At 46.8% G+C, this 72089-nt stretch overlaps 1 protein-coding gene and 1 pseudogene across 2 annotated transcripts; one reads left to right on the top strand and one right to left on the bottom strand.

The window, feature by feature from the left end:
• The first annotated feature begins 25307 nt into the window (after nt 1-25307).
• On the top strand, nt 25308-39810 carry LOC144143272 (uncharacterized; annotated as a pseudogene).
• A 3605-nt stretch (nt 39811-43415) lies between these two features.
• Nucleotides 43416-44089, bottom strand: LOC144141160 (uncharacterized). Of its 2 annotated transcripts, XR_013316453.1 has the most exons (3): nt 44000-44089; nt 43839-43895; nt 43416-43732 (listed from the first exon to the last, which is right to left on the bottom strand). XR_013316453.1 is itself a non-coding variant. In XM_077672705.1 (2 exons), exons 1-2 carry the CDS (start codon nt 43881-43883, stop codon nt 43466-43468), a joined length of 312 nt encoding a protein of 103 aa, XP_077528831.1. In that variant the 5' UTR covers nt 43884-44083; the 3' UTR covers nt 43416-43465. The 2 variants fall into 2 exon arrangements, 1 of the variants encoding a protein (XP_077528831.1); XM_077672705.1 differs by having other exon boundaries at nt 43839-44083.
• Nucleotides 44090-72089: the final 28000 nt, after the last annotated feature.

The following is a 72089-nucleotide window of genomic DNA, read 5'->3' as shown; positions in this document are numbered from 1 at the left end:
GTGATCGGAGGAAAAAGTTATAGACTTGGTCTGCAGATCAAATATTGCGCCGTTGTCTGTCAAAAGTCCATTCCGAGAATTACGTCGCGGGATCAGTGAGGCAAGACAACGAACGCGGCAGGGTACGTCGTGCCGTCTATAGTGACACGGGATGTGCACGTTCCACTTGGCGTCACGAGGTGGCCTCTGCTGTGCGCCTGGGGAGACCGTCCCATTTGGTCGTAACTTTTTTCAGCTTAGACGCAAATGGTCCGCTCATTACTGAATAGTCGGCTCCCATGTCTACGAGGGCGACTACATGAAAGCCATCAATGGACACCTCTACGTAGGACGCCGCCTTCCTCGAGTTCCGAGTGGGTCGGGGCGTCTCATCTCGGCTTATGCGTGTTGACGGTCGAGCACTGTGTTTCGTCGTTGTCGTCTTCTCAGGGGCAGGCTCGGTCATGTCGGGTACGCGTTGCGCCTTTGGCCGTGTTCGGGAGTCACGTCAGGGTTAGGTCGGGTCGTCGGGATGAGGGCATGTTGTGAGTCACAGTCTTCGGCGAATCTTTGCGTTGTTGGAGGGTTTTCGCTTTTCCGCCGTTGTACAACTTCACCTGAAGAAGTTACTGCCTTTAGTTTTACCCGCGTGGGCTGGGGGACCTTCCACATGCGAAGTCAGCACTGCTATGGTGGTCTGGCGACTGGTACGGGTAGGGCGACAGCGAACGGTTGAAGCGGGCTGGTCCACAGCTGGTGTTAGACAGGTATTATTCAATCTCATATGGGCGCTGGCCGGGTCGGGGCGTGGAGCGTCGACGAAAAAAACCAAGAAGTCCGAGTCTCTTGTACAGGCAGCGACGGTAGATGTGATCGGCCTCTCCGCAGTGGTAGAAGAGCGGGCGATTATCGGACGATCCCCACACCTCGGTCTTCCTTGGGGCCTGGTATCGGGTTACAGGGGGTTGGGCGGGCGTCATTGGGGGCGGTACGGCGGGGCCTGTTGACGAAGTGTTGGAAAAGGGCGGGGTCGACGAACAGCCGTGGAGTAGGTAATAGCTTCTGGCTCGCGGGGTGCTTCAGACGGCATAGAAGTTTCCAAAGCCTGCTGTACTTTTTCCCAGATCACGTCAGTCAAGCAAGTGACTTGAGGTTGTGCCGTCGTCGTGGGGAAAAGTTTCCGCAGCTCCTCCCTCACCACTGCACGGATGTTGTCGCGTAGTGAGTCGGAGTAATAGCGCCGGCACCAATCGTATCCGAAACCATCGCATTGATTGGGAGGTTGTACGGCCTTGTTCGGATTTCAAGCATCTTCTCCATCGCGGCGGCCTCAGTTGCGAATTCGGACATAGTCTTAGGGGGGTTGCGAACAAGGCACGCGAAGAGCTCTTGCTTCACACCTCACATCAGAAACTCTAGTTTCTTTTCCTCCGTCATTTCTGGGTCCGCACGGCGAAAAAGTCACTTTATCTCCTTTACAAAGATCATGACCCCTTCGTTGGGGTGCTGCGTTCGAGTTTCCAGCAATAGTGCCGCGCATTCACTTCTGACCATAGTAGTAAAGGTCTTCAGGAACTCGCTTTTGAGGCGAAGCCCAGTTGGTCAAGGAGCTCTCGTGGTTCTCGAACCAAGTGCGAGCTGAATCTTCCAAGTAATAAAAACATGCCGGAACGTTTCTGCGCCGTCCCACCTGTTGAAGATCCAGACGCGCTTCAGTTTCTCCAACGATTCTTCTGGATCTTCTGCGGGGGCTCCTCGGAAGGATGGCGGTTCCCGTGGCTGCTGCAGGACGGTTGGTGATGTTGCTTCTTGCACCATGGTGGTGGTTGCAGCGGTCGTTCTTTTGCGTCCGTCTGGTAGGAGACCAAACTCGGGCGGGAGGCCTTGCGGTCGGAGGCTGGCTCTTCTTGGACTGGCTTGGCGCCTTCGAGAGGTTGTAGAGCTCATGAGGGTGTGTACCTAGCACCTCCACCAGATGTCACGAAGCCAAAAATGACGCCGTTGTCTTCAAAGAAAATACTTTTGTTGGAGCGAACTTGTGCTCTCCTAGCCACTGAAGGAACACACAGGCGGCGACACGGCAGACAAGAAAGCGACGTGGGTAGTTGACCTTCGAGAGTCGAATGCCGCAGCATCTGCTCAACGGGAATTTATCACTCAGTGCGAGGGTTTCTGGAATAGTCGAATTGTATCCAGAACACTGTAGATCAACCAAGATAATTCTAGGCTGCTAGCGTTAGTTCGGAACGCTCTCCCTATCAGGCGAGATAACACATGCGGCACAGAAAAAAAGAAGCCTCTCTTGGTACACACAACACCAATAACACAGACCGGCGAAGCCGGGCGGCAAAAGAAAAACACAAATAAACAAACCCAATGCATGGTTCGTGGCAATATGGTTGTAAACAACCATTACATGTACAAGGCAGTCACGCAGTCACTGGTGCTTATACCCGCCACGCATCTTGTTCAACTAATCCTCCGGTCTGGGCGTGGCATGTACAAAGTAGCTAGGACGACTTTAGGGGTCAAAATACAAATGTGTTGAAACTGTCGTTTCTGCTTTCCAGTAGGCGTAGTCTTCTTCCGAAAACAGATAATTTGTGCGCACAAATCAGTGATACTAACTATGGTGTTATTGCACAAACTTGACTGAGTGACTGAATGGTTTAACACACTGACCAACGCTGGCCACGGGGCGCTCCGTACTGGAAGGCTCCGGATAATTTTGACCACTTGGGGATCTCTAACGTGCGCCGAAATCTCGTACACACGGGCATTTTTCCCTTCGTCTCCATCCGAAAAGCCACCGCCACGGCCGGGAATCGAACCCGCGTCCTCGTGCTCAGCAGCACTACACCGCATCCACTAAGCTACCGCGGCGTGTTATTGCACGAACTTAACCTTGGCTCTCGCGTGAAGTAAAAAATTCGGAGTTGTTTCACAACGACAGACTAAGTTTTGTTTCGCAAAGAAAGCTGTTGAATAAGTACAATGGTGGTGTTTTACTTGTTATTAGTAAATGCACCGATCATTCTTGTTTGCCAATAGTGTCGGATTCAGAATTGGTATGGTCTTGTTTATATGTCAACTTCAATAAAATTGTTTTTGGCGTTTGCTTACGATCACTATCAAGCCCAACATCCTTTTGTGACCAGCTGCAGCACAGTTCGCATCAGATAACTGTACGATATCCTGTAGCTCCGATTCCACTTTAAGTGGAATTTAATTTTCCTGGCATAGCCTGGTTGAAATGCATTGTCACTTACTTGCTGCTCGACGCCTGATGCTCGTCATCTCGTCATTGTCCTACCCAAGTAATCTACGGAATACCACTGCGTTGGTGCAAGGTCTTTATCTATTATACAGGCTGATCAGTCCATTACTACATGCGCGATCACACTGTGCATATGCCAAACCAAAAAATGCTGATCCCTATTGTTTTCAGTGTCGCCTCTGCTACGGTGCACCACGTGTTGCAGTTATTACAATATTAGCAGAAACTTAACAAAACCGGGCAAAAAATTCCATAAGTGTTCTTTATCACTCAACAAGGCAAAGGAAACCGCTCTAATGCCCTTTATCTCTCTGAGAGCAATAAACAGGTTTTTTTTTAAAAACCTGAGGGCGATTCAGCATGCGCAGTAGAAATCCGAATGGCCACCGTGTTTCTGTCCACTTATTTTGCCAATTATTCTACCTTTATGCATTAGTCAGTGGTGTACTCTTCGAAGGCTGTGTCATTTTCCATTATATTGCCGCGAACCATGCATTGGGTTTGTTTATTTGTGTTTTGCTTTTACCGCCCGGCTGCGCCCGTCTGTGTTATCTCTGTGTCAAGGGAAGCTCGTGTTCCATTCTTTCTTTCGTTGCAGCATGTGTTATCTGTTCTGATAGGGAGAGCATTCCGATCTAACGTGAACAGCCTGGAATAATCTTCTTGGATCTAAAATGTTCTCGATGCGAATCGACGGTTCGAGAACCACGCGCGCCGAAAGATAAGAAGCCTGATGAGCAGACGCCGGGGCATTCGATTCTGCGACTGTCGCCGACACAAGTCACTTTGTTGACCGCTGCTTCGCCGCCTCTGTATTCTTTTGAGTTGTTAGGGGAGCACAAGTTCGCTCCAAATAAACTTGTTTCGCATTCAAGACAACTGCGTCGGCCTTGGCTTCGTGACATCTGGTTGAGGTGCTGGGTATTCACCCTTTATGCTCTCTACGATATCTGGAAGCCGCCAAGCCAGCCCAACCAGAGAAAGCCGCCGACTGCAAGGATTGCTACCCGAGTTCGGTTTGATGCCAGAAGGGCCCAAGAAAAGGAACGCTGCAACCAACACCATGGTGCTAGAAACAACGTCGCCAATCGTCCTGCAGCAGCCCCGGGAACCGCCATCGTTCCGGGGAACCCCCGCTGAAGACCCCGAAGTATGGTTGGAGAAGCTGGAGCGCGTCCGCATCTTCAACAGGTGGGACGACGAAAAGCCTTTCCGGCATGTGTTCTTTTACTTAGAAGATGCTGCTCGAACTTGGTTCCAGAACCATGAGAGTTTTTTGACCGACTGGACTCACTTCAAAAGGGAGTTCCTTAAGACATTCACTACCGTTGTGAGAAAAGAGCGAGCTGCACTTTTGCTTGAAACTCGGACGCAACACCCCAACGAAGGGGTCGTGATCTTTGTTGAGGAGATGAAGCAACTATTTCGCCGCGCGGACCCCGAAATGATGGGAGAAAAGAAGTTACGCTTCTTGATGCGCAGTGTGAAGGAGGAACTGTTTGCTGGACTTGTCCGAAATCCGCCAAAGACCGTCGCCGAATTCGTGACCGAAGCCAGCACCATCGAGAAAGCACTCAAAATGCGTGGTAAGCAGTACCACCGGAACTATGTTGGCATGGCCAATGCGAATTGCGTCGAGAACGTGCGCATTCCCGAAGATAGCCTAAGGGGAGACTATCCGCGAAATAGTGAGGGAGGAGCTGCGGAAACTGCTCCCGACGCCGCCGCAACCACAAGTCGCTTCTCTTACCGACGTCATTAGAGAAGAAGTGCAGCGAGCGCTGGGAACTTCAAGGACGCCAGTAGCACCTCGCCAGCCGCAAGCCATGACCTACGCGGCTGCTGTACATTGCCCTCGCCCACCTGCACACTATCGTCACGAGGCTCCGTACCGTCGTCCCCTCTCGCCAGCCCGACCACCTGCGGCCCAACCCCCTGCCCCAAGGAAGACCGACGTGTGGCGAACGTCCGAAAATCGTCCGCTGTGCTACCACTGCGGAAAGGCCGACCACGTCTACCGTCGCTGCCCCCACAGGAGGCTCGGTTTGCGAGGGTTCTCCGTCGACGCACCCCGCCCCCGAACTGGCCAGCGCCCATCAGAGATCGAAGAGTACCTGTCCAACACCAGCCGTCGACCAGCCCGTTTCAGCCGTTCGCCGTCAACCTACCCATACCAGTCGCCGAACCGCCGTAGCAATGCTGAGTTCTCACGTGGAAGGTCCCCCAGCCCACGCGGGGGAAACTAAAGGAAGCAACTTCTGGAGGTGAAGTTGCTCTACGGCGAAAAACTGGAAACCCTCCAACGACGCGAGGACGCGCCAAAGACACCGTTTCACGACATGCCCTCATCCCGACGACCCGACCTAACCCAGCCGAGACTCCCGAACACGACGACTCCCGTACCCGACGTGACCGAGGCTGCCGCTGAGAAGAAAACAACGACGCACAGTGCCCGACCGTCAAACGCACAAGCCGAGACGCGACGCCCCGACGCACCCGGAACTCGAGGAAGGCGGCGTCCGAAGTCCAGTTGTCCATCGACGGCTTTCACGTAGTCGCCCTCATCAACACGGGAGCCGACTACTCGGTAATGAGCGGGTCATTCGCGTCTAAGCTGAAGAAAGTTATGACAAGATGGGACGGTCCACATATACGCACAGCAGGAGGCCACCTCGTGACGCCAAGTGGAACGTGCCCATCGCGCCTCACCATAGACGGCACGACGTACCCAGCGGCGTTCGTCATTTTGCCGAACTGCTCCCGCGACGTAATTCTCGGAATGGACTTTTTGACGGACAACGGCGCAATAATTGATCTGCAGACGAAGTCGATAACTTTTTCCTGCGATCACTCCATGACGCCGGAATCGAACCCCGATCACCGTGCTGCTGTCAGGTTCGCCGACGATCACGTCACCCTGCCACCCCGTGCAAGCTTGATGATCGCCATCTACTGTGAGGATGCTGCTCCTGACATCAACGCTATCGTAGAGGGTGACCAAAGGTTGATTCTCAACCGCGATGTCTCCGTCGCAAGAGGCATTGCACCCTCTAGGCAATGCAAATCCCATGTTTTGGTCACCAATTTCACCGAGGAGTACCAGCATCTAAACAAGGGCGCTGCAATTGCGTTCCTCGAAGCAACGCAAGAAGCAAGTCAAGTGATCGCGGTCGCTAACTTTGAATGCGCACGCGCAGATGCTTCCAAGCCGCCGCAACCTTTCGACGTCAACCCGGCGCTGCCGCAAGAAAATCGGGACAGATTGCTGGATTTGCTTCATCGCTACAGCGAGTGGTTTTCGGCAAACTCAAAATTACGTCAGACACCCCTAGCGAAGCAGCGAATTATAACCGAAGATGGAGCCCGACCTACCCGACAGTCACCGTACCGCGTCTCTTCACACGAGCGGGAAGCCATCCGGACTCAAGTCGACGACATGCTCAGCGACGACATAATACATCCATCGAAAAGTCCGTGGGCTGCACCGGTTGTACTCGTGAAGAAAAAAGACGGCACATTAAGGTTCTGTGTTGACTACCGGCGACTGAACAAAATCACCAAAAAGGACGTGTACCCCCTGCCACGAATCGACGACGCCCTCGACCACCTCTGCCATGCGAAGTACTTCTCATCGATGGATTTGAAGACCGGCTACTGGCAAATTGAAGTGGACGAGAGACACCGAGAGAATACTGCATTTATAAACCCGGATGGCCTATACGAGTTCAAGGTGATGCCTTTCGGGCTGTGCACGGTGCCAGCAACGTTTCAACGAGTCATGGACACGGTGCTAGCGGGCCTGAAGTGGCACACGTGCCTCGTATACCTCGACAACGTTGTTGTATTCGCCCGGACTTTCCACGAACACCTCGCCAGGTTAAAGTCTGTACTCGAGGCCATGCGTACGTCGGGGTTAACTCTGAAGCCTGAAAAGTGCCGTTTCGCGTACGAGGAACTGAAGTTCTTGGGCCACGTCGTCAACGCCGCGGGAGTCCTACCTGACCCAGCAAAAACTTCAGCCGTTGCGAACTTCCCAAGGCCGAAAGACAAGAAGGGCGTGCGAAGATTGCTCGGACTGTGCGCATACTACCGGCGCTTCGTCGCAAACTTCGCACGCATTGCAGAGCCGCTCACGTGCTTGACGAAAGATAGCACTCCTTTCAGCTGGGACAACGACCAAGAAAAAGCATTCTGCGAGCTGCAAAAACGCCTGCAAAGCTCGCCCGTGCTCGCTCATTTCGACGAAAACGCCGAAACGGAAATACACACGGACGCCAGTGATATAGGCTTGGGTGCCGTCCTCGTCCAAAAACAAAGCGGGTGCGAAAAGGTAATCGCCTATGCCAGCCGTGGTCAGTCGAAGGAGGAGAAAAACTACTCTGCCTCTGAGAAAGAGTGCCTGGCAATTATATGGGCGATTTCAAAATTTCGCCCATACGTGTATGGAAGACCATTCAAGGTTGCGACAGACCACCACGCGCTGTGTTGGCTCGCCAATTTGAAGTACCCCTCTGGCCGTCTTGGACGGTGGAGCTTGCGCCTGCAGGAGTTCGACGTTACAGTCATTTATATATCCGGCAGGAAACACTCCGACGCCGACTGCCTGTCCCGCGCCCCCGTCGAGCCACCAGCACAAGACTCTGATGAAGACAGCGCGTTCTTCGGAATCGGGACGGAAATCGACCTAGCCGCCCAGCAGCGTGCCGACCCTGACTTACGCGTCATAATCGACTACCTCGAGGGACGCAACGTCGCCGTACCTAGGACCTTCAAACGCAGCTTACCAGCATTCAGCCTGAGAAACGCCGTCCTCGTGAAGAAGAATTTCAGCCCCGGAACGAGAACGAATTACCTTCTTGTCATCCCCGCAGACGTTCGTGACGAAATTTTGGAAGCGTGCCACGACGACCCGTCTTCCGGACACCTCGGCACAGCCCGCACAATTGGAAAAATCGAGGCGAAGTACTACTGGCCCCGCCTTACATCCGACGTCACCCACTACGTCCGGAGCTGGCGTGACTGTCAGCGACGAAAAACGCCACCAACGAGACCTGCCGGACTTCTGCAGCCTATCGCCGTCCCATCAAGGCCATTCTAACATATTGGAATGGACCTTCTGCGCCCGTTCCCTACGTAACGATCGGAGAACAAGTGGATTGTGGTAGCAACAGACTACATAACACGCTACGCGGAGACCACCACTCTTCCGAGGGGGACTGCACAAGAAGTCGCCAAGTTTTTCATAAGACAAGTTGTGCTGCGACATGGAGCCGCTGAAGTCCTCATCACGAACCGCGGAACGGCCTTTACTGCGGAGCTCATTCAAAGAATCTTACGCTACAGCAACACGGATCACCGAAGAACGACGGCGTATCACCCACAAACAAACGGACTAACGGAACGTTTGAACAAGACGATTGCGGATTTGCTGTCCATGTACGTCGACGTTGAACATAAGACTTGGGACGAAGTGCTCCCGTATGTCACGTTTGCATACAACACGGCTATCCAAGAAACCCCGCAGATGACACCGTTCGAGCTCGCCTACGGGAGACGGCCGACTACAATGCTTGACGCCATGCTGCCGCACGTAGAAGACGACGACCTGAACGTCGACGTCTAAGGATGCGTTCAGCGTGCAGAAGAGGCCCGCCAGCTCGCTCGAGTTCGTATAAGGGACCAGCAGCTGGTGGATGCCGGCCGCTACAACCTCCGACGCCGAGCCGCCGAGTACCATCCAGGGGATCGTGTGTGGGTTTGGACTCCCATCCGACGACGCGGACTGAGTGAGAAACTTCTGCGACGGTATTTCTGACCCTACAAGATTCTACGACGTGTGGGCCAACTCACCTACGAAGTGATCCCCGATGGTGACTCCTTCACATCACGACGACACACGCGGCCCGAAGTCGTCCACGTGATTCGCATAAAACCTTTCTACGGTCGATAACGAATTTTATTTTTATTTTCGGTCTGTCGCTTATGTTACCATCGGGTCGATGCACTCTTAGAGGGGGGGGGGGGTAATGCCGCGAACCATACATTGTGTTTGTTTATTTGTGTTTTGCTTTTACCGCCCGGCTGCACCGGTCTGTGTTATCTCTGCGCCAAGGGAAGCGCGTGTTCCATTCTTTCTTTCTGTGCCGCATGTGTTATCTCTCGTGATAGGGAGAGCATTCCGATCTAACGTGAACAGCCCAGAATAATCTTCTTGGATCTACTATGTTCTCGATGTGAATGGACGTTTCGAGAACCACGCGCGCCGAAAGATAAAAAGCCTGCAGTGCGGACGCCGGAGCATTCGATTCGACGACACTCGCTTGTGCAAGTCACTTTGTTGACCGCTGCTTCGCCGCCTCTGTATTCTTTTGAGTTGTTAGGGGAGCACAAGTTCGCTCCAAATAAACTTGTTTCTCCTTCAAGACAACTGCGTCGTCCTTGGCTTCGTGACAATATATCGGTTTCGGCTCCAGCAAGTGTGTTGTTTAATACCTTCCATTCCCCACCGCGACAGCCGTTTTTCTGATGGAGGCGAAGAGCAGAAACACCCCTGTCTATAATTCGGCGCAGAAAGTTCCCCGGGTGGTACACAATTAATACTGAGGTCTCCACTTCTGCGCGCCCCTCCTTCTGCGGTGCGTTTGCGCGTTGAACCCTACAATCAATCAATTGTCTATCATGGCCTCCTTGTTTGCTCCTCGTTTTCACTTTTCCATTCCCAAGTTTACGTGCAGGAAACGGAGTCACACCCTGCAAATATTTCCCAATTGCAAACGTACACCTCAATAGAGGAGAGCTACGACTGTGTTCTAAACTAAAATTGGCCAGCGCTAAGACGGAACAGAACGAAGAGTAACATATACCGCCGCTGTTACTCATCATTCTGTCCCGTCTCAGTGTCGTCAATTTATGCAATGTACAAATTGGGCAAGCTACGAGCTCTCTGAATTACAGCCATAGTTGTGTACACATCACAATCAAACTTCCAGAAAGATTGTGGAAGCGTTTCATATTTCTAAGTGCAAAACAAGTGTGTAAGTCACCCTTTCGTGGCGTTGTTGGACAAAGAAATATCACTGCTGTGTTATTGCATGTGTCCAATTAGGCGAATTATTGTAAAATAACTCTGTCCGGTTTATCCTGTTAAAAATTACGATCGAACAGCAAGCGTTAAAGCAATAAAAAACGCGTCGCAACTAAATTCCCTTTCTTCTCGTCGTAAGTTCTTTCGCCTGTGCCTTTTTCATAAAATCTTCCATAACAGCCCACACCTCCGAGCTATTCTTTTTCTTTCACTGTCCTACATGTCAGCTCGCATCGTTCATGCGCACAAAGTTGGTAAAGTGGTATGTCAAACAAGAACGTGTTCTGAATCTTTTGGCCCACGCACCAGCAAAGAATGGAACCAGCTTCCTGCTGCGACTGATGCGATTACTGATTATCAGCTGTTTCGTGCTGCACTAACAAACATTGTAAACTGAGATTAGTCATGACGTGTGCCCTTTTCGGTTTTTCTGTTCTTGTGTGTTCTAATGTGTTTCGTAGCTTGCATTGTATACTAAGAATATTTATACTATGTGCACTAGATCTCTTTTATTCTGCTTTTGTGTCCTAAATTTGTTATCAGCTCAAATTGCTTATTCAGAAAACGTTGAATCCTGTAGTCCCCTTTACTCGCGTTCTGAATCCCTTTTTTGTAAAACCCACGCCCCTCTTCAGTGCCTCTGGCTCTGAGGGTACAATAAATAATTAAATAAATAAATAAATAAATAAATAAATAAATAAATAAATAAATAAATAAATAAATAAATAAATAAATAAATAAATAAATAAATAAATAAATAAATAAATAAATAAATAAATAAATAAATAAATAAATAAATAAATAAATAAATAAATAAATAAATAAATAAATAAATAAATAAGTAAGTAAGTAAGTAAATAAATAAACAAACAAATAAATAAATAAATAAATGAATAAAAAAATAAATAAATAAAATGTCAGGAGCCGACACAACTTTGCTGTGTGCGCTGCACGCACGTCTTTTTGTTATGATGGTGCGCAGTTTTGTAGGCATATAGGGGCTGTATTCCGCTGATCCGAAGCGCTTCGGTCAATTGTCAAGTCCAAATGACGTGAAAAATATCGCCGGTAGAACGTCATGGAGTCGCCAGCCAATAAGAAGTCGCTCTCTTCCTGGAAGTGCGTGTCAAACGCCTGCGGGGCCAATCTCATAACTTTCCAATGCAGCTAGAGCGGACAAAATAGAATTGTTTGGATATAAAAAACCTTTTCTGTTTATGTATTTTCCCGGGAGTGCCGTCGCTGCTAATGGTAGTTGAACGTGCTTACACGCAATCATTTTTTTACTTTGTTCAGTTATGAGGCGACAGCGAGCGCTGCACGCGGTACAGCTGTTTTTAAAGGAAGGCTATATAAGTACAGTTGCTGCAAAAAGATTTTATCCCGCAAGCGCGTTCTCTGTGGACGATGAGCAACGTAAACGGTAGTGCACTTTCTTGTGCAGCTTGTAGAGGACCATTCCTTCGTTTTTTGAGACTTCAGCGCCCACTCCAAAGTGGGACAAAAAACTGTTGCCAAAGCGGCATTTGTACATAGTCCGACTGTGACGTGAGTAGGATATTTTCATCGATTTTCTAACGCGACGTCACTGTTGATGATGATGATGAATGGAATTTTGAGCGCAAGTTCAGCTGCGGCAAAGGGCGCCGAACAAAAATAGATAACAGCAAAACGTTGGTAGTAAAATTTGTAACCCTGAATAACAGTAAAATCAAATAAAGGCAATGGTGAGGGCTGGTGTATAGGGCCAGTTTTGATTACGCATGATAGGAAATGAGGTTTAAGGGTTTAAGGGCCAGTTTCGATTACGCATGATAGGAATACAGGTTTAAAAAGTTAATATCAGATAAATATTTAAGTGTTGTACAGAAACCATGGCATTGTCGCCCAAACACCACGAAAGGTGTTGCGGAATGTGTTGTCTGTATAGTTCCTTGAAGTGTCTGTGTCTTTTAGTTTCGAGTGCCTTGCATGGGATCAGGATGTGGGCTACGGATAGGCCCTCCCCACACCTGCTACACACGGGTCTCAGAGAGCTAGTGAGCTGGTGTGAGTGCATCGCATGCGTGTGGCCTATCCGTAACCTGGCAACGGCGACTTCCCTGTGTCTGTTTCGTGTGTCCGTAGTGTATGGTCCCAAGCGTGGTTTTATTAGGTGTAACTTTGTTGTCTCTTGCTCTCTCCGTATTCCAGTATGCTTGTCATGTATTGCGAAGGTGATTTCTGATGTGTGGATTGAGGTCAGTGTAGGGTAAAGTTGGTATGAGCAGTGCATTTGAAAGTACAGCAGCAGCGGCCACATGATCCGCAGTCTCATTACTGGCTATCCCAGGGTGGCCAGAGACCCCACACACAGTCAGTTCAAGATTTTAGGCATATGCAGAGATAATGGTCTTTAGGACGAGATTGATGACATAGTTCTTGGATGAGTTTGTGGATGACAATTTTTGCACCACACTCAACATGTCTCTATAAATTACAGACTTAGGGACATTATGTTCAATATTATGACTTCTAACAAGAAAAATGGCATACGTCTCCGCCGTAAAGAAACTGGTGTTTATATTAATAGTCCTACATGGAGTAAAATATGTGGCGTGTGCAGCACAAGACAGGGTAAATGATGTTTTGGTCGCATCACTGTAAAATTCTGCACTGTGATATTTATCCTGTACAAACTTGAAGTGGTGCAAAATTGCGCTTCATGAAACTTGATTTTTCTAAATTATTAGGAATGATAAGTCGCATAGCACGGGCCGAACTTGCCATGGGGGTAAAAGCGTGCTACAGGACGTTTTAAAGGTAACGAAAAGTGAGACAGTAAGTTCAGGCACCTGCTCTTTGACTCTACGCGAGAAAGGAGCAGAAATGCTAGGAAGATTCAAAAAGATCTTCGATGTGAACGTATCATTAAAAACAGGTTTAAAAGGAAGGTTGTTCATTGGTGAAATTTTTATGGCAATTAACAAATCAACACATGTTCGCTGGTGTGATAAGCGCCATTTGTCACACTCTGGGTAAAGTCTCTGGACAGGGCTCGTACCTAATGCGCCACAAGGGAGGCGAAGCCCCAAATAATGCACTGGGTCGAGCATTTAGGTGCTGTTTTCGGGGCTGACCGATACACAACACTCGCGTAGTCCAAGCGAGATCCCACTAAACTGGTAAAAACACGCAGGAGGTGTTGCTTGTCGGCCCCATAGGATTCTTGTGCGAGGACCATTGTTGTTTATCGTGTTGAGACACTTTTATTTATTTATTTATTTATTTATTCAAGGTATCTTACAGGCCCAGCAGGGCATTGAGTAAGAGGGGCTTGTGGAGGAAATCACACCAAAATAACGAACAAGAGTTATACAATAATTAGTCATGTCATATACAGATATCAACAAGTCAAGTAAGCTGTCAAATAAAAAAGAACTTCATCACATCATCGTAACAACGGCAAGAGAATTATACAAAAATTAAGAACATCAACAAGTAAAACACAATGCGAAACTAAGAAAAAACCGATGATGCGAACGTAATCATTCCTGTTCAATCTGAAAAATGGATCTGCAAGTGATGACGGAATGTTTCCGGGTTAGTCAGCGACGCGATGGTATCAGGAAGATCATTCCACAAGCGGATAGCTCGTGGAAGAGCGGATGAATTAAATGCGTTGGTGGTGCCGTACATGCGTGCGAAGCTACGTTGGTTAAATATTCTGTGTGATGTGGAAACAGGGGTTACAATGCGCAAAGGGGAATAGCTGGTGCTATAAATGTATTTGTGAAAAATGCACAGGAGAGCGATTTGCCGGCGCATATGCAGTGTGTCTAGTGACACATCGTGTTTTATTTTTGTTATACTAGAGCCGAAGTTATATGACTTGGTTATAAACCGTACAGCCCGATTCTGCACTGCTTCTCTTTTTTCAATTAAGTAATGTTGGTAGGGGGACCAAACTGAAGAAGTGAACTCCAACTGTGGTAGTACATAAGTTTTATAGGCTAGTTGACGAATATTAGAGGGCGCAGCATGCAGATTTGGACGTAAGTATCCCAGTGATCGCGAAGCTTTAGCGCATATGGCGTTAATGTGGGTGGACCACGAAAGGTTAGCCGTTAAGAGCACGCCTAGGTATTTATAATTTAAAGTGTCAGTAATTAAATGGTTGTTTAGGAAGTACGAAAAATTAGAGTTAACGCGTTTTCGGCTGAAAGAAATTTTTTGGCATTTGGTTAAGTTCAGAGACATTTGCCACGTATTGCACCAGTCGCAGATAGCCTTTAAGTCATTTTGAAGCGTTACATGGTCACTAGGGTTATTTATTTTCCGGTAGATTATGCAATCGTCAGCAAAAAGTCGCATGCAAGATGTTACGCGAGAAGGTAGGTCATTAATAAATATTAGAAAAAGTAAGGGGCCAAGAACGCTGCGTTGAGGCACACCAGAGGTGACCAGAGGTGACTTATGCTTGAGTTGTTTGATGTGTGGAACGAATGTCAGTTTTTAATCTTATACTACACCTAAAAACTTGTCTTCCTTTTTACCGCAATCGAGTCGACATGAAGCTTAATGTAAAGGTCTTCTTTCATCCCGCGACTACTTTTAGAAGGATTAAGTTGAAACCCATTTTTGTCTGCCCAACGAGCAAGCTTGTTAACCCCAAGCTGGACGTGACGTTCACATATAGACATGTTCCACGGTGTAAAAGATATTTGAACGACATGTATACACATCAAGCGGGAGATGGGTGGAGGCAGTGCCTTTTGGTGTTAGTTCATCTTTCCTATAAACAAGATGCAGCTGAAAACGCTACTTGAGGCACGCCATTCTCCTGCACGTGAATGTTTGAAAGTGTCAAACCGATTCTAACACGAAATGTTTGTTGGAACAGGTGACTGGAAAGAGAGTTCAAGCTGTTACCGGATATACCAAATGATTTGATTTCTCTAACGATGCCTTAGCGTAATGTGGCGTTGTATGCCTTTTAAATATCAAAAAATAATGTCATGCAATATTGGCCATGTACATACGCATACTCCAGTGCAACCAACTGATCATTGGTCGATCAACCCGCCCTAAAGCGTCCCTTGTAGCTCTCAAGAAGACCATTGTACTCCAAGAAGAACACCAGTCTCCTATTTACCATCTTCTCGAGAAGCTTGCACAGACAGCTTGTGAGAGTGATCGGTCGATAGCTGGCAGCAGAAGACGGGTCCTTCTCCTCCTTCAGAAAAGCCACTACAATGGCCTTCCTCCAAGACCTTGGAAGCTGCCCCGAAAACCATATTATGTTGAATAGGTGTAGGAGTGTCTCAAGAATGTATGGGTGTAGGAGCTTTATTATTGTATAAGTAACCTTGTATGCGCCTGGTCCTGGAGCTTGGACGTGCTTATGGCAGCCCTCAACTCATAGAGTGTGAATTCACAGTTGTAAGACGTTTTATGTGCGGAGCACCCTGAGACTTTACAATGTCCATCCGCACCCTTGCGCATAGCATTTAGAATCGCAAAAAATCACAGAGGATTCGAGCCCTTGTCTGGTAGACCAGACATAGTGTCAGTGGTCTTACCAACTGGGCTACGAACATGCGTCTGTATCGGAGAGTGAAATGGCTTACTACCTCGCCTGTAACGGTTCGAATTACATTAGGACCCCCCATTGACCCTGTGCGGGCTTCCATGCAGACACAACTATCAAGCGAAAATCTGCGCGGAAACTACCTAACAGGGTACAAGAACACTCCGAACCACTCGAACACAGGCACAAACACAACCTAGCAACGAGAAATCGCGCAAAAACACCTGTGTTGCCAGGTTGCGATCAAGTTGTAAAACTCAGTGACTGCATCAAATTATGCTAGATGGCGCTACGCCTATACACGAAATGAAACCGCTGTGCACCGCGTAAATAAGCTGGTTCAAGAAATCACACACCCTTTTCCCGCCATGGATGGAAATGAACGAAGGAGTGGCACACTGCTTCTCGACGTCTACGAAGACAACGAGCTTTCCCGAATACAAAAGCGCGACAAGCGGAGGCAAAGGGACTGAAATATAACTACGGTCAGGCCGCGAATCGGATGTTACTCGGTGCGCAACCTGGATTTCATTTCGAGTCCCTGTTCTCCGCACTATCACCATCATCCTCGGAGTGGAGGTGCTGCCTTTTTTTATTTGTCTTTGTCATGTATGGGCTTTTTCTCTGCAGATGTGGTCTGTTGCATGAAAGTGTTAGTGTAGTGTGCTGACCTGGACCTGTGTTGGAAGTGTTGTGCAAGTGTGTTAGCCTGGCCTACGAGTGTGTCCCCTGTAGTGCTTACAAGGGACAGGCTGTGTGTTAGTTGTCCTTGGAGTTTTCGTATTCGTGTCCAGGCTGTGTGTGTCTGTGTATGCATTGATAGACGTGAAGGAGGCGTTCCAGCTTTCCTTTTTCGCCTAACGACGCACCCGCTTCCCAAACGCTTTTGCCCGTTTAAAGAAATCAGATTATCCGACATGGCGTACTGACGGAAGATACCCCACGCCTTCTTCTGGGCCTCTCGCGCCCGCCTACAGTCCTCATTCCACCACGGACTCCTCTGGTGGCGCGGGTCACCGGAGGCGTGGAGAATGGACTTTTCGGTGGCATCGATGATTTGCGCCGAGATGAGTTGGGCTGACTCCTCTACGTGTAGGTGTTTTATGACCGTGTGGTGGAGGTTAGATGTTTCTATAAATGAACTCCAGTTTGCCTTTGATTGAATAAACGTGTTGTGGGTAGAGTTGTGAAGTGCTCACTACAATATGGCTCCGTGCCCACACCCCACTCAAGGTGTGAACAAAGAACTGCTGAACCAATAGCCAAGTAAAGACTCCAGTATGTATTTTGTCCAAAGTTATGTGATTTATGATGATTTTGTTGAAAAGGCATGCTCTAGAGGATGCAAGAAAGGTCTCTATCAGGCGACCTCGGCTATCCGTTCGGGAAAAGCCCCTTAGAGAGTTTTGCGCATTAACGTCGCCTGTGAGGATATATGGTTCGGGTAGCTGCTCAACCAGTGCTTCGAAATCTGAGCTAAAAAGTGCAAAATCAGGAGGGATGTAAATGAAGCATACCGTTTTCAACCTATGAAGTATTATCGTACGGATTGATACATCTCAAGGACAGTGTTTAAAGCGAGAGGGTGGCATGCAGTTGATTTCTGGGCGAAAATTACCAAACCGCCTGAACAGTGCGTGCCGCAAACCCTCTCCTTTCAGAATACCAGGAAACTATTCAAGAAATTTGTGCTTTTGAAATTCAAATGTGTTTCTTGAACAGACATTGCACTTGGCTTATTAACATGCCGTATTTCGTATACATCAAGATTTTTAAGGAGGCCTACCAGTTTCATTGCATTATGTTTTCTCTTCCTATTATGAAGTGTTCGGAGCTACTCGAGTGTGTTGTTTCTGTAACGTCAATCGGGGCCCAAACTCTCGGAGGGGTCTTTTTCAGCCTCCCTAGAGGCTTAGATTCACGGACCGGTTCCTTTCGCTGCGACGCAAACAGCAACGGTCCCTAATCCATCTCATCCTATGTTGTCCTAGTGGTGCACAATGAACCATTCCCCTTGGACATGGCTCCAGTTCAGGCGCCCTTTGTTTTTTGACTCGCTACCGCCGAAGGTGTCGGGAGCCAGACATGTGGCACGGGCGGTGCGGCACGGGTGGGAGCCGATGCCGGACCCCCGCATCGGCTCCCACAGACTGGGAAGTGATTGGCTTTGGCTTATCAAGAGATTCTATGATCAGAAAGCGCGAGAAATTATTCGGCTTTGGGAGCGAGATTGATTGCAAGAGAAGAAAGGAAAGGAAATCCCCCCACCCAAAACGTGACCGATCACGTTTTGGGTGGGGTGATTTAGAAAATGACATATAGCATAGTATAGAAACAGGGAACGGGGGTACTTTCTTCGCTCGGGTTACCCTGATACCGAGAGACGTCCCGGAGCTCCCTGCGTGGTAAACAGACAAGCAGCCCATCCACGGGAGCTTGACCTGGGCTCCGACATCCACCGTTTGTGCTTTCTACCATTCGCCTTAAAACACAAAGCCATGGTTGGTCACAACCTATGTATTGGATCTCGGTTTCCGAGGTGTCGCCAATACCGTCACCAAGATTACTCAAGGTGTCCCGTGCGGGGTATTTTAACGAATTTAGGAGAGTTTTCAATTATTGTATGGTGTTCCCACCCAACATCGCCGCCCACATTTATTTGTAGATAACTGTGTTGGTTTTCTGCTGCACACAGTTTGCAATTCTTTCAGAACCCTTTGTATAATCGAGTAATATTCTATTCCTAGGCGTAGGATGACGAGACGTTCTTAACTTTATTTTCGCATAAAAGTGGAGTAGTCATGGTTTGAAGAAGCATGGTGTGACTTTGCGTGTTTCTTGGACGGTGGCCAGATCGTGTCCCACCCTTGTGCATGGGTGTCCTGGTGACGTCCACAGCTTTCGTTATTGGGAATATATGGGGGTACCTTATTGAAGCGTTTAGGTACCGTGCCTTGAGCCAACAGTCTCATGCCCTTTGAGAACCTGCAGTGATGTTAGGGTTCTATTTCAAGCTTCCGATATAGCCATATTGAACATATCAGATTTCCAAAAGGATTGCTCCAACTTCCGGTTCTTTCTTCGTGTACTTAGGAGGCTCATGCAGTCATAAAAATTGCCAGGGCAGTCAACTACGAAAATTGCGGCCTTCTAAATTACTGCATACCTCAATCGGTGTAGACTCGGTTCTGGTGATATTTAAAATTAATCGAATTAGCATGATCCTGTCATATCACCTCTCCTTGTCTAAATTTGGATTCATATTTTTGAAAGACACTTTTCATGCGGAGTCGCTGGATGGGTGTCATGACATTGGTGGCGTGCCATCGATAATATTTCCGGGCGGCTGACGGAGGGGGGTGGTGTCCTGTCTTCCATGCGAAGGCATGTAGCTACTTTGTTCTCAGACCCACTCCCTTGGACCCAAAGGAGCTGTTCCTGTTATGAATGGGCCGAGGACCACGCAGGCAGGCAGTATACGAACACTGTTTAACACGTCGAAGGCTATATTCAACAGGATGGAGGACAAGCACACGACGTGAGAATAGTACAGGTCGGAACGTAACAGACAGGATGGGATTGGGTCACACGTACACACAGTCTACAGTTCAAAGATACATACAATGACCTCGCAGTTCACAAAGTCCGAGAGCAGTGCCCAATAGGCCAGTCAGCTCACTCTCAGTCACGACGCTTTCCTAGCCACTTTCCTAGCCACTGCAGAGAAGGAAACTTTCAGTTTCTGATGAGACTGCAATGTTTGTGGAGACGTCCTGACGTTGAAAACCAGGAAACAATGGGAAGATAAAACAGCACTGCCGCGGATGGCAGAGTGTTACGGATACGTACGCTATAAATCAAGTTCACCTGCGAATCTGCAGTAGTCCTTTGCACAGGAGGCACGACGACGACCGAACCCTGCTACGAAACCAGCACACAGTGCTCGTTACGGTATGTACCGTTCCCAACAGTTATTTTCAGTTCGGTGAGCCTGTTAATATTCCTCGTTTCGACATAGACAATAACTCACTTATACACGCCTAACTACAAATGCACTGGGTATGTTGGCGCAGTTTGTGAGCTACAGTTGTCGCCATTGTCCATTTAGGTATTGGAAAGGGCGGCCTTTTCCAATTATCAAACATTGCCCTTCATTCTTGAGTCGCGACAGCCTGTGGTGATCTTACGTTCTACTTCCTGCTATCAGCACGTAACGGCTTTGGCATGTACTTCTATCAGAGTTTACTACACAAAGAGCGGTGAGGTACTATAGGCGCTGAAAAATGAGATGCATCCGCGCTAATACCTTGATGGACCTGAACGGAGAACGAATAGAGAAAAGTTTTGATGTTGTGTTCTCATTAAATAGCATTGCTATTATTCGGTAAGGGAGTCGAAGGATATTTTGCTGGGTTACAAAATTTACTTGAAGCTTTCGTTTGTATTGACAATATCATACTTACGATTGAAGTAAAAAATGGAGGCTTTGTTTCTTTTTGATCGTAACTCTTGATCGTAATATTCTACCACGTGATCTGGAATTCAATGGTATTCAAGGTACGGATTTGAGCCTTACTACACATTATCTAGTTATGGTTCCCAATTTGTGACGATAATACAATTGCAAGTCGAATACTGAGAAAACATGTTCCGGCGTTTCCCAGGGCAATCTTCTAGGACCGTTCTTATTCAAAGTTTATCTAATTAACACTATGCCGATAGACACGTCAGTAAAGTTGGAATTTACGTGGACGACACGACTTTGTTTAACGGAGAAGAGGCTAGCGAGCGACTACTCCAACGAGGTATTGATGTCCTTGGCAAATTACCCGCATGGGATTGTTGCAACGAGTTCTTGAATAATATAAAAATGTAGTTGATGACTCTTTTATAGGAATCGGTAAAGCACGAAAGTCAAATATGCTTTTACAAGAGCATTTATTTTGCATCCGTGTGAACTTGCATATCGCTATTTATATTTCGTCGGTATGGCACCGTTAGACGCATCAACATTAGACACTGGATTGCAGGCGGCGGTATTTTGCGTAGATCCCACTGAACCCTCAGCCCCTTGGAAACCATGTGAGCGAAACGGAACCCACACCAAAACCGAAAGCACAAGGTGGCGAAGGGTGCCTGAATGCTCCCGCGTCCCGCGGACACGAAGACACTGGTATCGAGGCGCCAACTGCCGGCACTCATTAGTGTCACGATGAACTACTTCGCTTCACTTCTCCTAGATGGCAGCATTCCCTTACGGCATCTGAATGAAGAAGGTAGTGGAAAAGATTTAGGGCGCGTTTGTACACGTCCTTGCGCTTCAATTCGCAGACCAGTGGGCAGAGCACTGTGTACCTCCTGGTGCAGCGAGAGACGTCGTGGCACAAATCCGGGCGTAGCAGCTTGAATTAAACTTTTTAAGGCAACGTAATTTTTGTGACGGATATGACACCAGCAGATCGTGGCGCACCCGGGAAAAAAAGTTTCGTGTTAAAAATCTACGGCAGTTAATTTTCGTGCAAAAATGAAGAGTTGAAAAAAAAAACCATTATTTCGTTTTTAAAGTGTGTCATCTACAGAACGTAGCCCGTTTTAAAACCAAAACTACTTTTTACCGAAAATATGTTTTCAGAATTTAACGTTGACCAAGTTGCAACAAACTGTCGAGAGTAGCCGGATTGCTTTGCACAAATACTGACCTATTTAGGACGAAAACAAAGCTACTCATTTATTATTGGCAGTTCTTGTCGTGCGTACACAATTCTTTTCTTGCTCAGGGTGCTACAACGGTTGCAAATACTCCTAAAATATAAGGTTGCAAAATAAAGGTGTTCCATTTACACCCAACGGTGAAACAGACCAGCCAACTAGATCTTTGTTTAAATCGTTTGGTTTAGTCAGCACAAACAATTACTGTAATTACCGCGTATGGAAGGCGGGGGTTACTGAAAGAATAAAGCAAACATTTACTATTTTTACTATGTCCAACCTAATAGTAAAAGAGAATTCCTACAACACTAGACGAACTGATTATTGGACTCTCCGTCCCTTTAGAACAAATTATGGCCACGACTTATTGCAAAACATTGTCCCGAATTTTCGAGTGTCTAATGAGCAGTAGAAATCGACTTACACTGGAATATTGGCTTCATTTATAAGTATAGCGTACTGTTATAGGGCGTTGTCGCTAAGAATGAGCGCTTGTTTTTAACTCTACCAGCTTCTTTAATCTTTTTTCCGTTTGTGTCGTTAGGTGTTAGAGGTTAGAGGAGATCAGGTTAGAGGACATCGAGTAATTTGTGAGTACAACAGTGGAGCGAGTCGGAACCTTTGGTGACGTCTAGCATTCCGAAATGTCTGTTGTTTGTGTGCATTTTTTACAATCATATACAATCATGGTCCAATAAAGTTTGAACAAGAAATTATGAACAAGAACACGCAAAATTGAGCAATGCAGTTCGGTAATCCTAAAAATGGCGCAATGTTGCTATATTTGGACTGCCACGTTTTCCAACTTATTGGTATTAGGCCACGCATCAACTTGACTTGCGTGGATAGAACTAGCGGTATTTAGGGGTTGTGGTTCACATAAATATGATCATGATTCAATTGTCCATGACTACATGTATTACAGTGTGCTTGCTCGTATTGTTGCATTTCCATTATTTCTATGTCATGTTCTCAATGCGTCAATATACAATCACCAACACACCTAACTTTACAGGTTGGCATCGAAAAACTGGACATACCATCAACCTTTGGCTCCAGCTAAGCTCCTATAGCAATAACACCACTGTCTGATAAGCCAGCTGCTTGTGTGCAATCTTGGCAATTGTTTGTAGGTAATGCTGTTTGTACGATGGTATTGCAACTGTCGTGTTTATATTGCGCTTGCTTTCTGCACCAGTGTATAAACGTACCAAGCGATGAGTTGATTAAATATTGGTTAAATGCGAATAAACCTGTGGTCGCTGAAAGTTCATTCTATTTTTTCTGCCTAATAGTACGCGGCCTTGCTTGACTAGGATGGCCACTAACAACTCATTCTGTTTCTTCGACCCTTCCCATCTCGTTTATTTTTTATTCTATTTATTTATTTTTTATTCACATACCTACATTTCGCCCCGGAGGGCAATACAGTAGGAATGCATGGGTACAGCCATATAGTGTTTCAAATGCCAGAGGCATGGCCATATCGCTAAAAATTGCTGAGGGGCAATACGATGTAAAGTTTTATCTGGGCCTCACTCACAGAAAGACCGTACCTCATGGGCCCAACCACGATGCGCAAACTGCGGCGGCGCACATCCTGCGTCATATGGAGCTTCCCAAAGAAACAACCCGCCCGCATCTTCCCACGAGGGGAACTCGAGTAAATGCGTCGCAGAGTGGTGGGGGTATCGCGTGAATGTTGCGTAATGGGGTATGGTTTGGGAATGCTTAATTGTTATTCCGTCTTTATTATTCTTATTTATTGAATGAAGGAGAAGCGAAGGCAAGGAGTGTAAAGTTACAGTCTGTCTTTATTGCTTGGTGCCGTCGTTGTATTGGACGGAGAGGATGACTGCTTTGTGGTCGCTAAAGTACACTGTCAAGGGGTCTTTGAGGAGCGGTCATGCGATTGCGTAACTGGTGAATACGTTGCTTCCATCGCAACTACTCGAGTCAAGAAAAGCGTCAAGTCAAGCGAAAGCCAAGCAAAGACGCCCTTGACTGAATTCCGAACGCGCGCTCCGCCGCGTATATACACACCGCCCGCGTTCGAGGGAGAGGAGTACGGGGGAGAGACGCGCATGCGCACACTTCCGTACGCAAGCGCGCGAACTTTCTACGCGCCCACCACGCCGTTATCACGTGTACCCGCCCTGCCGCCGTTACTGTTGAGCGCGACGCAGCGCACGGGTAGCTACGACGCATGCGCGCACAGACGCGCTCCCCCCCCCCCCCCCCCCCCCACCGCCGCAGCTGTTGTTGATAGCGATGGAGCGCACGGTGTACACGCGCTCCTCCCGCACCGCCGCACCTGTTGTTGAGAGCGAGGAGGGTACGAAGGGGCTTTGTTATAGAAATTTATAGAAAAAAATGATATTGAGGAGAATGACCTGGTAACTTGAAAACAAAAAACTTCATCCACCACACTTGAATGGTTTTCGCGATAATAGAGCAGTCACCGACGACGTAATTTTACTGGTTTCGTCTCTAGAAGACGAATTGCATTGCGGAAACATCCTCAATGCGATATTTTTGGACATCAAATTGGAATTTGATTCTATTTTCCGTGAGGCAATCCTAGCATCCCTTGCTGCTCTTGGCTTCGGTGGAAAACTTTACGCGTGGATATCCAGCTACCTCTAAGGGCGAAAACTCTTCACGTGCACTCTGGAAGCCCCAACATCCTACTACGCTATACAAAAAGGGCTGCCTCAAGGGTCCGTCTCGAGCCCTCTTTTGTTCAACCTGACGCTTGTCCACCTAGAGCGAGTCCTGCCGCATGGCGTACATGTCACACTCTATGCAGACGACCTCTGCGTTTGGAGTGCCGCGACATCACGTGTCACCACAAAACAAACACCACAGAAAGCTATCGCGAACACATCAGCATACCTTTCACTCACACGTCTCCATCTATCCTCCGAGAAAATTGTTTCAATGGCTTTTACTTACAAGAACATGAAACAGTATCCATTAGTACTCGGAGGCCATACCCTCCAGAATGTACGTACACAAAGATACGTAGGAATCTTAATAGACCGTTATTTTTCGTGGGCTGCGGAGGTCAAAAGGCTCTGTACGCGAATATCAGCGATGTGAAAGATCGTCGGGTATCTTGCCGGTAATCGATAGGGCAGTGACTGTCGCTCCATGATACTGGTCAGTAAAGCCTATATCGACGGCGTACCTCGCTACAGATTCCCTGTCCTCCAAAATCTGTCACCCACAAGCAGAAAACACAAGATTCGGCAAAAAACAATTGCATTTGTATCTGCCACAGAATTCCCAGAGGGTCGCCATGTTTGGGTACTGTCGCTGAGGCTGTCTGTATGCCCATGGACGTGATTAGGCCCCACGAAATCTTCCGGATACATGTGCGACATTGGATGCACGCCAAAACTCATACAGCAACTCACAAGATGGAAAATGCATCTCAAGCTTTGGTCAAACATGAAGATATTGCCTCTCTTCGTTCCGTCCCAGGCAACAAATTCAATGCCGCCTTTATTTCCCACCCTGGACCCTTTCGCCATTGCAAATTAGATGCACCATTCGGTAATCGGCTTTAAAAAGAATATGCATCAAACGGCTTTTTACAGTTTACACTCGGCCACATAAGCCGGCTGTACTCAGGTCTCAAAAAACCAATTTTTTAGAGGCGGCACCTTGAGCGTGCAACGTTATCAATGTCAGCCGAGCATTATGCCTTCAAGGAAGCCATGCGGTACATTCTCCGCCAACCGCCGGGGCAGTGGACCATCTTCACCGATTCCAAGGCAGCCCTCCAAAGTCTGCTGCGCAACGACGGCTTCATCATTCACAAACACGCCTCTTTTGAAATAATTTACTTGCAGCACCTAGCCAAAGACATTGGGCAGCAAGTGACATTTGAGTGGCTTACTGTGGCGTTTCAGGTAACCGGATGGCAGATGAAGAAGCTCGCAGGGGCCTTCAAAAATATAACAGGTGGAAGGTCTTCTTCACTAAGAATGATGCCTCAGCTATGACGAAGGCACTTGTTTTAATGGAGCAAAATTATCTCTGGTCTCTTGCAGAGCACCATTATGCCTTCTTTACTACGTTGACCCTAAGCTCAGGATTAAGCTGACAGAGTGACTTCCGCGGCGACTAGAGACTTTCCACCACCTATATCTCCTCAATGGAGCTATCACAAAAACATACCTGTTTGGACTCGGCACAACCTCGAATCCGTACTGTGATAACTGCGGATCGCAGGAAACCGTGGAACACCTACACTTAGAGGGCTCCGCTTACATAGTCAATAGCTGCTGTTTAGAGCAGGAAAATTGAGCCCGTACAGCCAGGACCAATCAGCCTAAAAGTACTCCTCGGTCCGTGGCCCTACCCTTCAGCTCAACACAAAGCACTAGTGGCGTTATTTGAATAGCTGGACGAGATCGGTGTCACCGAACTGATTTAACATACCACGGAGATTGTGATATTCATCGAACTGTTCCAACAAGCTCCACGATGTGTGCTTTTTTGATACTTCTTTTCTCTGCATTCTTCCGCCCTGTTTTCTATAGGGCCTTTCTACCCTCCCCTACCAATTCCCACGCCGAGCAGCATGTCAGTGTGAAATTCTGGCAAACCTATCGGGTTTTTACTTAAGCGCATACTGGATGCCGCCCATGCAACAAACCGCGCTGCAAGGTCTGCAGCCAAATGACTACCACAATAAGAGCTAGCAGCACTGCGTCAAATTTCAGCATGAAGATAACTGGGAGATATTCTTGCGACATGAGCAACGCGGTTTATCTCCTTCAGTGCGATATTTGCAATATGCAGTACGTTGGCGAAACCCAAACACCCTTCAGGAAAAGGTTCAACAACCACAAGGCCCACATATCAACACTCCCTCACCTTCCAATGTCAAAGCATGTCAACATCACGGGCCACTCATTTGACCATATAAAAGCCATGATACTCGAGTCTGGTTTTCGAACCCATCATGATAGGGAAGTTCGCGAGTCCTTTCTGATATTTAAATTCAATACTATTGCACGTGGCCTAAATAAAAGTGCAGGAAAGCTAAGTTGCTTGCATCAGTGACTGCATTCTGTACTACTGACTGTTCATCATGCTCTCATTTTTTCTGCGTATTTGTGCTTGTCATTGCTGGCTGTTTATACAGCACGGTTCCGACCCACCATTATGTTGCATGTTATCAAACGGAGTGCCGCACCGATATCTTAATTTTTTTATTATCTTACTTGATTTTGATCGTTTCTGCACTCACGTGATCTTGCAACAGACGCCTTTTATGATTCGTGACAACGACCGCCACTGTTATTCTGACGAAGGCCGTTCCCTCGGCCGAAACGTTATACCATTCTTCTTTCAACGTGTGCCTTTCTTCTTCTTGATATTTGCCGGTGTCCAAAAAACATTTAGTCGTGCACTAATATATATATATATATATATATATATATATATATATATATATATATATATATATATATATATATATATATATATCCTCTGTCCCTGCCTCTCTCCCTCTCTTGATTTTAAAGTCAGCAATGCAGATTAATTTCTCGCCAATCGGGGCAGACGGCGTACTTAGGGTAGCAGCAATCTCCGCTTGCTCAATCTGCAGGCGTGGTCCGTGCCACTCCAGGTTGTGCTAACGGCGTGAAGAAGCGCATGGTCAGCTGTGAAGGAGGATATGCTTCAAGGTGAGCCCATCGTGCGGTGTGAGGACTAGCTTGCAATGGTACCTTGGGAGGGGCTCAAACGAATGCCTCGCGTGACGAAATGTAAGTCTCGGCTGCCGCCCGGTGGCGGGGGTGCTTGCTTTGGTTAGGTTATCGATTAGACATTGCTGTTTTTGGTCCCGGCGTCGTTTTGCGATCTTGATATCACCTCGCTACAACTCTTCCGCGACACCGACTTATCATTTTTGGATACATTCTGGCCCTCTACCAAACTCACATAGTCATGATGCATGCAATTACCGTCCGCGTCGTCTGAGTCATGGGTTTCTACGACGGCCACATCACCAAATGCGCCAGGGACGACCTGTTGTTCCGTTTCCTTAGTAGCAGTGGCATGCCAAAATAGCAGTAGGCCTGGCCTGTCCTCTCGGAACAAGTGTCCTAATGGCGCCAAAACACGCTCACTATTAAAATGTCAATGTCGTCGGGTGCCCCAATGCTTCCCGGAAATTGTCAGGGTTAGAAATGCAAGCTAATGAAGCAGGCAGGTGTTTCTACTCACGGCACGTTTTCGGCAAAAAAGAATGAAAGTAGATGACAGTGTTTTGGTGCGGGATATAACCTTTGTGACGATGGTCAAGACGTTCAGATGTGAAAGTGTGGGTTGTGTCCAGTGTGATTTGAGTACATGGTTATTATGATACACTTTCTGAAACTGGCAAACACGGGACAGTTTCCTACGTGTAGCGAGATAGCGAGAGGAGTTAGGTTCAGACTGAATTTCATAAAAGTTAGGCTGCCCGTACGATGATAGAAGTTATGAATATCACACAACGGTTTTGAATAGCATCGAGTTGGTTAGTTAGATTAGTATATCCAGGATTTCAAGTTGACACAGCATACTGTACTAAGGGACGCACATAAGTAACATATAACTGTTTTTTGAGAGAAGAAAGTGCTAAGGAAAAATTTCGCTTGAAGTATCCAAGCATGCGGTTAGCCTTAGACGTTATAAAACCAATATGTTGACACCTGGAGAGGTTGTTAGCTATGTGAACTCGAAGGTATTTATATTCGTCAACGGCCTTTTTTAGGGTATTGTAAGAAAACAGCCCGAAGAAATAACTGATTACGGGATATCCTCATCACTTTACATTTATTTCTGTTGAGCTCCATATGCCAAAGTTTGCACCAAATAGAAATATTGCCACGAAGCCAAGGACGACGCAGTTGTTTGGAAAAGAAACACGTGTATTGGAGCGACCTTGTGCTCCCCTAACAACTGAAAAGAATACAGAGGCGGCGAAGCAGCGGTCAACAAAGTGACGTGCGTGCGTCGGCGAACGTCGCAGAATCGAATGCCGGGGCGTCTGCTCTGCAGGCTTTTATCTTTCCGCGCGAGAGTTTCTGGAACCGTCGATTCGCACCCAGAACATTATAGATCACAGAAGATTTTTTCTGTGCTAGCGGCGTTAGGGCGAAACACTCTGCTTATCTGAATGAGAGAGCCCGTGCGGCATAAAAATAAAGAATGAAACACGCGCTTCGCATGGGACACAGATAACAGAGCCGAGCGCGGCCGGGCATTAAAAACAAACAATAAATGAACAAACCCGTACATGGTTCGCGGCATTATCCCCCCTCTAAGAGTGCATCGACCCGATGCTAAAATAAAACGACAGTCCGAACAAACAGCAACAAAAAAACAACAACAAAAAAAGTTCGTCATCTTGCGAAGTACGGTTTGAGGCGAACCACGTGGACGACTTCGGGTCGCGTGCGTCGTCGTGATGTGCCGGAATCACCACTGGGGATCCACTGACGAATTGGCCAACACGTCATAGAATCTGGTAGGATCCAAAATACCGTCGCAGAAGCTTCTCACTGAGTCCGCGTCATCGAATTGGAGTCCAAACCCACACACGATCCCCTGGTTGGTACTGGGCGTCGTCAGAGGTTGTAGCGGTGGGCATCCACCAGCTGCTGGTCCGTTATACGAACTCGAGCGAGCTGGCGGGCCTCTTCAGCACGTTGAAGGTATCCTTGGACGTCGGAGTTGAGGTCGTCGTCTTCTACATGCGGAAGCATGGCGTCGAGCATCGTAGTCGGCCGTCTTCCGTATACAAGCTCGAACGGTGTCATCTGCGTAGTTTCCTGCGTCGCTGTATTGTACGCAAACGTGACATACGGGAGGACTTCTTCCCAAGTCTTATGTTCAACGTCGACGTACATAAACAGCATATCTGCAAACGTCTTGTTCAGACATTCCGCTAGTCCGTTCGTTTGGGGGTGGTACGCCGTCGTTCTTCGGTGATACGTGTTGCTGTAGCGTAAGATTCCTTGCAGCAGCTCAGCGGTAAAGGCCGTTCCTCAGTCCGTGATTAGGACTTCAGGACCTCCATGTCGCAGCACAACTTGGTTTATAAAGAACTTGGCGACTTCTTGTGCAGTCCCCCGCGGAAGAGCGGCGGTCTCTGCGTAGCGCGTCATGTAGTCTGTCGCTACGACAATCCACTTGTTCTCCGATCGTGACGTCGGGGACGGACCTAGAAGGTCCATTCCGATGTGCTGAAAGGGCCCCGATGGGACGGTGATCGGTTGCAGAAGTCCGGCGGGTCTTGTCGGCTGCGTTTTTCGTCGCTGGCAGTGACGGCAACTCCGAACGTAGTGGGTGACGTCGGATGTAAGGCGGGGCCAGAAGTACTTCGCCCTCATTTGTGCAATAGTGCGAGCTGTGCCGAGAGTTCCGGAAGACGGGTCGTCGTGGGACGCTTCCCAAATTTCGTCACGAAGGTCTCCAGGGATGACAAATAGATAATTCGTTCCCGTTCCGGGGCTAAAATTCTTCTTCGCGAGGACAGAGTTTTTGAGGCTGAATGCTGCTAAGTTCCGCTTGAACGCTCTAGGCACGGCGACGTTTCGTCCTTCGAGGTAGTCGATCATTACGCGCAAGTCCGGGTTGACACGCTGCTGGGCTGCTAGGTCGCTCTCGGTAACGACCGCGAAGAACGCGCTGTTTCATCGGAGTCTTGTGGTGGTGGGTCGACAGGGGCGCGGGACAGGCAGTCGGGGCCGGAGTGTTTCCTGCAGGATTTGTAGACGATTGTAACGTCGAACTCTTGCAGGCGCAAACTCTACCGCCCAAGATGGCCAGAGGGGTCCTTCAATTTGGCGAGCCAACACAGCGCATGGTGGTCTGTTACAACCTTGAACGGTCTGCCATACACGTATGGGCGAAATTTTGAAATGACCCATATAATAACCGGGCACTCTTTTTCGGGGGCAGAGTAGTTTTTCTCCTCCTTCGACAGACCACGGCTGGCATAGGCGATTACGTTTTCGCACCCGCTTTTTTTTGGACAAGGACGGCACCCAAGCCTATATCACTGGCGTTCGTGTGTATTTCCGTTTCGGCGTTTTCGTCGAAATCAGCGAGTACGGGCGGGCTTTGCAGGTGTTTTTGCAGCTCGCAGAATGCCTTTTCTTTGTCGTTGTCCCAGCTGAAAGGGGTGCTATCTTTCGTCAAGCGCGTGAGCGGCTCTGCAATGCGTGCGAAGTTTGCGACGAATCGCCGTTAGTATGCGCACAGTCCAAGAAATCTGCGCACGCCCTTCTTACCTTTCGGCCTTGGGAAGTTCGCTATGGCTGAAGTTTTCGCCGGGTCAGGCAGGACTCCCGCGGCGTTGACGACATAGCCCAAAAACTTCAGTTCCTCGTACGCGAAGCGGCACTTTTCAGGCTTCAGCGTTAACCCCGACGTACGGATGACTTCGAGTACCGATTGCAACCTTGCGAGGTGTTCGTCGAAAGTCCGAGAGAATGCCACAACGACGTCGAGGTATACGAGGCAGGTGTGTCACTTCAGGAGAGCTAGCACAGTGTCCATGACTCTTTGGAACGTTGCTGGTGCCGTGCATAGCCCAAACGGCATCATCTTGAACTTGTATAGGCCGTCCGGGTTTATGAATGCAGTGATCTCTCGATCTCTCTAGTCCACTTCAATTTACCAGTAGCCTGTCTTCAGATCCATCGTTGAGAAGTACCTCGCATGGCAGAGGTGGTCGAGGACGTCGTCGATTCGTGGCAGGGGGTACACGTCCTTTTTGGGAATCTTGTTCAACCGCCGGTAGTCAACGCAGAACCTCAGTGTGCCGTCTTTTTTCTTCACTACTACGACGGGCGCAGCCCATGGACTTTTCGATGGCTGTATAATGTCGTGGTTGAGCATTTAGTCGACTTGAGTCCGGATGGCTTCGCGCTCATGTGAAGAGACGCGGTACGGTGACTGTCGGGTAGGTCGGGCTCCATCCTCGGTTATTATCTGGTGCTTCGCAAGAGGTGTTTGACGTAACTTTATTTCGACGAAAAACACTCGCTGTAGCGACGCAGCAAAGCCAATAACTTGTTCCTTTCTTCTTGCCGTAGCCCCGGATTCACATCGAAGGGGTGCGGAAGCTTGAAGGTATCGTCGGGTGCGCGTTCTAAGTCGGTGACTGCTATCATGTCACTTGCTTGTTGCGTTTATTAGACGAACGCAATTGCAGCGCCCTTGTTTAAAGGCTGGTACTCCTCTGCGAAATTGATGACTAAAACGTTGGATTTGCGCTGCTTAAACAGCGCCATGCCTCTTGCGACAGACATACCGCGGTCAAGAGGCAACCTTTGGTCACTCTCCACGATAGCGTCGACATCGGGAGCAGCACCTTCACAGTAGACGGTGATCATCAAGCTTGCGAGGGGTGGCAGGGTGACGTGATCATCGGCGATCCTTACAGCTGCACGGTGTTCCGGGTTCGATTCCGGCGTCATGGAGTGGCCGGAGGAAAAAGTTATCGACTTCGTCTGCAGATCGGTTATTACGCCGTTGTCCGTCAAAAAGTCCATTCCGAGAATTACGTCGCGGGAACAGTTGGGCAAAACGACGAACACCGCAGGGAACGTCGCGCCGTCTATGGTAACGCGCGATGTGCACGTTCCACTTGGCATCACGAGGTGGCCTCCTGCTGTGCGTATGAGCGGACCGTCCCATCTGGTGATAACTTTCTTCAGGTTAGACGCAAATGGTCCGCTCATTACGGAGTAGCCGGCTCCCGTGTCTACGAGGGCGGTTACATCAAAACGGTCGATGGACACCTTGACGTCGGATGCCGCCTTCCTCGAGTTCCGGGTGCGTCGGGGCGTCGCATCTCGGCTTGTGCGTGTTGACAGTCGGGAACTGTGCGTCGTCGTAATCGATGTCTTCTCAGCGGACGTCTCGGTCAGGTCGGGTAATCTTCGCGGCGTATAGCTGTCGTCGCGTTCGGGAGTCTCGTCAGGGTTAGGTCGGGTCGTCGGGATGAGGGCATGTCGTGAATCACTGTCTTCAGCGCGTCCTTGCGTCGTTGGAGGGTTTCTAGTTTTTCGCCGTAGAGCAACTTCACCTCCAGAAGTTGCCGCCTTTATTTTCCCCCGCGTGGGCTGGGGGACCTTCCACGGGCGAAATCAGCGTTGCTACGACGGTTCGGCGATTGGTATGGGTAGGGCGACGGCGAACGGTGGAAACGCGCTGGGCCACGGCTGGTTTTAGATAGACACTCGTCGATCTTACGTGGTCGTTGGCCAGGGAGAGGGCGAGGTGCGTCGAGGGAGAAACCACGCAGTCCGAGTCTCTTGTATGGGCAGCGACGGTAGATATGGTCGGCCTCTCCGCAGTGGTAGCACAGAGGACGGTTATCGGGAGTTCGCCATACGTCCGTCTTCCTCGGCGTCTGGTTTCGGGCTACTGGGGGTCGGGCGGGTGACAGTGGGCGGTGGTACGGCGGGCCTCTTGATGGCGTGCTGGAGCAGGGCGGGGTCGACGAACAGCCGCGGAGTATGTCATAGCTTGTGGCTCTCGGGGTATCTCGGATGGCGCAGAAGTTCACAACGCTTGTTGCCCTTCTTCTCTAATCACGTCGGTGAGGGAAGCGACTTGGGGCTGCGGCGGCGTTGGGAGAAGTTTCCGTAGCTCCTCTCTCACTATTGCGAGGATAGTCTCGCGTAGGCTGTCGGCCGGGATCCGCGTGCTGCCAAAGTCGTTCGCATTGGCCGCGCCAACAAAGTTGCGGTCATACTGCTTAGCACGCATTTCGATGGCTTTCTCAATGGTGCTGGCTTCGGTCACGAATTCGGCGACGGGTTTGGGCGGATTTCGGACAAGTGCAGCAAACAGCTCCTACTTCACTCCGCGCATTAAGAAGCGCAACTTCTTTTCTTCCGTCATTTCGAGGTCCGCGCGACGAAATAGCTGCTTCATCTCCTCAACGAAGATCACGACTCCTTCGTTGGGGTGTTGCGTGCGCGTTTCCAACAAAAGGGCGGCTCTTTCTTTCCGCACGAGGGTAGTAAAGGTCTTATTGAACTCGCTTTTGAACTGAGCCCAGTTTGTAAAGGAGATCTCGTGGTTCTCGAACCAAGTGCGAGCCGAATCTTCCAAGTGAAAGAAAACATGCCGGAACGTTTCTGCGTCGTCGTCCCACCTGTTGAATTTCCGGACGCGCTCCAGTTTCTCCAACCATTCTTCTGGGTCTTCTGCGGGGGCTCCTCTGAATGATGGCGGTTCCCGTGGCTGCTGCAGAACGACAGGAGGATTGGCTTGGTTGGCCATGGTGCTGGTAGCGACATCTTTCTTCTTCGCTTTCTCCGGTAGTAGACCGACCTCGAGTGGTAAATCTTGAAGGCGGAGGCTGGCTCTTCTCGGACTGGCTTGGCGGCTTCCAGAGGTTGTAGTGGGCATGAAGGGTGCGAACCCAGCACCTCCACCAGATGTCACGAAGCAAAAGGACGACGCAGTTGTTTGGAAAAGAAACAAGTTTATTGGAGCGAACTTGTGCTCCCCTAACAACTGAAAAGAATACAGAGGCGGTGAAGCAGCGGTCAACAAAGTGACGTGCGTGCGTCAGCGAACGTCGCAGAATCGAATGCCAGGGCGTCTGCTGTGCAGGCTTTTATCTTTCGGCGCGAGAGTTTCTGGAACCGTCGATTCGCATCCAGAACATTGTAGATCACAGAAGAATATTGTGTGCTAGCGGCGTTAGAGCGAAACACTCTGCTTATCTGAATGAGAGAGCCCGTGCGGCATAAAAATAAAGAATGGAACACGCGCTTCGCATGGGACACAGATAACAGAGCCGGGCGCGGCCGGGCATTAAAAACAAAGAATAAATAAACAAACCCGTACATGGTTCGCGGGAATATTATTAAGGAACAAATCAGAGGAACTAAAAATGTCACGATAAAGCACACAATCATCAGCAAAGAGGCAAATAGAAGAAGAATTATTATTAGGCAGATCGGTTATGTATTTAAGAAAAAGTAAAAGTCCTAGCACCGAGCCCTGAGGTATACCTGAGCGCACCTGAAGTATACCTGAGTTTGGTTGGGAGACACAAACTGAGTTTGGTCAGAAAGATATACTTCCATTCATTGTAATACTTCTTGATGAAATTTCAAAAAACGTAATTTTTATAGGAGAAGTTGATGAATAACTTCATCGAACGCTTTGGAAAAATGCTGAAAGAAACATTCAATTACAAAAGAGGAGTCAAGAAATGCATGCACGTCATTGGTAAACGTAAAAAGTTGAGTTTCACAAGAGCAGTTTTTCTCTGAAACCTTGTTGACAATTATGAAAAAGCTATTGGACTCAAGAAGGTAACGAAATGAGTCAATAAGTTGTGTTCGATGATTTTACAAGAAATGAAAGCAATGGATACGGGAATTTAGTTTGAGGGGGTTATGCGCGTCACTGGACTTCTGGAGTGGAACCACCCTGCCGGTCTTCATTGCCGGGGCAAGCAACTCTCGTCAGTAGATTGGGTGGTAATGAAAGACAATATTTTGAGCTGTACTCTTCAGTATTCTGACGAAATTTAGAGTTTAGGTCATCAGGACCACAGGATGATGACATTATTAGTTTAGATATTATGGCTGCAATACCAGCAGGATCAAAGTTATTGGATCCATGGGAAAAAAATCAAACTCCTACATAGGGGGGGGGGGGGTCACCGATAAAGGGGACAGAAAAAGAATTCACGAAGCTATTGATTTCCGATATTTATTTGAAATGAGGAATTATAAAAAGCAATGACAGAAAACGTTTAGATTGAATATTTATACATCTCCGAAAAGAACTAGAACACCAGGTTTTTTGGTTTAAAAGTGCAATTTAGATACCTCTGATGTGGGATCATGACCATAGCTTTACCGAACAGATAATTCCGATAGGGACGAATTTTTCTTCACCTGTTAGGTTTCTGACCAAGCCGTATAATTTTCCTTTGTAGCCGTTTGGCTGCGTAGACGTGGATGCCAAATTCTCCTCTAAAGATAGCCTTACATTTACAGTGTTATAAAACACACGCACAAAAATGCGAGAAACAACAGGCAACAGCGGGAGCACTTAGGCTTCAGCGGTATGATAACTAGTACTCTCCAGACGCAACACGTTTTGCATTACATCCCGCACTTGCGGCACTCAAACTTGGAACACAAGCGGGCACATGTGCCATACATATGATTGAATCTTGACAAAGTGTACGCAGCTTGACTGCGCGAAGTAAAGATACTATTTATAGTCGATGGGATCTGCTAGCGAGGTGCGATAGGGCGAGCACACAGCAAGGGCTGGCAAAATGGCAAACAACCACAAAGCACGCGAGCCGGTGCCCAAAGCGCTCTTTCTCGGTTGTCATCCGCTCTGTCGCCTTATCTTGGACGCACGCACAGGGTGAGTTAATAAGCAGGTCCTCATGTCCGCGTCGCCGTCTGCATTTTAGAACCTATAGCATTCCCTGTTTTACAAGTGACAGTTTAAATATATTTGCTGCCTTCAAACAGGAACCCACTCTGATTTCTCGTACAAACTATTTATTACGCTCGTTCTCGAACTAGCGAGGTGGCCCAGAGCAAATGCAGAACGGTGGAGGGCAGTATGGCATGAACCAGGAAACACGTGTGCTGCTTGCCATGCGCTTATCATCCGTCATCTTCTACTGTGCGTCACAAGAAATGCACCTACACAAAAGTACCAGGTACGTCATCACAGCGTTCTCTTAGTCTCTGCGGACTCCTGGCTTTGAGGAAACGCAGTTAAACACTTAATGATAAGTCGGTGTTGGCATAGGTAAAAAAATATAATGACTTAAGGCGTTTCTGTAGGTCAATTAGGTAAATTCGCGGTCAACCGCAGCTGGATATCCATTTGGCGTAACGGAATTGGTCTGGAGCACCAGTGACGTGCATTTCTGCTGTTGGTCATACCACTTGCAGCAAACCTTAGGCAGTGGAAAAAATTTTAAATTGGCTGCCTTAAAATGGCTTTTAATAATAAATACAATACCTGTTGTTACTTAACTTGGAAAATGTGTGGTCAGTAGGGTCTAGCAGCAAAAATGATTATGTGTATGGTTCCAAGATCTAAAATGGAATACACAAGTAAACCAAACTTTCTAGTGAACTATCTAAAACAGTCGGAATAGTGCACAAAATTTCTGACCTTATTCCTACTTTGTTGAAAATACACCTTTACCATACTCTGTTTTATGCAAAACTATGCTATGGTGCGGTAGTCTCGGGCACAACAAGTGCCCACAACTACACCAGGCAAGTTAAATTGCGGAAAAAAATTATTCGAATATACATGAAATAAAAAGGCCCTCTAATGAACTTCAGAACAGAACCACTCTTCTTGAAAATATACCGTGCTTAGATCCGATCAGGTTTATTCTCTAAAACTACTACAAATTGGGTAGAACGACAAGTTGGCCTTGGCAACAGACCCTGCATTGCCTACGCAGTACTCACTCCGGGGCGTACTAAGGCATGCACCCAAAGCGTGGACAAACTATGGCAGGCAAACCTTGTTGTTTCAGAGCGTCAGCATAATTATAAAACGTCCACAATTATTATTTTTTCTTGTGCTCCCGGTGTTTTTAAGAAACAAAAAATCAATACTAGAAATAACCTAAGCTGTACTCCCTAAATAATACTGTATGGGAATTTGCACTGTTACCGTAACAGTAGATATCTTGTTTTTATTACTTTTAATATTTGCCTTTCGTATGTTATTGCGGATCTTGGAGGCCATGGTAGCTATTGAAAGTATTTTATAAACCTGTATAGAAACAAATTAAGGTATGTGTAAGTGTGTGTATATTGATCTTGATAAGTGCTAATGTATGTCAAAAGATGTTTCGTTTTTTCTGAGTGATTTGTGTTTCATTTTCTGTGCACATGGCGAGTGCTTTTTTCAATTTGTTTAGATTTATCAAGCTATGTAACCTTGCGCTTGTGTCCGGGGCCGCCGCCTCATCAAGCTACCATAACCAGCGGCTTCTTGCGGCTGTCCCCTCCTTTGTCAAAACAGAAAAATAAAGACTTTGTCTTTGACTTTGAATTTTTGCTAGTTTTTTTTTTTGGTTTGTCGACCAGAAGTTAGGGCTAATATTCTTAAATTTAGGGGTGTTTTGTCGTTCTTGCTCAACATCAGATAAGTGTTTCTCAGATCTACTCAGATCTCAGTTAATGGTTCGCGTTGCTGTCAGCGGGGGTGGGGGCCGGTCATGCGACCATCGTGATAAACGCACTGCGACCGACGCGCGGCAGATGGCAATCGCCGTGAAAAGAGCGTCTATTACCGCACCTGTGTAATGTTTTTCTCACAGCTGTGCTTGCAGGCGTTTGAATTTAATCAAGCAAACAGCAGTGTTTTTCCACATACAGCAGTGATCCCCTCGTAATTCTGAACCATGTAGGAAATATATACATGACATATCAGCCAGAAGTGAGTGGTGCCAAAGGTGATGACCTCATAACTCAACAGCGCGAGAAGTACCTTGTTTCTTTGAACGTTCGTCCTTTATTGTGCAAAGAAAATGTGAGATACTTTACTATTCATGAATACCTGAGAACCTACTCTCCACCCCAGGTCCAGACGACATTACTAACAAAATATGACAAATTGTAGACCTGGACGACAGTTCTCTTATAGTCCTCACCCAGGACATGAATGTGTGCTGGGAACATGGTCAAGTCAAACACTGGGACGTTGCAAATGTTGTAATGATTCCCAAACCGGACAAAAAAGCTTCAGTTATAAAATTTAAGGCCGACATCTCTAACATCATTATTCGGGTAGCTTGTAAAACACGTAATTTTAGGCACATAAAAAATTACTTATTTTCACACGCTGTGATAGGTTTGTGGCCAAAACACTCAACACAAGATGTGATGCTTCGACTCAAACACGACATCATAGACTGAGCACACTGTTCACCACTACACACTAGAGCTACATTGAGACTTCACGTAACAAAAATCCTTGAGTAGATAAAGCACACAGCCGTCCTTGAAAACCGAGGGAAACTTTTCTTTCGGGCCACAGAGCTATGTTCGTCGTAGGGGGGGTCCAGTCAGACACGCTGTGACTGGGGAGCAACGGGAGGCCTTAAGGCGTGATCCCCTCCTCTTCCCTGTTCAACGTGGCCATGACTGGTCTTCCCAAACTCCTTCAAAACATTGCCGGCTTGCAATACAGCCTTTATGCAGACGTGCTGTGATTTCCCGGTGGCAGTGACAAACATATACAACAGATTACAAAAGGCGGTCAAAGTAGTTGAAACGTACGGCAGCTTTTGCGGCCTGAATTGCTCTCCACAGAATTAAGAGCTCCTGCTCTGGACAAACTGGGTGTCTCTGGGCATTCAGCTCTTTACATGAGGGGCTTAACAGTGTGAAGCATGCAACTCCCGTGCCTACGCATCCACGCCAACGAACACAGCCTTTTCAGGATGAACATTGACACAATTTTATAACATGCAGCCTTATTGTTACTGTGCAGGACTTCTGGCAATTTTGAGCCTCCCAAAAAGAGTACCAGGCAAATGGGGAGCCAGGAGACGGCGGAGAGCATTTTGAGAGGGATTTGTCAAAACCAATTTGAGGACATCGATTTCGACCAAACAAGTGATCATCCCGACTAGTACCTGGCGCCTCCGGTGTCGATTGAGTGCTCCCTATTGTTTCCGGAATCGTCATCGTAGCTTGGGTCAAGTGAGTCGGCACTAGGGTCACTGGTAAGGGCGGCTGAATCACTTCGGTGGGCGGCGTCTTCACTGCAAAGCCACGAGCCCAGCCTTGCAGCATGTCTGCGATGCAGCCACCTAAAAGAAAAAAAAACGACGATGATGATAGTTTGCTGATAGAGCATCTTGGAAAGTTAACGAATAGTTTAAACGAGCAGGATGACCATCACCATTTCGCACTGTCGCTGGTGAGATCGATGAGAGAAGTGAAAAAAGAACACCACTTGGACATGTGGATGAAGATCATGGAAGTAATCAAACAGTTTAAAGATCTTTAGTAGCTGATGGCTGACAACGTGTGCAAGCAAAATAAAACATGTTAATGTGCACGTTGCAAAAAGAGTTGAAGTACCGTATTTCTGCACGTATTACACACACCAAAAATGCAAAAATATCCATGGCAATGTAGGGGTGTGGATAATACGCGGTGTTTTTATTTTATGCAGCTTCACGGCAATGCGCGTTGTGCCGTGAAGCTCCTGTGCAGTAACACTGACTAAGACTTCCGTGGCAGCGGTTGTGCTCAGCAATGCAATGCCTGAGCCACCTTTCCTGTATCAACTGAGCGGGCAATATGCGAGGATTTTTTTTCTTTTCCATCGGGCTGAAAGTGGGGTGCGGATTATAAGCAGGGGCGGCTAATACGCGCGAAAATACGGTATATTGGGTAGATAAACGTGATGCAGAGCATCTTTGCTATTCGAGGAAAAGTTTACCTTCAGCAAAGTCGGTGCAGCCCCAGCTGTTTCAGGCGCTTGAGGCCCCTTCTTTGGAGACGCCTGGGTGGTGCCACTGCCACGATACCTCTCCAGCGCTGCTGCAAAAGTAGGCCGAGGAAAGCGTCCTGTCATCCGCAGTGTCTGCACTGAAGTTATATGATTGGGTTCCTTCAAGCGGGAAATAGCAGGGGTCCACATGCTCCTGCCCCGACATCTGCTGAATGCCCTGCCTCCACCGTCCTGGAACCACATTCTCGAACCTGTCCTTTTGGTCGAGGATCTGCTGCGATTCCTGATTTAGGACAGCTAAGAAATTATGCTGTACACATGCTGCCTTCCCTACATAATCCACATTCTTGGGGAGGAGCTGAAAGGTGCGGAGCAGTATGCGCCACCTGGCCGCTGCGATGCCGAAGGAGTTTTCTGCACACCTCCCGGTAAAATAAAATAATAGCACGAAACAGGCTTTAGAAGAAGCCACCTTTCAAAGCCGATTCTCTACGCTATTTTTGAAACTGCAGCTACAAGAATGCCAATGTAAAATGAGCACAGTGCTCATGAGCTCGCGTTTTCTTTAATTAAAAGCCCTATGCTCATTAAATGTACGTAAACAAATCTTTTGAGCTTATTTCTGTACGGCCTTCTAGAGAAGCAACGTGAACAGCTAATTGAAATCGGCATTTATGTTTGTAATGTAAGCTTTATCACGAGTCGCGCAAGCTGCTACCCATGCCCCATTTTTCTGAGCTTGGTAAAGGGGACTTGTTTCTGAGAGAGGGTTACAGAAACATTGCGCACGGTGCAACACCTCAATTTGACCTGTGCTTGGGAGATCAATTTGTCATAATAATGATTTGTACTAAGTGTGGTGAGCTTTTTCTGTGCCCCTTCTGTTGTAGGTGTTTTTCCTCTGAAATTTGTTCGTTCAGCAGCTTTGTACGCAAGTTAGAACCACTATTCTTGAGCTACGTGGTTGACTATATGCACTATATTGTCAAATTAGAGCCACTGTTTTTGAGCTACGTATTTTGTGTTCATTGTTTTTATTTTTCTTCATCGATGTCATGATGCGAAGTGTGTATTACACGTTATTTCAAGTGCTTTCTGTCTTTGTGTAAAATTGAGTATGGCAGGCTCAGCATACCCAAAGAAAGTGCCTGATATTGCCGCGAACCATACATTGGGTTTGTTCATTTGGGTTTTGCTTTTACCGCCCGGCTGCGCCGGTCTGTGTTATCCCTGCGCCAAGGGAAGCGCGTGTTCTATTCTTCCTTTCTGTGCCGCATGTGTTATCTGTTGTGATAGGGAGAGCATTCCGATCTAACGTGAACAGCCCAGAATAATCTTCTTGTATCTAATATGTCTCGATGTGAATCGACGTTTCGAGAACAACGCGCGCCGAAAGATACAAAAAGGGCCCATCTCCCGGCGAGGGGGACTCGAGTAAATGCGTCGCATAGGGGGTGGGTGTATTGCGTTAACGTTTAGTGTCTGAGGAGTTGGTGGTAGTGAATGCGTTGTATCAGCAGCTTCTTAATGTAGTTTGAATGAGTCAAGAATATAAGGCGCGTTCGTAGCCTTCCATTCTGTGTCGGTTTTGCGGCGCAGTGGGAAGAGCACCATGTACCTCGCGTTCCGCACACAGGTAGTGAACGCGTTGTATCAGCAGATTCTTGACGTAGTTTGAGTCAAGGATATAAGGCGCGTTCATAGCCTTCCATTCTGTGTCGGCTTTTGTGGCGCAGTGAGTAGAGGACCATGTACCTTGCGTTCCGCCCGCAGGGTCGTGGGATCAAAACCAGGCACTGGTAAGTAATATTTTTTATATAGTGTAGGGGGAGGGGTGCGGACCTGTTGTTGAGAGCGAGGATGGTAGCGTGATGCGGGAGAGAAGGAGTGGGGAAGAGGGCGCACCTGGAACGGCTGTTGCGGACGCCGAGGCAAGCCAACGCCGACAACGCCGGGTGACATCGTGAGTTAAAGAAATGCTTTGCATTTAAAAGCCTGCAGTGCGGACGCCGCAGCATTCGATTCTGCGACGCTCGCCGACGCAAGTCACTTTGTTGGCCGCTGCTTCGCTGCCTCTGTATTCTTTTGAGTTGTTAGGGGAGCACAAGTTCGCTCCAATAAACTTGTTTCTCCTTCATAACAACTGCGTCATCCTTGGCTTCGTGACATCTGGTGGAGGTGCGGGGTATCGATCCCAGTACTGAAGAACGACGGCGTACCACCCCAAACGAACGGACTAACAGACCGTCTGAACAAGACAATCGCAGATATGCTGTCAATGTACGTTGACGTTGAACATAAGACTTGGGACAAACTGCTCCCGTATGTCACGTTTGCGTACAACACGGCTATCCAGGAGACGACGGAGCTGACGCCGTTCGAGCTTGTCTACGGCACAAGGCCGACTACGATGCTCGACGCCATGCTTCCGCACGTAGAAGACGACGACCTCAACGCCGACGTCCACGGATATCTTCAACGTGCGGAGGAGGCCCGCCAGCTCGCTCGAGTTTGTATAACGGACCAGCAGCTGGTGGATGCGGGCCGCTACAACCTCCGACGCCGAGATGCCGAGTACCAACCAGGGGATTGTGTGTGGGTATGGATTCCCATCCGACGACGCGGACTCAGTGAGAAGCTCCTGCGACGGTATTTCGGACCCTACCAGATTCTACGACGTGTTGGCCATCTTACCTACGAAGTGAACCCCGATGGTGACTCCGGCACATCACGACAACGCACGTGGTCTGAAGTCCACGTGGTTGGCTTAAAACCTTTCTACGGACGATAAGAAATTTTATTTTTATTTTCGGACGGTCGCTTATGTTGGCATCGGGTCGATGCACTCTTAGAGGTGGGGTAATGCCGCGAACCATACATTGGGTTTGTTTATTTGTGTTTAGCTTTTACCGCCCGGCTGCGCCAGTCTGTGTTATTTCTGCGCCAAGGGAAGCGAGTGTTCCATTCTTTCTTTCTGTGCCGCATGTGTTATCTCTTGTGATAGGGAGAGCATTCCGATCTAACGTGAACAGCCCACAATATTCTTCTTGGATCTACTATGTTCTCGATGTGAATCGACGTTTCGAGAACCACGCGCGCCGAAAAATAAAATGCCTGCAGTGCGGACGCCGGAGCATTCGATTCTGCGACGCTCGCCGACGCAAGTCACTTTGTTGACCGCAGCTTCGCCGCCTCTGTATTCTTTTGAGTTGTTAGGGGAGCACAAGTTCACTCCTATAAACTTGTTTCTCCTTCATAACAACTGCGTCATCCTTGGCTTCGTGACAATATCTTACCATGCTCGGCTTAGTCTGTAATTGAAGACTCTTCGTTCGTCTTAAAGGAGTTTAGCTGGGGAAGGGCGCATAAAGTCGCGCCGTAGCTGGAACGCTTCATCCCCGACGAAAGCGTACGGCGCAACCTTTGTGGAGCCTGGGAGCTGCCCAAGTGAAGGGATGTCAAGCTGCCCTTTGGTAAGGGCCTTCCCAAACTCTGCGTTCTTGAACACTCCGCCATCACTCTGGCGGCCCTCCGCCCCAACATCGATCAGCACGAACTTCGAAGAACTGTCGACCACGGCCATGAGCGCCATGGACAAAGTACCCTGCAGCAGTAGGCGTTAGACAAAACATTAGCACATGTAAAGTTGTATGTGGAGCTGGGACCTACAATAATAAGCGATTACAAAGCAAAAGTACGACAAAACTTACTTTGAAATCACCTATGCTGTCCACGCATGCTGTCCACCAGCTCATCTTGAAAGATTTCTGGCATGCACAGTGATAATTTAATTTAGCTGTAAGGGCTCTGAAAAACACCTCCGTTGAAATTAAATTTCAAATTAAGCATTCAATCAAGCTGTCATAAGTACCAATGCGCCTGCCGGAGCACTGGAATAATACTGCATACATGAAGTATTCTGGCAAAACGACTTAGACCACACGGCTGTATTCCTTCGTTTTGACAAACTGCGAGCGCAGTCCCCTTCTCTGTCTCTCTCGTTTTCCCTTCCTCCCCTGCTTTCTAGAGCCCCTGTGCACCATTCAAAAGTGGTGCATACGAAAACATGTACAGCATTGCACGGCAAAGCTCTGGACGTTGTCTAAGCATTTTAAATTAAAAGTTACTTGAAGAAAGGGGTGAAGTATTTTAGGCAACTTCCTGCATTAGAGAGTATGGAAGCTTACTGAAACGAAAAGAACTAAGATAACTTTTTCTACCACTGCAGTTAGCAACATTTCTTTTTTAATTGTCACAGTTACACTACTGGCACGACATCCCTACAAATGGTTGGTGCACATTGGCTGTCTATGTTACCACCACACATTGTACAGCAGACAAGGGCACACTACCCCTCCCGCATTATTGCTGCCCGTTTCAGTATACGGCCGATACTGTGGGCAAAGAAAAGGGAAAAGGTGCATAAATGGCCTGAGTGACTTACCTTGTAATTGAAGTAGGTACTTCCAGACTTCGACGGGCAGGTGATGGCGACGTGCTTCCCGTCAACAGCCCCCAAACAGTTTTGGAACTGCCAACGCCGGGTGAAGTCGCTAGCAATCTTGGCCCAGTCAGCCTTGGTTGGTACCTGGAATAAATGGGAAACCAGGAACAAACTTTTAGGCTGAACAGACCAATTTTGAGCTAATATGTTTGTGAGGTGCAATATGAAAAAATGACATTGAATTTTTCTTGTGCATGCTCTTTGTGCATGGATCCATGGCACGGTGAACCAAATTTTGTATAAGGTGGCAGCTTCCAATCATGCTGAAGGGATGGGTCACTTTTGCTGTCGAGTTGTACACGTCAGCGCAGTGCATTTTACCACCCCATTTTTTATTTCGAAAGCACAAAGCTGTGATTACTGCATTTTTAAAACCACAGTAATCAAATAGACATAGTTCAGCAGACTTTCAAAGCAAATAGGGATAGATTGTATTTGGTAATCACAACTGCCTTAGGCACTGTTATTAATGAAACTTTTTTCATATAAACACCGAGCCTTCGAAGGAATTGATTGTTCTGCATATTAGAAGTGTACCATTCACTGAAAGAAAATTTGATACAGGCTCTGACATTCCCCACTTCATAAAGTGGTCCTTCAGACGAGCCAAAATGGCTCTACAGGTCACGTGAATGCTTCGCCGGGCAGTTTCAACGCCGACACGGTAGACGAGTGCCACATTGCAGATGTCCTGCCCTGAATCCAGGTAGCTGCAACGAAGAGAAAAAGTAATTTCTCATCCGATTCACAATACATGGCCAGCACAAACTGCAACAAAAGTGTTTGATATTATGCAAACTCTGAACAGGATTGCCTCTTTAGGTAACAAGCAAATGGCAACATTGCTTTCTGCCACCAAGGGGCATCTATTATGAAAAAGTTTGAAGACTTGGCCAATGTGAGAAAGTATGAATGATTGCAACGCCCATTTCGCAATTTCACAATGCAAAAGCCATTTTTATAAGCTGACGTATGCATCTATGATCTGTCCACTGACATGTTTATGTTTTTGCATCAGCATCAGCATCAGAAGGCTACCTGTACCAAGCTCAAGGTTATTGCAAGCCTTTCGCCTGGCTCCAGAGGCTCTCGTATGAAGTGATGCCGTGTAAAGCACACAGCAACTAAGCCCAGCAACTCGTCGAACAGCGCGGGTGTCATGCGGTAAAACTTAAAAAAAAAAACTGCCGGTCGCCTTCTCACAATCCACGTATCTGTACGGAGAAAGAAACTGTACAGTTGAAGATGGACACAACCATTTTCGTTACTTGTACACTGTCTAAGCCAGCTCCAACGGGGTGTGAAAAGGGTAGATAATTCATAATTCATTGACAAGATGCACAGGTACTATTTTTAAGGGAGCTAGCTCATGTCGCAGCTACAAAATCTGGTGAATAACATGGGGCATCTAAAGCACACTGGAATTTTGTTTTAATTTATACCAAGCGCAAGTAACGTTTTCTTAGCGCGGCACACATCGTTTAACCTGTTTCGCGCAAAAAGGAACACGCCAGCTGCGGCTTACAATGCGGCGGAATGCTTTGCTCGCGCAAACAAAGCGCCGACAACAGACGAGAAGCGAGCGCTTACAATGTGTGCACCCTACTGTTTGTCATGACGCCATACAGCTTTCAGAAAACACAAACAATAATTTCTGTTGTGACTAACCTACTCAGCTAACCGTGCCTACAATAATAGGGCTAAGCATTAATGCAGTGCGAAATAGCAACACGCTACTCACGGCTGTGTGGTAAAGGCCTTCCTGTTTTCGCGCCAAAAAGACAGGCCGCACCCAGCATCGGTGCTCTCGTTGCCTTCGCTGCCGTCTTCTGGCGATTGCCTTCGCTACTTGCGTAGCTAGCAGGAACAGATGTCTGCGAGTCAGCGTTGCCACAATATTCCCTCGGTAAAGCAGGATACACGGAAGCGGGCTAGAAAAGAGCGGTAAGCAAAAGCAGAGAAGGCGATGTCGAAACAGTGCGCTACCGAATAAACAAAACCGCCGGCTCGGCTCAGATGCTGGGCTCGTGGCTAGGCTCGGCTGCTGTGTGTGTATGTCATGTCGTGTCGATAGTTCACGTCGACAAGAAACAGTTTTTTCTGCGTCTCAAAATGAAAAAGAAATGCTTTTTTGCGGCCTGTTAGTATTGCGCATTTGTGTCTGTAGTCAGGCAGGTCTGGCCAGTGTGGTCTAGGGACATTGGGCTGTGCCAGTCGAGCGATGGGGCGGTGAGCGTTCACGCGCCTCTCATGTGGTTGCTCGCCCTCCCCCTTCACAGGCGCGCCGAACGCATGACCGCGCCAGCGCGTGGAATCTAGCGCGCGAACGCGTGCGTGGAGGGCCCGCTTAGCACTCAGGCGGCGTCTCGCTGGCTGCACCGGCGTCACCCATCGGTGACAACGATGTGATACCACGTTCGAAATAGGGTGCATGTGCGCGTGCCCGGCCACCCTGACGTAATCAGCATGTCTTTATCGGTGGTTTAGCCCGCCGCTGTTACAGAGGATGCTTTGGCCGTCGGGAGCGCCATTGAAGGCACCGCTCGTGATGCGGGCGCAGAGCGGGCGCCGCTCGGCGCGCGTCGCTGCAGCGTCAAAAACGCCACGTCGTCGTTCTGTAAAACTGCAACGTGTAATCGCGCGTTGCGGGCTGTGAGTTTATGCACCGGCGTTGGTAGTCGGTCGATGGCGGCGACAGCTGACCTTCCTCCTGCGGCTTTTACCGTTCAAGTGGCCAGGCTTGGAGGTCAATGAAGGCACTGAACGGAGAGTGAGCGGCTGGTTGTGCGCGATGATGGGACGCATTTTATCGTAAACAGGGGAAAGAGCTACTGTAGACAAACACTGTTACCAAGACAAATTGATGACAGTATGAGATTGAACAATGGGAATAAGATAGCTATGAGATAAAGTGAAAGTTTATATGTCTTATCATTCCTTCGACCATCACAGTCCTTGAGCGATGACCGGCAGTCAACATACGTCGTAAAAAAGCACCTGGACAGCACCACGAAATTGAAGGCAATTAGAGTGAACCAGCAAGACATTTCGAATGAGACCACAACACTGCGAATTAAAGAGGATGAAAAAGAAAATTAGGACTAATGGTTGAGAATAAAGAGGAATGAAAGTGAAACAACAGGACCAATAGTGAAGTAGGAAGACACGGAGAATAACAGGTATTACTGTGAGGTAAAAGGGAAATCAGCCAAACAAAGTGGATGTATCAATGAGTCAATTAGGGTGACTTAAAGGACATACGGATGAAGCAAACTTAATTGGCAGATATTTAGGTGTACTAAGATGAAACCAAGCGAATTACGAAGAGATACAAAGCAAATGAAAGTGTGATGAATCAAAAGAAAATAAACAATGGTGAGAAATAAGTTATGCATTATCACGGGCCAAACTGAGGTCAGATGGACCGAAGTGAATTACGAAGGCTAAGCAAATGGAGAGGAATCAATGAGAATCAAGCCTAATCAGATACATATCAATTCAATCAAGGAAAATTAAGCTCAATCACTGAATCGACGTGTATCGAAGTCAATTCAGAGGACCCAAAGTGCATAAACACGAACGGAAATTGAACAATATTGTTTCACGGGAATTCCTAAGGAAGACAAGAGAAATTAAGAATTAATGTGGATTAAGGAAAGTGAGAGTAAATTAAATGGAGTGACGAAGTGGCCAGGTTAGGTGGAATGGAAATAACAAATCGCAATGCGCATCAAAAAGTAATCCAAGTTAGTTGCGAAGGCAGGCACATAAATAAAAAGGAGTCATTGGGAATTGTAAGAAATCAAAGTAATTTGGAGAAAATAATGGGCGAATTCGGTGGGAAAATTGTGAATTCCTAGGACCCCAGGTGATTGAAACCTAACCACAGGCAAGCACGACACAAGACAAAAAATGGAGACGAAGAAATACGAAATAATATGAAAATAAAATAATGTGGCTGATTTAAAGTGGAATAAAGTGGGTAATCAACGAGGCAAGATGTATCAAACTAAAATGAGATGAATAAATCTGATTCAAAGCAACCAAAAGCGAGTTCAGATGGATTCACGTAAAATTGGGACGGAGGAGAAATGAATGAAAGAGAGATCAACTTCAGTTCACAATATTTAATGGGAAAGAAATCGCACGAAGAAAGCACTTAGGTTATATCAAAATAAATAAATATGAATAAACGTGAGTTACAATAATCCAACATGACGTAAGATTTTTTGAAGTAAGGTAAGAGGACAAAGTAAATTAAGAGAAATCTAAGCGAAATTTGAAGAACCAACGCGAATCGAAGAATAAGACTAAGAGGCTAAGCTTAAATCGAAGTGAATTTGGAGAAATAAATGTTAAATAAAATAATTAGGCAGTCAGATAGTGGAGGTGTGATCGAAATAATAGAAGAATATGTGAAAGTCAAAGTGAATTGGGGGCAATTACGGTTGGATAACACAAATAAGGATTAGTCAGATAGTGAAGGTGTGAGTGAAATAATAATAAAAAGGAATATTCGGTGTATGACAGCGATTGAAGTTGGTGAATCAGCATACTAAAATAGACTGCCACAATAATTAGTACTCGAGTAACCAAATAGGTCAAAATAGGAGAACACTAAGATAAGCAGGGCATTTAATTAGGATGGTGAAATCAATATAGAAATAAATGAAATACATTTTATTACCGAGAGCTTGAGTATGTAAGCAGAACAGAGAAACTATTTGATAATTCAAAGAGAACCTAGAACCCGCCGCGGTGGCTCAGTGGCTAAGGCGTTGCGCTGCTGAGCACGGGGTCGCGGGTTCGATTCCCGGCTGCGGCGGCCGCTTTTCTGATCGAGGCGAAAAGCAAAAACGCCCGTGTGTGCGAGATTTCGGCGCACGTTAAAGATCCCCAGGTGGTCGAAATTAATCCGGAGCCCTCCACTACGGCGCGCCTCATCGCTTGCGTTGCGTCGGCGCGTTAAACCCTACAATCAATCAATCAAAGAGAACCTAGAGCACAGTAAATCTTTTACATGTTTTAGATGCCTCGCCACTCAGGCTCATAAATTTGCGTTTCTTATAACCTACGAGAAGGCAAATTTTAAAGAAACAAAGGCCTAGAAATTGTCGAGCATCCTTTTTGTCCGCAGGGGTCGGTAATTTGGTCACCACAGCTATCTTGTCAGGATCGGGTTTAGCGCCGGCGTGGCGGACCACATGGGCCAGGAAAAGTAGCTTCTGGTTTCCGAAATGACTATTTTCCGCATTCAGCGTGAGACCAGCCGATCGAATGCCGTGAAGAAAGGAAGATGGCCGTCCCAAATGTTCCCCAAATGATGGTGTAATCACGATGACATCGTCGAGATACGCAAACCACGTATGCCACTTCAAGTCCGATAAAACAGTGTTCATCATCCCTTGAAATGTGGCAGGTGCGGAGCACAGGCCAGAAGGGAGAACCTTAAACTTATAAAGACCATCTGGCGTTATGAAGGTGTTCTTCTCGCGGTCACGCTCATCAACCTCGATTTTCCAATACCCACTTTTCAAATCCATCGATGAAAAGTAACAGGCCTGATGAGGCCTGTTGTGGGAGTCGTCGATCCGCGGCAGCGGGTACACGTCCTTTTTTCTTACTTGGTTCAGCTTCCTGTAGTGTACACAGAATCCAAATGTCCCTTCTTTCTTCCTGACTACAACCATGGGGGACGCTCACGGACTCCGAGATGGCTGGATGATGTCGTCTCGCAACATCTGTCCTACTTGTCTTCGGATGGCGTCGCGCTCCTTCGTAGATAGACGATACGGGGTTTGGCGAATAAGTATCACAGCGTCGTCAGGAATGATGTGATGCTGCGTGAGTAGTGTTTGACGCACAGCAGGTGCGGATGAAAAACAGTCTCTAAAGCGCATCAGCAACTGACAAAGGGCTGGTTGCTCCGAGTGTGGTAAGAATAAATTGAGGTCAAGAATAGGATCAGAATCGCCTTCGCCAGGTTCAGTGCCTTCTATTACAAAACAGTCATCGTTGACCGCGATTTCCTCGAAGTAAGCAACGGTGGCACCCCTAGCGACGTGGCGGCGTTCCTTGCCAAAATTTTTGGGCAATAATTCCGTACGGCCCTCGGTGAGGTCCAGCACGCCTCGAGCAACTGCGATGTCGTGATCCAGCAAGAGGGCGTCCATACGCTCGGCGATACCATCGATGGTACAGCGAACATCACACATCACATAAACTATCGTGCAGGACCTCGGCGGTACGTTCACGTCACCGTCGATAACGGCGCACGGCATACTCCATGTCCAGAGCGGCAATGGCTCGCGGCGAAATTAATGGAGCGATTCCTTACGTCTTTTACAGCGTTGTGCTCACTTAGGAAGTCCATTCCTAGAATAAAAACCTCGCAGCACTCGAGCAAGACTAAAACAACTTGCAACGAACTCGGAGTCGCCGATACCAATCCTGGCGGTACATCTGCCCACAGGCGTCATCAGGTGGCCACCCGCCAATTTAATCTGGAGCCCGAGCCATGGTGTCTACTTTTCTTAGGCGATCAGCAAGTCTTTCGCTAACTACAATGTAGTCCGCACCAATGTGAACTCAAGCAGTCACTTGGTGCCCGTCTATGGAGAATAAAATGTCCGCTCTACCAATTTTACCGAAACCTATTTTACTCTCCGTGTTGTCAGACGGTGACGTCGTGGCTCCTTCGGCGAAATCGTGGGTACTGCCGGCAAGGTAGCGTGTTCTGCTGGGGACTCTGCGTGTTCGGTCGATGAAGTCATCGTGTGTTGTATCTGCGAGGTCGTGTGCTGGGTCGGCGGCGTAGTTAGTTCTCGAAGGTCTTGTAAAGGTCTGCCGGTAGCAACCTTGCCTCCTGAGGTTGCGGAGGTTAGTTTCCTCGGCCAGGGCTAGAGGATCTTCCACGGGGCGGTCGTCGGGGTTTTCGACGGTCAGGCGACGAGCCCCTAGACGGTGCCTGCGAAAGTAGGAGGATCGGCGGGAGACTTGGTCTAGCAGCGAGATAAGCTTCGATTTACCCAGATCTGTGGCCAGAGCGAGGTCGTGAGGCGGCGGGTGAAAAGACAGGAAGCCCAATTTCACGATACGGGCAACTGTGGGAAACGTGGCCTGCTTCGCGACAATGACAGCACAGTGGCTGGTATTTGTCATCGCGCCACAAGTCCGTCTTGTGCACCGGCGTCTGATGTGAATTCTGTTGTTTGGACCGAGAGTACGTGGCGGAATCTGCTTTCTGGGGTCGGCGGTCCGTTCGAGGCGCCATTGGCGGCAGTGGCGTGTGTGCTATGGGCAGCTGGTGACGGAGAACTGTTACAGAACTCGCACGTGGCGGTTGTATCTGCTGCTCCTCAACCTAAAGCGCTTGTCGTATCTCTTGGCGAACCACATCACCAATACAGGCAGGCGCAGATTCCAGCCCGCCAATGGCAGTCAATTGCAGCTCTTTTCCTACAATTGAGCGGATGATGTCTCGAAGGGTTGTGTTGTTGGCCATAATTGTAACGGCAGGGGACATCCTGCAATGAGTACAAAAGAAACGCACACACAGGCAGCAGAGCGTTACAGAATAAGTGAAGCGATATTTGGCAACCAACAAAAAACATCAATACGAAATAAGTAAACAGATATATTCAAAGAATGGGTTAGACGTAATAGAGCAAGAATAATGGACATTGATTAACGGCAAACTGTTGACCAGAAGTAATTTTTTGAGCATTTATGATATAAGCGTTGAGAGTTGATGAATTTCATATTTGTGGATAATGAATTCCAAAGAATTATTCTTAAAAAGATGACTGTTTGTTTCCCGTAATAATTGCGGACTTTTGGTGGTATCATATTGTTTTGTTCCGCAAATCTGGTAATATTGGGGTTTAATATTGTGGGCAGAAATTACATACCGACAGTGCCTTTATTTCTAATTCGATGAATTAGAAGGCAGAGCTTTATTTGTAATGAGTATGTGAACGAAAGAATGTTCAGATTTTGGTAGATTGGGAAGGCAGATGTCTGAACAGAATTGAAATTAACCGAGCGTTCTGCTTGGTTTCGCAGGTGTTCAAGGGGTGATATGTGAGTTTCGTACATGTTTCCCTGGAAGACAGACAGTATGTGAGGTGGCTGTGTATGAAAGCGTAATACAGTGACAGAATAACATGCTGCTTGAAATAATTGGCGAGAATTTATTAATATGCGGATACGAAAACCACTATATTTATCTAGGGAAATGGCATGTTTGTTTAATTTTAGTTGAGATCCAAGCACGACGCCTCCAAACGTGACCGCATTTGATACATAAATCACGTGGTTACCTAGAATATGCTCGGAAATAAAAAGGTTTGCTTATGATGGCTATGAAAAGCCATGAAGCATGTTTTTGTGGATTTATGTGGAGCGCATTTTCATTACATCATGACACTATGTTTACCAGGTCCTTGTTAAGTCGTGTCGTTAAGTTTGTAAGGTGCTGAAAACGACGCTGTTGGAGGCACATAAAGTGACAGGTTAAATAAAGTTCCGAAAGTGATCTATTTCAGTATGCTATTCGCGGTAAATAATAATCATCAGCGAAAACTTTTATGGGAACACTTTCACTATTAGGAATGTTATTGGCCTATTTATAAAAAAAGCAAAGCGCTCTACAGAAATCAGCGGTACACCAAATTTGCCATCAGAAGGGCGAAAATTGCATTAGCTAGCTAAACAAATTGGGTACAGTGTTTTAAAAATAATCATTATCATACGAATACAATATGTTCAGTCTTTAAGCTACGGTGCTTAAGGATTATTAGTTGATAAGACACTTTATCAACTGCTGTTTGGGAATCTACAGTGGTGGAATCTCCAGAGAAACGGCGATGTAGAGGTGGTGAAATGTAATGTGCACAGTTTTTAGGTTCTTCTCGCAAAAATAATGTTTCCGAAAGTTATGCTGAAATTAGCCTTAAAACGAGTGAGACTCAACGAGTGGCGCGAGGTTGGAACAAATGGCGTGCTCTGAAATTTACCAAGCCGTGAAAGTTAGCCTGATAGGCCGGCAATTATGGAAGAGTACTTTCCAGTTGTACTTTCCAGGAAGAGTACACGTTCCAGTTGTGCTTAACTTTAGAATCGAAAAAGCCGGTCTCCTAGGTAAGAATAAAACTTTCAAGATCAGCGCTAATATAAAGGTAGTTGGCTTTGGCATGCTTTCTTATTCTTTTGCTGTGTGTGAGCCGCAGTGTAAGATGACCCTATAAAGTGCAATCAATAAATAATTTTTCGCGTCACCCAGAAAGAAATAATAGGTCAAACAGAGGATTGCTTGCATCTGTGAAGACGAAATGTAGTATGCTAGTCGGCAACATCAAGTACTGAGATGTAACTAATCTAATCGTTTATAAAATCATTAAATAACATGACTTATCCAAATATCTAAAATTCTCGCTAAGTCCCAACTTAAAAAATGTCGTGGTTGTTGCGGTAATTGTACGTTAAAGGGGCTTTTATAGAACGGTCAGCAAGTTACCGTATATTTATTTTACTGAATAAATTTCTATTACGCCAATCATGCACTTCACTTGTAATCAACTCGTTTGCACGGTAATTCTTTTGTCTTATGTCCTTTTCATGTCTGTATTTTATTTTCCAGCAAATCTTTCTAGAAGGACCCGAACCACACCGTTCGTAGAAGACGAAGATAGAATTTCCTCTGTTTTGTTTCTTTCTAAAAAAAAACTTGATCTGCTATCTCGGATTCTTTTTCTGGATGAAGAGACTTTAATCTTCCAAGAATGGGAATTTTCGGCGCCCTGAAACTTTCAACCGCCCAAATTTTTCCGGCCGTTTTAATTTTGATTGGTTTATTTATAGTACAGCAAGATGCCTCCTGTAGCAATGATATGACGAGTCACACTATTCAGAACGTTAAGGGTGCTCTCAAATATGTGTCCACGACGCGTTTACAACACATTCCTTTAGAAGTGAGAGCTGTGTGTCTCAGCCCATCTATGTCTTCAGCTGTTAAACACGTGTTTGAAAACTTAACCGCAATCGTGCAAACCGGCTGCCCTAGACCTCAAGATTTGGTGAACGTGCTTTACAGGACTCTTGACTCTGGCTACCGACAGTTCATTATTTTGTGTGAAGAACCATTCGCGAAAAACGTGGCCACTGTCTTGCGCCGTAAGGTCGAGTTAGCTTCAGCGGCAACCTTTGTTGTTGCGCACACATCTTCATTTCCCGCCGACATATGTGGTGTCTTGAAGCCATTACGTAACTCATACGTCAGCGTTACAAAGGATGGGTTTTTCCCTTGCTTCTATGAAGAACAGCAATACTGCCCGTCAAGCGAATGGTTTTGCCTTAAGGGTCAAGAGATTGTTGTGGGATGCGGGTTTTTTGAGAGCTCAGCCTGTGAGATGGCATCTAGTAGGGTAGTATTTAATGCTCTTGCAACCATTAACGCTTCTGTCACAAAAAAGCATCCAAGACGGACTATGTCTTTTATTGAGTCAGGAATCGATATCTCCATGTTGTCGGGCTCGTATAACTCCTTAAGCCGAATGACAACAATTTTTCCGCAGACAACACGTGTTACAGAATTGTGGTATATATTTTCTAAGCGCCCAGACCTCGGTCTCTACAACACAAGTTTGAGCACCAGTAACTTTACATTTGGAAGCGTATTGCTTAGGCTAGGTTTCATCTGCACTGCTAGCTGGGCTGTCCGCTTGTTTCTCCGATTGGTTTATTACTTGCGCACAAAAGAAATGTCCAGAACAACTGGTTCCTCGGAGCAAATGTTCCTTTTGAAAGAACACAAGCAGTTAGTCGAATTATCGTGGATGTCGTGGGTCCTGGGTTCACTATTCATTTTGTTTTATGCGCAATGTCTGATAACATCTACCACCATCGTACCCTTGAAGGAACCAAGAGTGATTAGAAGACGTGAAATCGAAGCTTTCTTCGATAGATATCCTGCTTGTATTTGCACCAATTTGGACACACTGTTTCACATTCATCAGCGCGGAAATAAATTATTCCGTTCTTTAAGATTCACTATTGACGAGAATGGTTCCTGCCAAACACCCGAATTCTTTATATATCCAGATTGCCTCAAAAGTGTCAGTCAAGGTAAGAATCTTGTAATCGCTCCGCAACAGGTTAAATGCGATCTCGAGCGCCTATTTGGAGTAGAAACTATTCAAAGTGACGAACCAGTAGCTACCACATTTGAAAACACGCCAGTGCGCAGAGGGTTCCGACACACCAAATCGTACACAGCATTAGTACGAAGAGTTTTCGAAACTGGCTGGTTACATCGGGAAGAGTCCCTTCATAAAGATGACCGCTGCGAGAACGCATACCACGAACGACCCCTGTACCCAATTTTCGCTACAGCTGTTCTAGTGGCTGGCAGCGTTCTGGCAGCCTGTATTTGCTTTTTAGAACATCATCTGGGGAACCACTTAACCCCACGGTGGATTAACTGAGAAAGCCCTCTTTAAATACTAAGCGCACTGTAGCACAAAGTATTACGGTGTTGGCAGTGTACTGTAAGAATGCTTGTTAACACTTTGTTGGGCCATCCAGGATGCCTGAGCAAGATGCACTTGCTTCGTTTGCAGCTTGACAATACCCAGTAAAAATGTTTGCGCCGAACAGTATTGCTGCTATCAATCGTGCTGTGTTCTGGAATAAAACGTCTGAAAATTACATCGAACCGGTTGTCGTTTGTGGTTTTTCAATTAGGTATTGGTTTTCTCTTCCATAATTATTCCAAAAAAACATTTACAGCGAGGTGTTAGCCAATCGCGCTTTTTGGCACCATATGGAGAAGAACTGTATACCGGCCCACGCGGGCGTGGATAAAAGAGGGAGCACATAGGGCCGCTAGAGAGCTCAGCGTCCGAGCAAGCCCTAGCTAAGAACCTTTACACGAAGACCTAACAAGTCGAGAGAGCCTTTTAAACTTTCAAGAATTTGGAGGAACTTACCGCCTCACACGCCGCTAACTCGCACTCTCCTCCTAAATGCGAATATATCTAACGCAGGAAAACGCCTATAGAGATTGTTGCAAAGCGACAACCGGCCTTGTCACTACCACCCGCACTGTATTTATCTTTCTATGTACATGTCCCTGATTTGTCCTGCCTGTGGAGCAGTCAAAACACTCGAACATCTACTCTGAAACTGACCCCGCAGCCCTTATCCCCTCTTACCACACCGCGGACACTGGGCTGATTCAGTGGGCAGCTCTAACCTAATGCTCCAACGGGTAGTCACGGCGAGGGCTTTTGCGACCACCAGTACGCCGGTATGCATCCCTTCAGAGGGGTCTTTGAAGGCCTAATAATGCTTTTCTCCCTCCTTGAGCAGAAAACAGGCGGAAGCAAACAGAAATGACACGAAAAAGTTCTGACGTGACAGTAAAAAGGAAGAACTTAGCAATACAAGACGCAAATAAACACGACAGAGCGGCTCACGCATCACTATGTGTGTCACAGATGACGGTTTCACATTTGGCGACCAGGCATGAGAAGGCCACGTCCGCATCTTAAAATCGAAGTGGCAAGACGAGGCCAACGCACACGTGCGCAGCCAGTGGCCAATAACGCTTCCCGCCGGATTGAAAACGCATTGACGGTTGTAATATAAAACGCGAATGATACATGGCATAAAATGAGGGACAGATTCCATCGAACAAGCAGCTGAGCTCCTGACAAGTGGTTTACCCCCGTGTAAAAGTAATGGAACAGAAACCTTTTTTTTGTGGAAGGCACGTTGTGCAGCTCATGTGAAAGCCAGCATTTTTTATTTTTTAAAGCTGCAAGGAATTTCTAAATAAACAGGCGGAAATAACTTTAGTTTCGCACAAACATTTCTGAAGTCGGGAAGGTGGCGAAAAGTGGTATTTAAACGTGATATACGTCACATGTCCAAACAACTCCGTCGACTGCAGCGCGTCATTCAACCACCGCACAAGGAATAGCGAAGGTTCTGATATTTCTGATTTATATCAATGACATTGGTGCCAGCATAACTTCAAGTATAAGGCTATATGCAGACGACTGCGTTCTGTACAGAGAAATCCGAGGTGATGATGATTGGCTGGCGTTACAAGCTGACTTAGACAAAATTCGTTTTTAGTACAGCCAGTGGCACATGTCCCTAAACGTATCTAAATGCAAGCGTATTCACATTTCCCGGAAACGCAAACCATTCCAAACACAATAGAATCTGGGTAACGAAACTATCCCTCAGGTAACCCATGCTAAATATTTAGGACTCACATTTTCTTGAGACCTAATATGGAATCGACAGGTACGATCGATAACAACAAAGGCAGCCCGCACGCTTAACTTCATTAGGAGAAATTTTAGGCAGGTTCCGCCGACTGTAACACAACTTTTATATAGCACTAATATCCGTCCTATTCTCGAATACGGTTGTACGGTTTGGACCCCTTCACAAAAAATCTAATAGATAGTCTTGAGGCCATACAAAAACCGCGCTGCTCGTTTTGTTACGCAGAGTTATGCATTTGCAAGCAGCATTATTCGGATAAAAGAATCTTTTCGCTGGCCTGTGCTTCCGTCGCGTTGGGCCTTTTTTCGTATGGCTCCTTTAGGAGACGCAAACTTCAACCGAACACCACTCAACAGAGATGCGTACCTGCTGCTGCCCACGTATGTCTCCCATCGGCTTGACCACACGCTCAAGATAACAGAAATACCCGCTCGTACAAGTGCTTTTATGAATTCATTTTTTCCCCGCACTATAAAATCCTGGAACCAGCTTTCCCGGGAAATCATCCTAGTTGCAAGCGACAATGAATTCCTGGTGGCTATACGCAGTCATCTTGAATGCTAAAATTTGAACGCTATTTTTCCTAGCGTGCATTTCTGTTTTTGCATACATGTCTTCTTTTATACGTTAGTTAATGCATATGTTTCTGCATGCTTGTGTTACTTTGAATTCAGGGAAGTGCTACTTTTTATGCCACTTTTCATGCGGTCATTTGTTAATTTTTGTCTGTTATTTGTCTCCCTGTTCTTTGTTTTTTTTGTATCTTTCATTCCGTTGGCGCATTTCGTGTGTGAAAATAGGTGTTTACCCCCCCCACTGTTTGCTTTTTGTTTCCCTGCTCCTTGTTATTCTTTATAGTTTTTCTTTTTGTTGGCGCATTTCGTGTGCAAAAATGCGTTCTTACCCTATACTGTAATGCCCTCTGGGAGAAATGTAGGTATGAAAATAAGTAATTAACAAAGGGTGAAGAGTAGTGTTGTTTTAGCCGGGGACAAGTTTTTAAACCCCTGTTTTAATCACACGTGCAGTGTTGTGTTGCCCCACGGCTGATTGTCATGGTGGTCAGAAATCGTTTTGGCGGGATACGTATGGCTGGCAGATCTAAAAATTCTAATTTCAATCGCTCTAGGGTGCCATCAGCTAACCCGGTAGGGGTGTAAAGGTTTTTAGTCGTGCCCTTTCATTTGGGGTGTAGAAAATACAGTCCCCAAAAATCAAATGCCTGCCCCTTAAGAGCGGCAATGTCTAATGTAGTGTACCGCTCAGCCTAAGCGACGGCCCGGATTGTCCACGTATGCGCGTGGTTTGAAAGATTTCGCCTAACGCATAATATTGAGTGCTTTTCTAACGTAGTATACCGTCGATGCAGTTGTCTACAAGCAGATGAAGTCCTAACAATCACAACTCGTGTCTGTAGTCGCTGCGCGGAGGAATAGCCGGTTGCAGTGACGAGGCCCGGGGCACCTTGCGTGGTCGCTCCTAAGTTGTCCCCGAGTGTAGCCGTGCCACCCTACAATAGAAGGGCAGGATAACTTCTAAAGGCCTTTGCAACTTAGCTGTAATTGTAAGCAGCTAAGAATCTTGCGTACTGTTTTAAACAGTGATATTAAGACCCGGGTGCAAAATAGGCCGGGGCACACGAGCGCCTTGCAAAATGCACTGACACGCCATCTGACGTTGCACTTCGGCTGTCGAGAGAACCATAATCGCGTGTGCATTTACCCACCCTCTCTTTTCTGTATTTTTTTTTACTTTATGCAGTAAATCTCATCACATTCGGCGTTTGGGGGCTAATGTAGTGGTCCCACTCTTTGCTAACATGCCTCTCCTGATGTAGCTTCGGCAGCGAACGGCGATGGTGAAGTGCGCACTGCTCGATCTGCCCCTATCTGAGAGATAACATATCATGCCCGCATCGGTGAGGTCCCTGTGCCACATATAAGCCATCTCGTTTACGTGTTTTGTTTGGCTTAAAATATGCAGTTGGTTGGTAACTCAAAATGAGCGCGGCAAAACCAGTAGGAATTGAGGAGTTAAATAGTTTATATGAATAACGAGCGATATGGAGTCACCTTGCACACGCACTAAAACAAGTAGTGACGGGTAAAAACGAGAGCAGAGGTCGGTGCAGTCCTCGGTTTGTCAAAACAAAAAAACGTTCACCCCTCCGTCTAACAACAGCGATGATTGGAAGCAAAGCTTTCTTGTCACAAAGTCTTTGGTTGCCGCCTCACTTTAAACTTTTTATCCATCATGTCAAAGTGGAACAAAAGGATGGACGTTGGCTTCATGACACAAGGAACCCAGGTTTTATTACTGCTGCGGAAGCGTTTTTCAGTCTTTCAGTGCACCCGGCGTTCTCGTGTTACAGAATGCGGGTAAAGAAGTTATTTGAGCGATAACGACACAGCGGTCGCAACACGTGAGTTCGTCCTGATTTCCAAGGACGCGGTATCGATCCCTGCCACAGTGGTCGCTTTCCAAATGGAGGCTAAAAGCGAGAACGCCCGCGTGTGGAGGTTCCTGTGAACGTTAAACATGCCCCCCCCACCTTCGCTTTCATCAGTGACACCTCGTTTTTAACCTCCTTTCTTTTAAGAAAGGGACATACTAAGAAAAGCCAAAGTAACACTCCTCGAGAACATCAGCTCCGCTGTTTTTTTTTTTCACTTTTCATATCCTAATCGTGGAAGTGGCCAAAATTGTTTGTTTGTTACTCAGTATACTGTACGCTGAGAGGGGGCTCTTGTTTTTTTTTTCGCATCCCTTGTTTCATAAAACTGTTACTACTCCCAAAACTTGCGTTGCTCACCTATTTTCTTTGTGTGCACATATTCCTGGTCAGGCTTCCGTCGTTTTTGGCATCGTTGTTTAGTGATTAAGAGAAAAAGACCTCGCTGCTGGCTGTTCAAACAGCGCACGCTCTTCCCGTCCCGTCTGCCAAAGTGCTTGAAAGTTTGCGCCAATATGACTTAAAAACCACCATCACAAAACTAGCCCAACAATCTTTACCCTCCCGTCTAAAGAATGTTTGGAGAAGCGCGAAAGCTTTTTTACATAAAAACCACGTCAAAAGTGCGCCAAAACCTTCGCTGAGACTGTGTTCAATCGGTCGTCAAACCTTCCACGACACAAATCACAAACGAAGGAAGAACCCACGCGAAGGTTTGAAGGCACCGAAGAAAGACATAAAAGTATGCCTATACAATGGTCATGAGATGAAGGTATGCTACCTAACCACTTATTTACAATTGATGCGTGCATTCTTATCCAGAACCAGTCGAGAGTTTCAAGTAATTGTTTTAAAACAATGTAAACGCTGTTTCTCGCACGCGCCGTGTGTCCGGAGCTCACATCTGAGGTTTTCAGGTGTCCAACTCTGGCAAAATACAGCAGTTTGTTCAGAGTACGCCATTCGTCCCAGTAAAAAAAACGCTTTCGCTTTATTATACCTGAAAGTAGTTCTGGCACAAACATGTGATCTACCATAATGCGTTAAATCTAACATCAGACTATTTGCAGATGATTGCTTATAATGCAGTAAACTTTATTCTAACCATGGCCATGACATTCTTCAATGTGACCTTAATGCTATAAACAGATGGGGCTGAACATGACTAATGCCTACAAATCTTGATAAAAGAAAAGTGGCGTCCTTTACTAATCAAGCCTCCCAAAATGCAGCATCTTACATAGTAAACAAGAGCCTCGTGCAGAGAACTTCCACCTATAAATACCTTGGCGTGCATCTAACCAGTAACTTGACATGGAATAATTACATTAACCGTATCCTCGCGTCTGCTACCCAGTCCCTTAGTTTGGTCAAACGTAACCTCAGACATGCTAGAGTACTCGAGTACGCATCAGCCATTTCGGACCCTCATCAGGCATATCTAATAAATAACTTAGAAGCCTTGCAAAACCGGGCTCTCCACTTCATCTTTTCTGATTACTCACCCTATACCAGTGTAACAGCATTAAAAAGTCGTTCTAAAATCGAAGCCTTTTCGCATCGTCGCAATATATCTTGCATAGTATTATTTCATAAACTATATTACCATGCGTTCCTTCGTAAAGAATTCTTCTGTGAACCCACAGCCATTTTCCGCAACGAAATCATCTATGCAAAATCAAACGCATTACATGTCGTACCCTTCATTTTCCCCAATGATTTGTTCCTCGTACCACAACAGGCTGGAACAATCCACCATCAACATTGTTACCGAACCGAATGCCATAAAATTTACTAATGCATTCAGCAACAATACCTGTGTATAATATGTATAATTTCCCCACCTCCTTTCACTCAGTTCTTGCTCTATCAAATGACGTGTGGTAATATCACGTTTGGTAGTACTCTCTCTAGTCCGTACTGGTTGCTGTACTAATAGCTGTTCTTATTGTTCTACTGACGTTTCCCTCTTTGTTTTCCCTCTAGTGATGTAAATGCTTTTACCATTTTTAGTTCTTTTGTTTGTTTCGTTCTTTTTGTAGTTTTTGTGACACCAGTTTTACCCCCCTTGCCCAATCTAAAACCATCCACAGAGGGCCGTTAGGGTTTTTTTGTCAATAAATAAAAAAATCTTCATGAAAGCTTGAACGCGCAGAGGCAAACTGAGCCGCCATTTGCGGCTGTTAATACGTAGAATTGAAACAACAGGAGAATCTGAACCGTTCGAAAACTTCAGCATTAGCAATGTGCTCGGATGTTCAGAAATGCCGTGCTGTCATCGAGTGTGCTACCTATTGCGTTAGTTCGGTCACGTCAGTGCAAAACAAATGCCGCAGCTTGCACTAGTAGTGCAGTGGTGGAGAAACGGCGGAGCTTGGCGTGGGCCCAGCTTTTTCAGGTTTCCTAAGTTTTGCTTGCCTTTACTAAGCTTTGTTCGGTTTTGAGCTGTTCTTGCTAGGCTAGGCTAAGTGTTCAGGAGGAAGACCAAGTTTAGACGGATTTTACAATACCCTCCCGGTCTGCCCCCCACATTGACAGCGGATTTCAGAGGAGAAAGGCCAGGTCGACCCCCAGTTCCGCTGCTTCGACACCATTGCACCGCTAGTGCAGGCCGCGGCAATTGTTTAGCTTTTTCTTAGCTCAAGAAAGACTACCGAAGTTCAAATGGTATAGCAAGGGGTGCGCACAAGCGCATGCTCCCTGTGCTCACACTTGAGAAGGCGCAAAAGCCGGCTACACTGTTACAGTTCCCTGTCTGCGGTGGTGTACCCGTTTCAGGTGGAGCGTTTTTAGATGCGACGCATCTCTTGCTCTGGGGCATGTCCCTCCTGCGTCGTTGGCGTCGGGGTTGTCCGCACCCCACCTGCGCATGTGCAACTCTCCTCCGTTCTTCTCACCGACAGCTGGTACAACAATCTCACTTCGTGTCATTATCATAAACAACAGCTGCGCGCGCGATCTTTGCTCCTCTCGCGTCTGCTCCGGCGCGCATTTGCGCGCATGCGCAACTCTCCTGCGCTGTCTCCTCTCCTTCAGGCGCTGTGAATATAAAGCGGGTAGCGCGCTGTGGCGGTTCACTCAGCGCTCGCTCTCGTTCCACGCCGCGTGCGTTTGCTTGACGACTCTGTGCTTGACTTGGTTCTTCCAATGAAGACGTGATGGAAGCGACGGTCCCTTCAGCGAGTGGGCTGCCGCGTATAAGAACACCCGCATGTGATGGAATGCATCATATGCGTTCACAACACGTTTCACCCGATTTAGAGAATGAACCCAATGGAAACGCCAATTGAACCCCCCGATGCGTCGCATCACATCAGGGTTCCCTCGCGGGAAGACGGGCGTAGTTTTTGTTTGTAGTTTTTTTGCACCCACCCCTCCTACCCTACTTACAAAGCTGAACCGTAAAAAGCTCCGCAGTTAGATGTGTCCTTCACTATCTAGCTCAACTTTCCTAGCCCAGGGCGCCATTAAAGTACCTATTGGAAATAGAGCAATGCTCCATTTTTTGCCCTCGCGCACAACTTCTTGTGGCCCTGGCACTGTTTTGTCGTCAGGAATCATAGATGCTACGATCAGGCTTGAAGAATTTACATCCGGTGGCTCTGGTGGTTGTGCGGTCGATGGCTCATCAAGCTTCTGCGTTTAGAAGCAGCTGAGCATACAACATGATACAAAAAGATACACAATGTATGCCGGCCTTCTATCGCGGTAAAATCAATCTACGCGTTGCATGACGTTTACACTACCCGAGCTCACCTGAAGCCATTGAAAGTAACAGAAACAGCAAAGCTATTACGTTTTTCCGCATTTAGCATACTCGCAGGCAGATTTTCGTTGCTTTAGTAGCAGTTGCTGTTAAGCAGACTGCAACGTCCGCGTTTCACGTTATTCTGTCGCCATTAAATAACATCGCCTCATCAAAGGCCGCGCTTACTTGATGCTGTTTTGGATAGTGGAGCATTCTTAAGAAAGAGGAAGTATAAAACTGCGTTTGAACGCGTTAAACCATTGTGTTTGGGAGAATAGGATGGGATACTTTTTCTGTGGCGTGAAGTGACAAGCAGCCATGGTTAAACTTCTGTGGGAATTAGCCCCCCCCCCCCCGCCTTATTCCGACAGTTAGGCACGAATATAAACACATCATGCCACCGTTATTGCAACTTTTATAATTGTTTAGCGTTTGCCGGGAAAGGTGTGTGCAAGCCGCAAGCAGGGAATCGAAATCGCAGCCGACAGCTGGTAAATAATTGCGTACGGCAGGGTAGTGAAAGCAAAGGCGATACAAGCCGAACCAAGGTGTACAATGTATTTGTTTGCTAGAAAAGTAGGGTCTTACCGGTGCTGTTATGGCAACGCTATATTTCTTCGAAGAACATTCAATTTTGGAGCGTTCGCTGCGCTCGGTTTCATGCCATGTCTCTCAAATCCTTGTTGCTGCTGCCTTCTCCGCCGCGTGCTTTAAAGGAGCCATGAAGATAAAACAAAAGTTTGTTTTATTCGAAAGATTAGGTGTGTCATAGCACCCCAAGCGCTTTCCCGGAAGCAAATGATGCTTTATTCACTGAGAAATAAGGCAATTTAAGCCAAAATTGCCCATTCCGTGACGTGAAAAATGGCGTCATAGAGCCGGTCTATGAAACAGATACTTAGTATGTCGACTCCATATAGCACTCACACGCGGGAGTCGACCGAGACGGCGGCCATTTTAAAAATACTAGTTAAACCTAGTGCACCCGCAGCCCTAGTCATGGAATCGCCTGATCCGGAGAACAAAACTCTCGCCGAGGAGCTCGGGCTTCCATTTAACAACCTCACACCACTTGAACACTCAATGCTTCTAAGTGCACGAGCGGCACGAACGAAGAGTTGTGGGATACGCGGTTGACGGGAAAGCGACCATTCCGCGATAGCCACAACAGACGAACGCCCAGCCGTCGGCACCGCTGCCTCGTCAGCCCCGTCGCGACGGACGAATACAGACTGGTGCGTATGTGCCGTATTTTCAATTTCAGTAGCAGTATCGCTTATGCCAGTTGGCTGGTGTCGTGTATGGAAAGCCGTTCGCGCGAGCTCTCTGCTTCGACCAGAAAGATATGAGCGTCAATGCGCGGTGTTTACGGCATTTTTCCCCCAAGGTCAGAGCGATTTGACGAAGTCGGCGACGAGCGCCAGCATGTCCCACGAGTGATCTAAGGTAAGGGTCCCTGCCGTAATCACTTCCTCGGACATGAAGCGAGCACACTCGTACTTCCTTTAGCTCTCTTTCTCCTCGGTTTGCAAAGTTCACAAAACGTAGCCACTTGCTTCGCCGAGGTTCGTCGTTGGGCAGCACATGAAAGGAGATCTCCTCGCCGGCTGGGATGTCCCACTCTCTCGACGATTTGCCCGTACTACATGGGCATTTCAAAACGCAGCAACGAAATTTCATTGTAAAGTACTCGAACAAACGGAAGTTTTCAGTGGCTGTAAACTGGAAACGAGCTCGTAACGACAGCAGCAAGCCAACGCCATTCGAAACTTCTGTGACGACTGGCACTATCTCGTCGCTTCTTGCTGTTCCTTACTCCCCTTGTTTCTATTTTTACCTTTTCTGGTTGGCGATATGACGGCCAACCTCCTGTCAAGGGATTAAGATACCAAGCAAGGTCACGGCTGTACGTGCTGGAACGGTTTGTTGCCCCCTAAGAGCCTCGAACCCAAAAATTCGTCGGCGCGACGGTGGCGACGGCGAGATGTCGAGTTCGGCCGGCGGTAGTTTCGTACGCATTGGCGCACACGCTTGCGTGTTCGTTCGGAACTTCAACCGTTTACTCCACAGTTCTTTGACATAAAAAGAATGTGCAATTTGTTTCACGGGCATTTAGCTCACTGTCATGTGGTAAGAAGAGCCCATACCCGAAGGGGGATTGGCCCCAGAAGAAGATGTTGTCATAAAAGATGAAGAGAAAGAAGAATCAGCATACGGGATGGTGAGAAGGATTTTGGAGTGACCAATGGAAAAGAAACACAGGGTAATCGAAGAGGAGGAGGAGGTAACTTGTTCAGCGAATGGGAGTCGCACACGATAGAATGCGAGGTGAAGAGGAAGAGAACGAAGTTGGAGTAGACAGTGGAACGGGTTCTATGGAGGAACGGTGGCAAGTTCCGGCCGTTCCCCACAACGCAACAGCGGCATCGCTCCGTTTGGCAGCGGGCTGCCCGGAACCACTGAGAAGCAGTGGCTTCGCTCTGCTTGCCTCCTGCTGACCGGCGGCATCGCACCGCCGGCGACCCATCGAGCCGTGCCCCACGACGCACCAGCGGCATCGCACCGTCTGGCAGCGGGCAGCTCCGGACCACCTACGACCAACAGCTTCGCCCTGCTGGCCTCCTGCTGAGCCGCGCTGCTCAGCGAAGCCGAGTCATCGCACAGCAGGCAGCTCCGGACCACGACGCACCAGCACGGGCCATCGCGACGTTCGGCGACGTTGGGTGACGCGTAACCCAACCGACCCACTGGGCCACGTCATCGGCATCGCACCGTGGTACCGGCGGTAGGATTTGCTTGAATCTGACAGAGACAGTTAATGTATTATAGTAACTTTAGGAGTAGAGTGTTGGTAGTGTGAGGTCGTGCTTGTTTTTGCTGTTTAGTGTGATATATGTGTGTTCAGTCACGATGATTTCGTTCGTTTGAGTGGTTTTGTTATGTAAATATATTCTGTTGCCATCAAATGAATCAACTTGAGCCTCATTTCTCGGCCGCGTGAGACGCGTGACACTCACTATGCAAACTGTAAGCCCTGCCTAACATGCGTTTGCTTTTGCCGGCCTCCGCCAATCGGGGAGCATTCTCGAGTGACATCACAGGTTCTCTTGCAAAAAATGAGCTGGTGGGTCGCATGGTCATTTCCCTTTTTCCTAATTAGGTAGCTTATTTGAGCGAAGTTTGCGTTATAAGTGGTGTCGTTATGGTTCTAACGAGGCAACCTTTCGAATGAACCAAACTTGTGTTTTCTCGTTATGGCTCCTTTAAGTTAAAGAGTATGACAAGGTTGAGAAAGCTGTTCAGCACACCTTGAAGTGTTCGATCCGAGCACACAGCAGACTCCTTGTGTACGCACCTTGTGATTACCATTTACTTTGAATTTCTTTTTAAAGCTGCAATGATTTCAGAGCATTTATTTTGACAACAAAAATACAGTGCTTTTGGTGGCTCGGTAAACCTGCGAAATCCTAGGAACCTTTTAAGTGGACGAGAAGAAAGACAACATGTATGAAAATACTACCAAATTCCGGCGTTGGTTGGACAAGGCATTCGAAGCACACACGGGCTTCGAATGCCTTCAGGCAGTTTCACTTTATGTACGCGTTTGTAATCGCGCTGAATATGAAGCATTGTTTGGTGGTGCTCCAACCTTCAAGTCCGTCCGACTTCTCCCTGCCGTTGAAGAATGTGTTTACTGGTCGTAAGGTGCTGGTCAACAGTTTAATATAAAGATAATGACTGGATTAGAACTAAAACTATATTAGTGTGTAATGTGGTACCCGTAGAAGCTGCGAGTCGATATCGCGCCAGGTTGATAAAAGAAAATTTCATTACTTCCAGCGGGCATGCGTTTTGTTAGGGATTGTTCTGGAGTTCAAAAATTATGTTGTGCTTCAGGATGTAAGACGCCTGAACATGAACAAGTGAACACTCCAAGTGGCGGAAAAAACTGCAATAGAACCTATCCCCCATCTCGGAACAGGCCTACTCGCTCGTACGTGCTGGCTACTATGTCCTGGCCTTCTAGCTAAAATATTATTCTGTTACCTTCAGATACAAAACGTTTTCACTTGGAAGTATTACGTTCATATTAGTGGGACTATATTTAAAATCACTGCAGATGTACATTCAATAACATTTTAAAAATTCATTTTATACACACATTCAGACGACTAAACCGCAGCCACTGTTTTTGCCATCCTGAATCCGGCCTACTCTTTACTAATCAAGCCTAATCCTCAATATACGTTTTCCATCCTAATTCTCAAAGCTACATTTATTTATTTACATGGTCCTACTTTTATTCCTAATTGAGGGTCGTTACAGGATGAAAAAAAATACAATGCATTCCACAAACACTGCAACAACCACATTCATGACGTAGAAAAGATTTGTGAATCCTTCTCAAAAACATATCGACACCTAACTCAACTTTTTGCATGGCTCAACGCTCCGAAACGCTTAGCACCTTCATCAATAGTCCAATAACAACACAAAAAGATTACTGATTCGCGCCAGCCTATGTGCTAACAGGCTAAAATACTCTGCTGTGATGTTCGTGCGAAATAGTTTATAGGTGCTTTTATATAGTTTTTTTATTCCTAAAAACCGTGCACTGAACGAAAAATCAATTCAGTCGTTGCTATATGGTTCACCTTTCCAACAGTTCCAACCCGTACTCCTGAAGCATATTCGTAACCCAGTCAGTAAAGCGATACTTGGGGTTATAAAACAGGATGGAATTCGCTGTATGTTTTCTAGCTTTTTGAAACAAATCCTTGAGGTGTTGAATCTATAGAACCTTACCATATTCTAGTAGAGGCCGCATAAGCATAAGTACTGAACGGCATTTTTTACAGCTTTCGCCTAAGAAACTCAAGCATCTAATAGGCTTTCGAGAAGATATTTTCAGTATGAATGCGCCGCTTTTAAATGATGTGTCACTCTCATTACTAAGTACTGAAATCTTCGAACCTCCAGCAAAGCATTTTCTGCGATATAATATTGAAGTATTGTAGCATTCTGCTTTCTTGTTACCTGCGTGTATGTGGTTATTGCTAATTCATATAAATGCTGCGCTTTGGAATCATGATTGTAATGTTTAGACTGACCATAAATTTACTGGGATCTGTCCCGTTTACTCTGATTGTCAGGGCAAACTGCAATGGGTAAATTAAACTTTCGTTGGCAAAAAGTTTCGTCTTAATGGGTGGGTCAACAATGACACGAAAATCATTATTAAATTGTATAAAAAGTAACAAGCCAAGAAATGACGCCAACTTGCAAAGTTCTGTCTTGAAAGGATTTGTCTTGTACGCTCTGCTTCCCACAGGACTGAACATCGCACTGTCCGGATACGCTTGCCCTGTTTTGGCGCCTTATCTATCGCAATGCAACCAAATTGTTATTATTCTATCTTATTCCGTCCAAATTCTTCCTAATTTCCCCTTAACAACGTCACTATCAATCATTTATTAATATTTTTTCATCTTAGTTCACCTTAATCAGCCTTAATCTCTGAAAACGTATTATTTCAATTCGTCTTAACCCACTGAATCGACCTTATAACAACTGTTATAAATCGCTTAAAAATCATGCATTTATATTGGTACTCGTTATTGGTCTTCTGTAAATGGCTGGTGCTATACGGGTCGCTTCAGATCTTTCTGAAGATTTGGAATCGCGCGTGTTGACATCGAGGTCAATCAAAGTCAATTTCTGATGATACAAGGGTTGTTTTGCCATAATAAACAGTAAAAAAATCAAGCTACGAAGCACTCTAATTCATCATAGCTTGCAGCATTTAGAGAAGCGGCATAAAAAAAACCTTCCTAAAACCGTAGGTACGACGAAGTAAAATCCGCAGCAGGAACAAGAACAATATCGATAAATAAGGGTGACACCTTGTGACACCACCTTAAAATATATTTTTAAGTTTTATGACCACAATTTCGGGGGCTCTGTTTCATGGTAAGTCGTTCCAGTTGAATATGGTGTACTGTAAATACTATCGCGCCACAGAGGATGACTGAAATTAAATGCGTTTCAATTCGTTCGTTCGATCTTAACGCGAAAAATGTAGCACTGTCAGACAAAGTCCTCACGTACTCATGAGTGGAGGCCAATTTTGTGAAATAGTGAGAGGCATTCATGTTTCAGACGGAGAATCAGAGCTTTTCAGTTGGCACAATATTTTGTTGTTGTTCTTTGTAGTATGTGAACTATTCGTAATGAATACCATAAATAGCACGGTTCTGCATTTCAAATCAGTCGCTAGACAAGCCCGATGATGCGGAAAAGCATCCTGGAATAAAATGTTAAAATAAATTTTTGTGGAAATCACTGCAATGTATGTCTGCTTTTGACGGAAGGGGGAGCTGCAATTTCTGTTCCTTCAAAAAATGAAAAACCCGGTAGCGGGAGGCACGGTTATATTAGCGTTGGGTTGCCAGGTAATGTCAGACTGGAAATCCTGGCCGGTATATTTCTGAAAAGAAGTAAACATAACCTAGTTGTATATGCGAAGTTAGCATATTGCTGCAGCGAATGCGAAAGAAACGGGTTTAATTGAAAACCACCATATTCATATTTTACAATTGTATGCAGGCCTGACCCTAAACAAAAATCTGTCCTACTGTACTTACGTAAGCACTGACGCAATGTATTAACAATCATCACACAAGCCCATCGATAAGATAATGAGCAGAACGATGAGTTGGTTCTCCATTTTTCCTTTACCCCTGTGAAAGGCAGGTGAGCCCCCGCAGCTTTCACACCCCCGCTTGTGCGGAGAACTGTCCTGTAAGGTTGAGTGGGCAACCGGGTCATCACGCTCCTTCTAGTGAAGGACAACGTGCCACCTCATCCACTAGTTCTCTTGGTAACAATTGTGTTAAGGAGTGCATATTCGTGGGTCCAGATTTCGGCTGCCACCACGGTCGATGTTATAATCAACCATAGCACATAATAAAACACTTTCAACTGCTGCTCCTGCTGCCAATGACATGGCAACCAAACTGTGCACTTTTTAGCTTTGTATGTCACAGGCTTAACATTAACGGAACTGTTGAACAGTGGTTAGTCACAGATTCTACAGTGTGGCTGGAGGAGACATGATCGCAAATGTCGCGGGTGACTTCAAAAAGCGATGGAGCTACGCATTACACAGGACAATTAAATAGGTGACAACTCTCCTATTTGCGCAGCCTCGGTTGTTAACATTACGTTGCGCTGAGTGGTGCCCTCGGTGTCTTCTAGGCGTTCATTATGAATCCAACCTTTTATGGCTGTTTTTCATTCCGCGTTGCTTAAACGCAAGAAGTACCGTTCTGCGCAAGAATAGGCGGCCAGTGGCACATAGTAACATCGTTTTTTTCTTAAATGCACACAGCTTTGTAAGCGGTGGTCACTTTGTGCGACTTTTCTTGGCGTGTCTACGTGTACAGGAAGCTGGCATGCGTAGTGGATGCGAAGGCAATGCTGAAGCACTATTGTACTGAATGCATAGCAGATATAATATCACAATAGTTAAACAGGGCTTCAAAGGTTGCACGAGCAGGCGAACGTCCCCGACACGAAATGCCATGAGAAGATCTCTAGTGACATCTAGGTCAGAGTCCCAACATCGTGTGATGTTAAATAAAATTGAATTGAATTGAATTGAAGAGTCGATGTCTTCATCTTCCACAAAGTTCACGCCTTCATCACCGGGCTGTCGTTCATCCCGAACTTAAGCGGGCGCTGGAGCACCTTCTAGGCGGATAGAAGTTCGCCGCGACCGACGGGATATCCGCAAAACGTCTGGCTCTTTCACGTTCGTAAAAAGACTTTCTTTGAAGAAACATCTATCAACGGAAGTGGTTATTCGAACTGAAATACTTTGAAGAATACCATGAGAACTCTTCATTTTTACAGCAGCTAGTAAGCGGCCTTGGCGCTTAACGCGACGCTCAACGTAA

Source organism: Haemaphysalis longicornis, unplaced genomic scaffold, assembly GCF_048455015.1.
Source record: "Haemaphysalis longicornis isolate Haplotype H1 unplaced genomic scaffold, Haemaphysalis longicornis Haplotype H1 scaffold_6, whole genome shotgun sequence".
NCBI classification, from domain to species: domain Eukaryota; kingdom Metazoa; phylum Arthropoda; class Arachnida; order Ixodida; family Ixodidae; genus Haemaphysalis; species Haemaphysalis longicornis.
The sequence above is the reverse complement of the archived record's forward strand: the minus strand, read 5'-3'. Positions and strand labels throughout refer to the sequence as shown.

Bases quoted from the DNA above. Each gene is read 5' to 3' on its own strand.
- LOC144141160 (XM_077672705.1), bottom strand. From the start codon at position 43,883: ATGAGCTGGTGGACAGCATGCGTGGACAGCATAGGTGATTTCAAA. The intron at 43,733-43,838 runs GTAAGTTTTGTC...CTACTGCTGCAG, and splicing joins ACAGCATAGGTGATTTCAAA to GGTACTTTGTCCATGGCGCT.